The 60,948-nt window shown below is 30.5% G+C and overlaps 1 protein-coding gene across 3 annotated transcripts; it reads left to right on the top strand.

Moving 5' to 3' along the window:
- The first annotated feature begins 2,757 nt into the window (after positions 1 to 2,757).
- On the top strand, positions 2,758 to 58,753 carry LOC113378223 (potassium voltage-gated channel protein Shal-like). 3 transcript variants are annotated; one of them, XM_026618750.1, is made up of 5 exons: positions 2,758 to 4,091; positions 5,164 to 5,326; positions 9,105 to 9,293; positions 9,621 to 9,775; positions 58,642 to 58,753. In XM_026618750.1, the coding sequence occupies exons 1-5, from the start codon at positions 2,977 to 2,979 to the stop codon at positions 58,751 to 58,753; spliced, it is 1,734 nt and encodes a 577-aa protein (XP_026474535.1). In that variant the 5' UTR covers positions 2,758 to 2,976. The 3 variants fall into 3 exon arrangements, with proteins under 3 accessions (XP_026474535.1, XP_026474536.1, XP_026474537.1); XM_026618751.1 differs by having other exon boundaries at positions 9,621 to 9,773; positions 58,658 to 58,753; XM_026618752.1 differs by lacking the exon at positions 9,621 to 9,775 and having other exon boundaries at positions 58,658 to 58,753.
- Positions 58,754 to 60,948: the final 2,195 nt, after the last annotated feature.

Below are 60,948 nucleotides of genomic sequence, written 5' to 3' on the forward strand. Positions count from 1 at the left end.
TTTTGTTTAACTCTTTTTTCTAGACTTCCCTTATTATTTATCTTTTGCCACAGAGATTTAAAAATTTCACGCAATGAATATTTGAAGAATTTCTTACCGCAAAAAATCAATCAATTTTAAATCCGTAGCATTATATTATTATTTTTTAAACAATTTGTCATACTATTATAGGTATTTTTTTTCTAAAATCGCTGTAAATTTTATTACATAATTTTATTGTTAGACTTTATGTAGTTTTAGTTTTGTACTAGAATGATTTCTATTAAAAGTTGTTTTATTGCATCTATTTTGAAATCGGTTATATATATATATATATATATATATATATATCTTTTATATAAGCCATCACAAAATAGACGCAATAAACTAACTTTTAATAGAAATCATTCTCGTACAGTGGATTACTGCTATTGTAGCGTAAGAATAACTGCAAGCCTTGAATAATAAACAAAATGGCTATAAATAAACTTGTACTATTTTTGAAATATAAATTTGAAAAAATAAGTTAAACAGCACGAAAGTATGAAACATAAATGAACTGTCATTTGAAAAAATAGCAACTGAAATATATAATTTTACACACCATTACAGAAGAAAAAATGGTTGGAGAAGGAGACAACTCATATTCTCGAAACGCTGAAAATATTTATAAATTGAATTATTATGTATATTTATTAAATTCTGGTTTAATAAAGAAAGTTATGTTTTTGATAGAAAATATAATACTAGTTGCTATTTTATATTTTCTCAACGTGCCATGTCATTCTGAATCGTTTGAGACTTTGGAATAAAATACTGATAATGACTCTTTATTAATTTTAAACCAACGAAGAAGTATATGTTTTCGATAGATAATCCAACTTGCTAATATCATGTTTTCTTGACGTTTCAAGTCATTCTAAATCGTTTGAGATAATTTTGGAAAAGCCGATATTTGATTTTTCGTCAACATTTTGTCCAAAACGACGGATGTACAAAGATCCACCAAGCCATTTTTTAGGATTGAAGAAATATCCTTAAAATTTAGAAAAAAAATGCAAAAAATTTTAATAGAAATTTTAAACCAAATTTGAAAATATAAAATAGAAAAATAACATGGGAATTATGCTGATTAGTTTTTGGGAATGATTGCCGGGGTAATTTCTTCGCAATTGATTAATAAAAATTTTTTTTGGACGATTTTGATTAAACTTCATGGAGGTAGAGTTCTTAACATAGGCACTTATTAGATGCCTACGACAAGTGGTTAAATTTTAAAAATTAATTGAAGTTTGGATTAATTGCTCGCACTTTCACTTTCAGAATATACTCCCTGAATGTATTGGATGCATCCTTTTTTTCAATAATGTTTAATATTTCCATCATTTGTTGAAAATAATTAATATGTTTGGAAAATGTGTCCAAATTGAATAACCTGCAAAGTTTCACACATGTTGAGAAGTGGTTGCAACTTGCCTTAATTCAGAATGCCACTTACCCCCCTAGTTTATTTTGTAATTTGGCTGTTTACATTAAATATATTCATATGTGTATTTATAGCATGATTTTGATATTTACAAAAATATGATCTCATCGTATATGACGATTAAAATAAATAATCCCTTCCTCCCTTGACTGGATCGTATATTATATTGTATGTAACCCGAGAAACCCCTTGAAATAGCTAATTACGGCCGTCATTACTTCATCACGGCTTTGTATTTTGTGCAAGGGTTGCGTTTACGCATTTATTTCAACGTCCTTTAAATATTTATCTCAAAACTGTACTCGCTAAATGTATATTCGCAATCAACATTGCAATTTTAATTTACGCATGAAGGGATTTAAGGATTTACGGAATTTTTATGTAATTGAAAATAAAAACAACGTATACGACGGATGTTCTAGTTATTAACTAAACTATAAACGTGTTTGTATAAAATTAAAAATGATGTATATGTTTAATATTAAACGAATTGCTGTATTTTGCAGAATTATGTCAATTGTGAAATGCAAATTATTAAATATTTAAATTAAATATTATTAAAGTAAAATAATTTATTAGAATTTAAAAAAGGTGATTTTTTATAACCATTTAAAAGTAATGATCAGAAATAGTGTATTAAATCCTGGACTTATCATAGTATATAATACCGTGGTGATTGCTTAATCCGTAGGTATAACATAAGTGCTTATGACGTCACTATCCTAATCAGTGTAATAAAATCAGTGATCGCAGGGTTTGTGACGATGTGCGAGCATATTACAAAATGATTAATTAGCATATAAATGTAGGCCTAAACGATTCGGTAATATCATACGTCAACGTCACGGACGTGGTGGATTTCGTTCGATGAGGACATCGTATGTTATGTGTAAATAAACAGAATTGGTCTATCGTAGGAGATGAGTGCCCTGCAACAATACGTCGGTACGGTCGGTACGTCGGTAGAGTCGGTACACATTCGTCGGTACGTCGGTATTCTAGGCCGTGAAACTAGTAGGTGAAGAATGCAACGTTTATCAAATTCAGACAAAAGGCAAAGGCAACATAAATACAATGACGTCACCGTATCGGTGGCTCTCTTCTAAAATCGATGGCGGTTCGCTCGTACCGCCGTTCGTTTGTTCGGCGTCAGTTCGGTCTCGAATAGCATGCGGCGAGTGTGCGCAATGTCTTTCAGCCCGTATTGTCCCGGTATTGGCCTCGATGCGTAGAGTCCCAGCTCATTGGCTCAGTTAGCGCGAGACGTCCGAGGTCCGACGACCAGAACTGCGGTGTGAGCGTGTATGTAGTAACTACATGTGTTTGAAAGACAAACGGTTTCGGTTCAGTTCGGTTTCGGTCAGTGAGGATCAGTCAGTTAATGTGAAGTGCGTGTCAATGCATCCGGGCAGCTACCGGTCGGATCCGACGGAGGTTTCATGCGGTGCGGACGCTAGCTCGTCGTGTCGAAGAGTGCGATGATCTGAGAGGAAGATTCACCACCTTGCGGCATGGCCTCGGTAGCCGCTTGGCTTCCATTTGCTCGGGCGGCGGCCATAGGCTGGGTTCCAGTAGCGGCCCATCCGCTACCGCCGCCGCCGGTCATCAAGGACACCCGCAAAGCGGACGACGAAAAGCTCATCGTCAACGTCTCCGGGCGACGGTTCGAGACCTGGCGCAACACGCTCGAAAAGTATCCCGACACTCTGCTCGGTTCCAACGAGCGCGAATTCTTTTACGACGAGGATGGTAAGGAGTACTTCTTCGATCGGGATCCGGACATATTCCGGCACATCCTCAACTATTACCGCACCGGCAAGTTGCACTATCCGAAACACGAATGTTTGACCAGCTACGATGAAGAGCTGGCCTTCTTCGGCATCTTGCCGGACGTTATCGGCGATTGCTGTTACGAAGACTACAGGGACCGCAAACGTGAGAATGCGGAACGTCTCATGGACGACAAACTTTCAGAGAACGGCGATCAAAATCTGCAACAGCTGACGAATATCAGGCAGAAGATGTGGCGTGCGTTCGAAAATCCTCACACGTCGACTGCTGCTTTAGTGTTCTATTATGTGACTGGGTTCTTTATTGCCGTTTCAGTGATGGCCAATGTTGTAGAGACCGTGCCATGCGGACATAGGCCAGGCCGCGCGGGGACATTGCCGTGCGGCGAACGTTATAAAATAGTGTTCTTCTGTTTGGACACAGCATGTGTCATGATATTTACCGCCGAATACTTGCTGCGATTGTTTGCAGCTCCGGACCGTTGTAAGTTTGTTCGCAGCGTGATGAGTATTATCGATGTGGTAGCTATTTTGCCGTACTACATCGGTTTGGGTATAACTGATAATGACGATGTGTCTGGAGCGTTTGTCACGCTGCGTGTTTTTCGTGTGTTCCGAATATTTAAATTCTCGCGGCATTCGCAAGGTCTCCGGATCTTGGGATACACGCTGAAATCATGCGCTTCCGAATTAGGCTTCCTCGTTTTCTCATTGGCGATGGCCATCATCATATTTGCCACGGTCATGTTCTACGCCGAGAAGAATGTGGACGGGACCAACTTTACGTCGATACCAGCAGCTTTTTGGTACACCATCGTCACAATGACTACCTTGGGGTGAGTTAGAATTACTCAGCTTTTAAATTGACTACTCGTAAGCTTCATGACTATAGTAACATAAGAAATTGCATGATAGACAGATAAATATATACTTCATTAACAAATCCTGTAGTTGAAGTTTCACAATTGTACTAATATCACATTGTACAATCAAAACCGTCAAATATTATATATATATATATATATATATATATATATATATATATATATATAACGCTATTCTTTTAACCTGAACACATCAACTATTTGTTTTGAGAAAAATAACTCTAGGTTCATTTAAATTGAATGCGAATGAAAGAGTTAACAGGCTGAACAGTTCAACCGCTCGTTAGCCTCTATATAGAATATTCTATTAGAATTCACTTTGAACGCAAGTGATTACAAGTCTGCACTCGACGATTTAGCATAATTTCACATTGTTATAATAAAGATTACAAAGATAGTAATTTTAGAAAATCTAATATAATTTTTCAATAATCATAAGCCTAACATAACTATCATGTAGAAATATAATAAAAAATATTAACAAAACAGATGATGAGCATATTCTTAAATTTTATAAATTAATATTTTATATCATTGAAAATCGTGATATTAAATGACATATTCCATGCAAATAAAGCACGTGATTACAACTTAATCATATGTCAAAATCTTTTTTTTATTAATTTCACTGGTACACAAACAAGGTACGCAGTTTCATACTTCGTGTAAAATTCATTCTGATTAGTACTAGAATAATCTAAATCATTGAAAACGACAAGAAGTTTGGTACAGTAAACATCAAATTTTGATGATAAAAACATGACTTTACCTTCTCCGGTCCATTTCGATATAAATAATTTTGTTTGATGCGAGGAAGCAAAGCGCGCCGTCGGGCAAAAAGCATCTCCCCAAATTCATAATCAAGAATTCGCTGGAGGCTAGCGGGCGGTTTAACAAAACAGAAAAAGCTCGCTGATAGAACGCGGACCGCATTCGAAACGAACCCTCTTGAGGATTAGTCAGCCGTCGGCGGTCCGTGCAAAAAGCGAACGTTGGGTCAGTGTGTGATTTTCCGCGTCCGCAGGTACGGCGACATGGTGCCGCAGACCATCGCCGGCAAGATCGTCGGCGGCGTCTGCTCCCTCAGCGGAGTGCTCGTCATCGCCCTTCCCGTCCCGGTCATTGTCTCCAACTTCAGCAGGATCTACCATCAGAACCAGAGGGCGGACAAACGAAAAGCTCAACGTGTAAGTTACATATCTCAACATTTTATGTACAAAACCAATAACCAATATACAAACTTGGTATTGAATTTTTTGATGGAACCAGAAGTTCCTTCTAGACTCTTATAATGTAACGAAAGCATGCTATAATTAATTTTTCAATCTAATTTATCTTAATAGTAATATTTGGTATAATCTGGTACCGATAAATATTTTGGATTCAAAATTCTGATTATCGTACGTTTTAAGTATTCTCGATTTTTTGAGCAATTAACCAAATCTATCATAAGCTCATGTTTCCCAAGAGACGATAATAAGTATCAATTATGAAGATTACGATTATGAATAAATATTAGGAAAATCTAACTTATCGATAGAGTAATATTTGTTATAATCTAGTACCAATAAATTTTGGACACATAATTCACATTATCTACTTGTTTACTGTTCAATGCCCGTTTTGAGAATTCTTGATATTTTAAAATACAGTATTAACCAAAATCATCATAAGCTCATATTTCACAAGAGACGATAGTAAAGTATCAATTATTATTCTTTCTGTAATTTTCAATATGAGCACAATGCGGTTAGGAAATAAATTAGAATATTGGTCAACAAGCAATATTAGATGAATTTCATTCTATTCAAATCTCATAAATGTAACTTTCTTTGCTTTGGAAATGAAGCACTTCATTTCTTAAAAATCTGTCTACCTATTGGGGGTAGTTTTAGGTAATAGTCTTGTTCGTTAAAGGTTAATTTAATATATTTTTCTGAATTTTAATATAATGTCAGGAAAGATACTATATTTTGTTTTACTGTAAAATATCTTAAGATAACCAAATTTTTCGACATAGGAATAATCATAATTCATATTTTTACTATAATCTGGTACCAATAAAGGTTTTCCAAAGCAAATGTCTGATTTTCTACTTCCTTGTTGTTTAATCTCCACATTCATAATTTTTGATTATGAATAAAATGTTATATATTTATACATATTTAAATATCGATAAAATCAATCTTAAGAACGTTTCCCTAAAACATCGTCGTGAGATGATAATAAGAATCAATTAAGGTTTACATTTATGACCATAGCTTGATAATTTAATTTAAGAAATGTTTTTAGTTTCTAGTACCATATCAGGAACGATGATAATATTTATTTGCTGTAAAGAATACTATGCTAATCAAAATTTACGATTCAGATTTTTTTTCTAATATTTGCTCCTATTCCATCCTGAACATAAGCAAATTTTTGCTAGTAATTATAGTTTGTCTAATTTAAATGCTAATTCAGAGATCGGACAACCGGGTATGAATTCAGAAATATTAAAAAAAATAATTTATACTTATCTTAAACTTATACTAGTAAATTTTTTGAAACCAAAAGTTTTATTACCTTTTTTGTATTGTTCAACATTGGTATTGATAATTTTCGATTTTCTAAGCAATTTTAAAATATACTTTTACGTTTAAGAATCTCAGGTTTCACAAAATCATCCGTCGTGATTTTAGATGAAAATAAGTATCAGTTACAAATTTTACGGTTGTAGGCATCATCAAATTTTGGTGATAAAATGATGAAGATGCGAAGACTTTCTTATTGATAATAAGTATCAATTACAAGGTTTTCGTTTGTAGACATATTTATACATTCATGTTTGTAGACATTTATATTTATATTCATGCGGGTACATGATTAGACTCATTACAGTAAAAGATCAATATCAATATTGAACTAAATCGACATTAAGCTTAATACTAAAATTATGTTATATAATTAATAAAAATAGAAAAAATATGAACAGTTTGGTTGAGTTATGATAATAAAATATTTCGGATTTGTGGATTGATAAATGTCACAGATTGAAAATTTAATTTTATTTAATTTGGATAACAGATATCTTGCTTTGGGCTTTTAAAAAAAAAACTTCAGAGCTTTTCATCCAACCATACCCATATTTACATATAATGTAGGTACTTACAGCTTCATTAACAATAAATATATTGTTGTTCATGATGCATTGAAATTTATAGAAAAAATATTCGATTATTATTGAACCAGTTAACTGGCGCTTGTTGAACTTGTCAGGATCGACGTGAACTATTAAAAAAAATATCCTTTGATGTAAAATGTTGGGTAAACGTGAAATTTTGGGTTAAAATGTCATTTATCATATTTATTTTCTAGTGCCATGGGTTCAAAATATTCTGAATATCTTAAAATTTGAGAATATGTTTTTTTTTCAAAAATTGCAACTTAAATAACCAATGCTCACTGATTTATACGCATAACGAGTATACTCAAAATTCGTCAATACACAACATTTTGCTGCAGCTGCATGACGAGTATACTCGTCAATCACTGTTGACTGGTTAATAACATATACAAACATATAAAAATATATGTTTTATTTTTATTTTAAATTAAGAGTGCTATAAGCTTTTTTGTCAATTTGACCTAATGCTAGACAGTTCTGTAAATGGCAACCCAAACGGTAGACTTATCTCTATATGATAAATTGTTATTACAATTTCTGTAATAGGGTGAATATTTATTGATGCAATGTCGGATCAGGTCTATTTTCACTTGGAAACATATTGCTATCTATATTTTTAAGTGAAAACTGTTGTCTCTACTGCTTGACAACAGGCTTCACGAAGCGGGATCGAACCCGGGACCTTGGATTTAGGTCCAGTCGTTCTGGCAACTTATCCACGCGCGAGATCATACGTTTTTTAAACCCAGTCTTATTTTATACATTTTGTTAAAATTTTTAATATTTGATCGGTATTGTTGTTTGTTTGATTTTGATGCAAAATGTTTTATTTGTATCCACCCGCGCAATAGTTTTACGATGATATCATATGAAGCTCTAGTCAAATTGTATTTGCGCGGCAGGAGTTCCTAAATTACCTGAAACGTACTAGCAAATTAAAATTCAATGCTCGGAGTTAATACAGTTCAAAGCTCGATGATTACGTATATTTGAATGTCACATGAATACCGCCGCCGCCGCCCACATAAATTTTAAGTGCTTTTCCTTTCTGCGGGCGTTTTCGCGCACTTGCTCTCGCAATTCGCAAGAGATAAAAAATCATATTATGTAAGAATAACAGGACGTCATGTTTTTATTTCACGATTGCTCTCCGTACGGCATTATGTCCTCACAGTCAGAGCTCGTCCCATAAAAATCCCTGTTGTTCATCTGATTCCATTTGGCAGGCGCCCGCAGCGCACACACAACACACGACGTAATAATCATCTTCCGCGATGAAACTTTATATGTATAATTTTCCGCGCCAGAACTGAACTGAACTGAAACTCCAACGACGATGTGAGGTCTCGTTCGTTTTTCATTCGTTTGTTTGTTGGTTTTGTCTTGATTTGTTTCGGGGTATTGTATTACTTGCCTGCTCTCTAAGCGAACGGCAACGTAATACCGTCAAAGAAATGCGATGCCGACTGTAACAGCTTTTTTGTGCTTCTTGCCGAGATTAATTGTACGTTCGGAAAAAATTCATTATTTCGTATAAATGCTAGCTTTGTTGTACAAGTTGTACACTAACATTTATTTTTATCATGTCCAATATTTTACTTGTTCTAATTTATCAATTTTCCTGCTTTATTAAATCCATCAATTAATTTTTGCTTTTACTCTCACAGTATATTGATATACTCTGAGCTAACTGCGGACAAAATAACTGAGCCTGCAAAAAGCCATTAATGAATAAATTTTGTCACCACGATGAATTCATAATGACCGGTTTTATAACCACGTGTGCTTTCCTACCGCAGAAAGCTCGGCTGGCGCGAATCAGGATAGCAAAGGCGTCGTCCAGTGCGGCGTTCGTAAACAAGAAAAAGGCGGCAGAAGCTAGAATGGCAGCCCAAGAGTCCGGCATCGAGTTGGACGACAACTTCCGGGAAGAGGACATCTTCGAATTGCAGCATCATCACTTGCTGCGATGTCTGGAGAAAACCACGGTAATTTATGTTCTTACAAATGTTTATGTGCCAGCGCCCTTTCCCGCCTGTAACGCTTCTAACACTGTCGTTAAGCCGTAACGCTCAATACCCGACTCGGTACAAATGCCTTCGTCTTCAGACAAAATGAACGCTAACACTATGTTACCCTTGCATGCCGCTACCGATACAAGATGTAAGGCACCTGTATCATCATCACAGACGCATTCAGTACTAATCCAAGCGCACATTCCGTAATAGTCCTATGCAATTTAAAATAGTTGACATGCCACTTGATTTGAGATCAAGTAAATTAGGATAAATTTTGAAAGCGTGATTCGTTTTTAGGATCGGGAATTTGTCGAAATGGAAGTACCGTATAACGGTCAACCAAAGAGACCAGGCTCACCGTCGCCCATTGCGAGTCCGGCTCATTCGACCAATAGCAACTTAGGATTGCTACATGCTTGTTGTGGACGTTGTTGCCCCCAAAAGTATCAGGTGTGATTCAATATACACTCTTTTGCTTTGTAGGATGTGTATTTTAATTATATTATATGTGAACATTGTGAATATATATTCTTCATGTACATGTTAATATTAATTAGACTACCCACGTCTTACATGTGGCCTTTATGTTTTAGTATTATATGTAGTTGTAGTTAATTTTAAGTCAATTTTTTACGATTTTAGTTTAGCATTGTAATTGTTGCTGCTACCGTTTTGGTCATGTAATATATATTTCATTTTGTTACGCGAGCACGCTTACAGTTTTCTTATATCGGACTGCCAAATTTAATCCACAACCTTTATCCTTCGACGGCACCGATCGATATTTATTTTGGAAAATGATAAATTCGCCTGTATGATTGATCTAATGAGCTTAAGAAAAGTACACAATGCATCGATATGAATAAATAGTATTTATTAGTAGCTTTTTATATCTATCATTAATTATTCCATGAAATAATCAATTGCTATCAAATATATCAACATTCCCAATATTCAAATATTTGTACATATGATTAGTTTTAGCAAAAACGTCTTTTTTAAATAAAAGTTTGTGATCACTTAAAAAATTGAAATAATTAGTACATGTAAGACTTTATTAAATTTTATACTAGCACATGGAGCATACAAGTGTTTTCTCGATTTCAAACATTTCGATGGCCATCTGACATCGGAAGAGTTCACACCTTGGCAATAAAGTTATTATCAACGGTTAATTTCCGAGCAGTTGTTTAAATCGAATGTAAACTTTGGAAAATATGCGGCATGTATGTGCGGTGAATTTTCTCCGATCTCTGATACACACCGATGCTGAATCTTTCGGATTATTTATACAGCGTCGGTTATTTATGCAGCCGAGTAGTTTGATATACCGCACGTTGTGCGTTATAAGATGCAGTCTTCGTGGCTGCTCGACTTAATGTGGAGATAGTCGAAGAGTTGGCAAACTATTTTTATAGACCGTTGGACACATGACTAGGATATTTATTTTTATTTTTTTTCAACAGTAAATAGCACACAGAACTATGAACTTACTGATTCACGTAAGAGCGACCCATCGGTTAACCATTCTCCTTTGTGGCAATTATATGCCCCCAAAAGTAAGGTGACCCGGGTCCCGGTTTGGCCGGGACAGACCCGGGTTTCAATTCGATGTCCCAGATTTAGAACTTAATAATAAAATTATAATTACCCAAAAAATATCTGAAAATGATATTTACAACAAATATGCTTATAAGTAAGTTATTCAGCATAAAGAACACGCTCTTCTCCCGGTCCCGAATTATTATAACAAAAAGTAACCATCCTGGATGACCTAAAAATATTGTCACTTTACCAAAAGGCTCATTTTTTCTCAGATGATATTTCAGATTTATGACACTAAGTAATAATACATACTACATGATACTACTTGATACCAAGTTGGCATCGAACCCAGTACTAAGGATTGCTAGCCCACGCTTTTACTTCTATATTTATAGAATTATAGTTTTGCGAGTAGTAAGTTACAATAATATTTTTTCAATTCGGTTTTTAAGTTTATATAATAAATAAACGTTTATTTTTATGTCAGTAAATTTCGCTTTTCTCTGATTGTGTAGAGCCATTTATTGTTAAGCGTTTTATGAGCATTAATATTAGGTGACCATATATTTTTATTTCAAAACTGGTATGTATACTTGTAACGAGGCATTTATTTATGTTCAGACTATTTTTGTACTCAATATTATAAATTAAATTCATATATAATATCATTCTTTGCATCCTATTTAAATCATACTGAGCTTTTATTCTCATACAGTAACAAATATTGCTTGTGTCTATTTTAAATCGAGTATTGTTACTTGCCTGAAAGTTATTTATTAAACAAAATATTCTTTCTATAGGAGCGTTTATTCATAAGAAAACTATATTTTTTTCTAATTATTTTTTTGTAAATTTTACAGGGAAAGTTTGCGATAAGGTCCGTGATTATTTATACCCACCTTTGAAATCCACTATATGCACATTTTTTCTGTTTAAATTTTGTAGAAGTAATTGTAGTTAAAATATATTTTAAATGGATATTATAAATGAGTACTTTTTGAAAAATTTGGTTCAATCCGAAACAAATATTGTCTTTAAAAAAATCCGGGACTGTTCCGTGAAATTCAGGGCATTTGGTCACTTTAGTTAGAAGTTCTTGCACTTTTTGGAATCCACAGGCTAGCAATATATTTTAAATGAATATTAGAAATGATAACTTTTCAAAAATTTGGGTCAGTCCGGGACAAATATTGCCTGCAATAAAAACCGGCGACAAATATTGCTTTAAAAAAATCCTAGGAGAAAGGTAGAAATCCGGGACTTTTCCGGATACAATTTATAAAATTATTAGAATAATTACCGAAGAATGATGATTTAAGAGCATAAGACATGCATATATCCTTAAACAACTGACAAGTAATATATTTCTATTATTTTTCTGGATCAATAGTTTGCCAGCTCTCCATCTACCATACACTGATATGTAAACATTCGCGTTATAAATACTTCATATTACCGTGTTGAAAACGTCTACGTATACATGTTCGGCAGTACTTAATATTTGTCTATATAATAACAAATGTATAAGAGATCAGAAAAAAATTACTCTTTGAAGTTTCGCAGAATCCACAATGCAAGAGACTCTAACAAATTTACCTTGGAGCTCGGAAAAGGAGCATTCTGACATTGTGGATATTGCAAAGTAAAGCATAATAGAGAATGGAATGTTTGTTTTGGGTTAATGTTATGTGCGACTATGCATGGATGTTGTAAATATTTTGATAAATTTGCACTCAAAACATTTTACTTATATTAAGCTATTGTATATATTAAGTATATAATTCAATTTACGTATTTTCTTTAATAAAACACGCTATTTTTGAAAAGGTAGTGTTTTATTTTTTTGAAGAACTATGGGACAATTTATACATTCGGCTTATATATATATAATTATACGCAGAATTTTTCTTTTATAATTACAGATAGGTAATCTAAAACACGCACAATAACGGTACAACCTGACATTTACTAAACGAACTATGTTTCTTTTATTCATAATATATGAATATATATATATATATATATATATATATATATAAATATATATATATAGTGTCCCAGATCTCAACGTCAAGCCAAACCAGGGCGATAGTATTATTGACGTTAACGGTCCTGAAAACAATTTAACAAAAATTCTCACGTTGTTTGGAAATTATGAGCTTTTGAGTGCAACCTAGAGCTTTGGTACAATTACGAAAATATTTTGGTTATTGCGGTTGATTTTCATTATTTTTTAAATTTTTTATTAATTTTTATTAATACTTATTAAGTGCGCCAACTTTTTATGAAACTTTAAAAGAGCACCTTTAAAAGAGGGCCTCTTAAGTCGACCGAGTCAAAATTTTGAATTCATAAAAACTTGGGAAAATTGCATTACTATTTTTTTACTGTGGACTTAGAAATGTTATTTATGGTTACGGTTCCAAATATTAAATGAATAAAATTATTAATAATTAACCATAATAAACGAAAAGTGGTCATAACTAAAGCTCTAGGTTGTACATAAAAGCTCATAATTTTCAAACAACGTGGGACAATTTTTTTTCTAAATTTTTTCAGGACTGTTAAGATCAATGACCCCGTTTTGACGTTAAGATCTGGGACACCCTGTATATATGTACTTTTTTACGTATAATTCTGTCACGTCATTGCAATGACTATGTTTTTTGATTCTATATTTATGATTCGGAAAATGTAAATGTTTTGTTTTTCATTTTAATTGCGAAATCTTCAGTATCTTGTCAAAATCTATTGAAAGTTTCACAAATCGTCAAAAAATATGAAATATTTGAAAAAAATTATTAGATGTTACGACATGCCAGAAATCAGTAAATAAAAATATAATAGAGCCATGAAAGAAGTGAAGGACCTAATTTTATTTGAAAATTTCAAAAGCAGCTAATGTGTTTAGTCTTTGGAGCATTTTACAATTCTGGTTCTTTGGGTCTTTTCAAGAAATTTTGCTCGTAAGTAAGTTTCAAGCCAGCTATTAAATTTTCAATATAAATTTCTCTCCAGTATGATTTTTATCTAGAAATTTGTCTTTTTTCGAAAATTGTTGCAGTTAATTTTTTTGGTCATTGGGGCACTTTTAAATTTTGGTTCTTTGGGACTTTTCAAAAAATTTTGTTGAAAAAACTATTATTCGGAAGTAAATTTCGAACCAGCTAAATTTGCAAAATAGATTTTTCTCCAATATGATTTTTATCTAGAAATATATCGTTTTTCAATAATTGTAGCACCTCATTTTTTGGCCTTTAGGGCACTTTTAAATTTTTGTTCATTAGGACTTTTCAAAAAACTTTGTTGAAAAAACTACAGCTCGGAAGTAAATTTCAAACCAGCGAAATTTTTAATATAAATTTTCCTCCGATATTAACGTATTGTATTTGAGACGCGCGAAGAAACCTAATTTGTTTACTAGCCAAATGTAAAAACAAAGTTATATTTATTTCACTATAAGTTATATTCACTAATCGGGGATTTTTTATGTATAAAATGGACCACATTTTGAATTTGGATGATTTGTTGGACATCGTCCAGTCAAATTTAGTAAATTCAACTACCAAAACAAACTTTTTCTGACTTGGTTTGAAATCAACATTACTCTTTCAACAACCCAATAAATAAAAATGATTTTCCAAAATAACTCTAAATATTGTTGTTCCATCACATCGGTCGAAATATTTCGATTAGCATCCATAAATGAATTATAGCAAACACGCATATGTCAGCATTTCGGGGCTTGATGGATATCAGTCGATCAAAGTAAATTGTAGATGGTGCAATGTATCATTATTGATAACAAGGACGTAATCAAATAGCAAGACAATCAGTAACATTTATTAAATTATGTATGCCTCTGAATTATGTACAGCTGGTAATTGAGCGATTCAATCACATGGAAGGAGTTCTGGATAATATATTTATATATATATATATATATATATATATATATATATATATAAATTATATATTCTACCTCCCCAGACAGGTCATAAAATCTACCATTTTAAAAATAAATCGATTATACTCTTCCTCACGCGCAGATTTCTTTGGAATTCGTTTATGTCTAAGAAAATACATCGGATGTATGTATATATGTAACCAATACAAAACAATACATTTCCTCGTGTAAAAACCTAATAACATATTCGTATAAACACATGTTAGAAAAATACTTTTGCGTTAAATCTGTTTTGTTTCCGATGAGCTTTTGTAGTCAGACGTCGAGGTTAGGGTCAGAATTTTCCGATGCAAGGCTAATATAAATGTTTTTTCAATATTTTTTTTTTTTTTTTTTGGAATTATCTGCACATAAGCCTTTGAGGAATAATAAGCAATTTTTTTGAAGTGGCAAGAGTAAAAAAATTCGATTGCTATTATATTCGAATGCTGTGTCTAGTGACCAGACGCTTGGAAATATAAATAGTGACATCAATATCTAACAGGGTTTTTAAATAATACTAATTTTTATCCTTTTATGATGAAACACAACTCAATTGCTTTTTTCAACAATTAAAAAAAAATTCATTCGAATTACATTAACTTCTCACAATGTTCTTTGAGTCAATCCTCCTTATTAGTTAGTCTAAGAATTTCAGTTCTATTTATCTTGAAAGTCAAATGAAAAAAATGTTTAATTGTACCAAAAATGTACCGCGTAAAAAACTTATTTTATTGAACACTACTAGATAGTTTTGCTCAATAATTAAAAAAAAAGATATTAAATAAATTACATTAAATTGCCTCAATATTATTTTTCAGTATTTTATATCCAAACATTTAAAAACACACGAAAAACTAAAAAATACGAATTTTAGACCTCCTAGTTTTAGAATTTTTTTTTTTTTTTTTTTAAATCATATAGCAAAAAGTATTAGGCTTATTATGCTTGAAATCGTATTGCGTATGTTCGTCTTAACGGGGTTCCAGTATAGTTTTAGTTATATTTATGACAATAATAGTTTATAGCATATCATCTTATTTTTTTTTTCAATGAATTAGAGTTTGGATTTAAGCCAAAACGCATAAATTATATATATATATATATATATATATACATATATAATTGATTGATGATCCTTGGATCCAATAAAAATTTGAATAAAAAGAAAAATGCTTTTGAAAAATTAATTTACCCCCTACATTTGGGAACTAGATATTTTCCATCGCTTGTTTGTTTATCCTGTTTTGCCTTTTAAAAATACTTTAACTTTTATATAATCCATTACTTTAATTATTTTCTTAATTGGTTCTACGTCGAATTGCATCCAATTCTTTAAAAGTTTATAGAGAGAATAAAAACATTGTAAATATTTTCTTTTATTCAAAAGCTTGCAGTTCCACTCATGAATAATTCTTCAGTTCTAAGAAAATTTACTTGGAATTTAAGAGAAAAAATATTATAACCGTTCTGGGAAATATTAGAGTTTCAATGCTTTCTTAATTATGCTAAGCCTTAAAAACTACTTCGACGCACGTTTGTATTTCAATTCAATTATCGATTTCTTCTGCCAATGTCATTGGCAAATAGTTAATTTAATTTATTTTGGGTATTAACAGAAATTAATGTGATTATTGAAATAATACATATTTGAACAAATTTTTTATAAATCTAACTTTTTATGAGTGGGACGAAATAGAAATTAATTAGTGAAAAAAATGAGATCTAGCTATTCGGATAAAATTTTCAACGTTTTGTTGTAAAAATAAAGATTTCATTAAAAACTAATTTATGCAATTTCAATTTTCACTAAATATTTTTGAAAATAGTTTTCTAGAAACAAATTTTTTTGGTCAAAGTTTCTGAAAAAAAAAACTATTTTTACACACATATGACTGACAATTGTAACACCAAGCTATCAGTAGTTCAAACATTTAAAACTAATTATGAATTGGTAAAAACATATGGTTTCGGAAAGTAATAAAAAAGGGACACGCTTCATTCAGTTTTAATGTTGTTTGAAAATTGGCTGAGGAATATCTTATATTCATTATAAAGCTGTCAAGTCGCTTGTTGATTGTTTTTTTGTTAAAAGATATTAGACAATCTTCACTAAATCTTCTTTTAAATATATTGGTTTCAAAATGTAACATACTCAGATTTAGGTAATCAATATTATGCTGAAGATTATTGATGTGTTCTGTGAGCATTGTTTTATTTTGATTCTTATTTTTTTTTTAATAATTTCTGTGTTGAGAAATTCTTCTGTGTAAATTTTGGATAGTTTCGCCTATATAGAACTTTCGCAGTTTAGATAATTTGATTTGTACACTTAATATTACTTAAGATTGCCGGATCAAATTTCGATTTTAATTTTATAAATTAGGGTGAAAGCGTGTTTCCTGAGGTAAAGACTAATATAATATTATGTTTAATGATGAGTTTTTTCCATGCGTAGTAAAAATCGTTTATAGAGGGGTAAGGTTATAGTTCCCACGTAATTTTCGCAGTTTGCATTTTCAGTTGAAATTTTGTAGCGGTTTTTGAGGTATAAAATTCTGTTTCGTGGTAATTTATGAAATACTGTTAGTGCAAAAACAGAATGTAGTGTGTATAATATATATATATATATATATATATATATATATATATATATATATATATATATATAAATATATACGATCGCTCCACCGTACACCTTGACGCGTTTTGGCGTCAAACTCTTCTTCTCGTCCCTCAGCATGCTCTGATGTGTTTTGATGTGTTTTGATGTGCCCGTGTGTTGATTCGGCGGCACTATTTGTTATTATTGTAGAACATGTATTTATTATGTTATGAAGCATGCGATGTTAATGTCAATGTTTACATTGGTACGCCGATTCGTGGTTTTACGACGGTAAAACGCGGGTTTCGGTAAGTCATTAGGAAACACACAGTTAGAAACAATTACGTCCAATGGAAATAGTTTCTTTGATCCAGGATTAATAATTTTAATTTATTAGTCCTATGTTTAAAATGAAATTATTTTATTGATGTATATTGGGATTTATTGGTACCTTATTCAGATGTTATTAAAGGCTTTATCGTTTATAATGAAGCTGACCATAGGTTTTACATAAATTACCATCATGCCCCGACGTCCAATCACTGGATTGGTATTTAGACATTCAATATATATAATATAATATAATATTATATATAATAAAATATTATATATAATAAAATATTATATATAATAAAATATAATATTATAATAAAATAGACGCAGATATTAACAAAAAAATCTGGGGCAATGTTCGCAGTTATGCTAATCCGGAAGGAATTAAATCAGTTTTTTCAAAATTTTTTTTTTGTAATCAGAATTACTAAAAATGAGTACCTACAAATTTTATTTTAAATTTTAAATATAATTATATTTCTATTATACATACTAATCTTGTGACTTTTACTTGATTTCTTCGTGAATCTTTGCTAGCGTGACTCCATCAATTAAATAGAATTTATCAGATACGTTGTGGAAAGTTCATGTCGATTTTATTAATGCAATATAACGAAGGGATGAAAGATATAAGAATTGATTTATTGACGACATAAACTGAAATATATTTTCATAAAATGAAACACGCACGGAAGAGGAATATCGGAATTAAAAATGTTAAGATTTTGTTCATTAAATATAATTATCAGATTGCTTCTGTAAAGTCATCTACACCTTGATAAGATTTTTTCTCTATATTTAATAATAATTACTGAATATTTCTGTTATATGCAGAAATCAACATCATTATTCAAAAAAATAACTCATAAGACTCAAATTCTGTTTGTATTTATATTAAAAATAAAAAAAATTGAACGAAAGTGATAAAAACCTGGATGTGCTTGATATAAAAATTATTGACAATTTACTTAAAAATTATATTAATAATAAAAAAATGAAAAATATGTTATTAAATTAATGAATATTTATTAAATAAATAAACAAATATTTGAAAAAACTAAAAAATAAATATGTTACTAAATTAATAAATATTAGAATTTAAATAATAAACAACATTGAAATACATATAGGTATATATATAATTAAAATAAATTTATAAAAAAAATAATTGGATGGATTGTAGTTTTATCAAGAGGAATAAAAATAAATAAATGCAAATATTTTGAATATAACTATGATTTAATAATAGTTGGAAGTCGAATTTAAACTAAAAGATTAAATTTGATGCTCTCGGATGCATCACAAGAAAAAAATTATGCAAAGCCGAACTTGATAATACTTTTTCTTGAATTTTGATTAAAATTTTAATTAAAGTATTCAGTAATAGCTTTGTTAATTTATCAGATAAAATAGTAAACAATATATTTGGATTCACGCCGTTTTAAATATTTTTTTGATATTATTGTAGATATATACCTACACGAATATTTGAATTGTTGTTTATTAACTATTTGCTTATTAATCATGACTCCAAAAATTACTTAATGAATGACATAAGTAAAAAAATCGTTAAAAGCGATTTCGAAATGTGAAGGTGCTTCAAAGAGGTTTGGGCTTACAGATAGCCTATTTTTAATAATTTTTTTCATAAATAAACCACTTCTCATAGGCCTATAATATTTTCAAAGGTTTATTTTGACTATCAACTCCCATACGAAGTTTCATCAAAATTCTAGAAAAGTAAACAAAAAGTTCTCCTTGTTAGTGCTAATGTAGCCTTTAAGGCGAAGATTTTAAGGTTGCAACAAAGTTTTTTAGTTGTAAATATAAAAATGTTATACTCTCTAAAAATTTTCCAAGAACTGTTTGTTCTTTTAAGAAACGAAATAAAACGCAATTCATTAAGTATCGTTTACCATTATTAAACTACAAAATGTATACAGATCAGAAAACTGTTTAAACGTATATCTATTAATAAAATGCGCCGAGTAATAATTTCTGTTCGATATTAAAACAAAGTAATAAAATTGTACACGCAATATCCGATCAATCAGACACATTCGACGCAAAATAGAATAATAAATTCTGCATTCGAAATCGACATCTCTCAATTTTCCATTACGACTGTGATATATGAAAATCTGTTTTAAAACAACAGCCCGTGATAATTGATAGCCGGCCGTTCATTAAGCGCCGTTTGTAGCCCCCCGACTCGAATTGCGAGCCATAAAAAATATGTATGACTTTTTATGTACTCACATAAAACTGCGACTCTCACCCCCCAACCCCGAAAAAGGGTTGCCTCGCTCCACGGATTTTAATGTTAAACAAGAATTATGGGCCGCAATAAATAATAATGTTTTAGGTCATAGGCACGTGAATAATTAATATAAAAATGCAGTTAAGTGCAAGAATAACTTGGGAAATAGATTCATGGGGTTATATTGCATTTTTCTCTATATTGATTATATTGTCATAAATATCCTGTAGGGCAAGTTATAGTGATCGCAAAATAACAAATATCGATTTTTTTGGGTATCTTTACGTTTCAGAACCTTCTGAACATTATGGCATACCTTAGAAAAAAATAGATGGATGTAGATTTGTTTTTTTAATATTCTTTGTCGTATATATATGAATAAACTAAAATGTTGAAAATATGATTAAGTCCAAGAATAACCTATTCACCGAGATCTCCGCTCGTTCGAAGGACTAAACTTTGGTGGGCAAATAAATTTTTATTATTATTAAAAAAATTTTGTTTTCCTCAATTTATCAATAAATATTTTATGTTCTAGATTTATAAATATAAAAAAATAGTTAAGGGCAAGAACAACTTGCTTACTGAGATTTTTGCTCAGTGGGGAAATAGATCGCAAATGATTTTTTCCCTTATATAGCGGCACATTATTTTTAAAGATGTTTTCAATTTATAAGTAAACTAGGCGTAAGTAGCATTTTATTTTAAGGCAAGTTGCAATAACTTCTCAAAATTGACTAAATATCAACTTAATCAATAAGAATTGAGCTTTAGCAATTTGCTAACAATTCCAAGATAGAATTTTTGGAAATTGACCCTATCCATTATTAAATATTACATAAAATTTTATAATTCAAGCACTTTTCTCATGCCTATAACATTTTAGAACGTTTATTAAGATCATCTCTTACATGAAAAAATTGTCAGAGATAAATTTTTCGTAATTAATTACAAAAAGTGGCCCTACCGATCATTACCGAAAAACTAATCAGATTGAAAGAACTATTTCATTTTCTTTATGAATTTTCAAAATTGGTTCAAAACTTTTTGCAAAAACCCTGACAAATAGAATTGTTCTTCTCTTCTAATTGTAAAAAATGTCTCTGCCGATCATTTCAATTAAACAAATTAACTCAAGTCCTTAACGAGCTTAATTTGACAAATTAGGTCCACAAACATATTTCTTCTAATTTTTGTGTCAAACGATTCAGAAGAACTTGAAAGATCGGGAATACTTAAATTTACGAATCGGATTTCCTGTAAAGAAACGGCTCGGCCGATCGCCTCAACTAAACAAATCAACGCAATTCCTTGTCGAGCTTAATTTGACAAATTAGGGTCGCACACCTATATTTCTACTAATTTTGGTGTCAAACGATTCAGAAAGACTAGAAATTATGAGAAAATGTAAATTTACGAGTCGGATTTACTGGCGAATTGTAAAGAAACGGCTCGGCTTAATTTGACAAATTCGGCTCACACACATATACTTCTACCAAATTTGGTGTCAAACGATTCAGAATGACTTGAAATGTGAAAAAACCTAAAATTACAAATCAAATTTTCTATTTCATTTTCTTCGGGAAAAATTCTATTCGCTGTTCTATATGCAGTTGGGCAAATCCAAAGCTTTGCTTTATCCGCCTACAAATAGTTGCTATAAATCGTCTACAAATAACACGAGGATGAATCATAATGAATAACCAAATCGATCTTTATTTTAGTCGTATGATATTTTCTAAATGCACTTCGTGATCGCGTTTGGAGCGATTGAATTATCTCCCGAAGCACTTCTGTATGTATACAAATCCTCAAATACAAATATAATAATCGAATCTGGTTCTGGTGGCACCGGTACTAATTTTAGAACGTTTTCATTTAGTGTCACTAGTCACTTGTTAAATACCGACACATTGTATAAATAGTACGAAATGCTTTGTTCTCTATTTATAGTTCTGTATTTTTATAAGCACAACAGACCACGCACCTAGTTTAAATGCTAAATGTGGATATTTTATAACGGCCGAGTTAATTTATTCGTGGAACATAATTAGCATGTACATCAGATACGACTAATATCGCAATCAGAATTATTATACAGGAGAATTAGAATTATACGAGAATTGTATAAACCATGCAATTGGAAAACACACAACACACGTGTTTTTATGTAAAGCGATTTGTGAGAGGAAATTTTATGGTCAGCGGTGGAACTATTAGGAAAATGCATTTGTTTATTTACACGTACATGTTTTTAACTTCCCGTAGGGTAAGTTATAGTAATCGCAAAAAAATCGAAAATGTAAATTTTTATATATGTTTACGTTTTAGAGGGTTTTGAAAATTTTGGCATACCTTAGAAAAAATGAACGTATGTATGTGCGGATACAATTTTTCGTCGGCGATTTCGTGAAAACGCTTCAAAAAGTTCATATTCCAAAATATTTCAAAATATAGGGGAAAGTCCCGTAACGCCGGACGGCACTTAAAGCCGTACACTCTATTTAACCCGTATTATTTAAGCGAGTATAAATCTTTTTATTTCAAAATACAAGTGAAAGGGGCATTCAAATTATCAGCACGGTTAGTATCCTAAAAGATAAAAAACTATAATATATATATATATAATTTCATGAGCTTATCCCTAAGTGCTGCACTCACAATTTGTTGTCCATGGCAAACCATAATATTTTATTTGATACCTGAAAAAACCTTTCCACGAGATATAATTAATTTTCATCAGAGCTCTCCATTCGCAATTGGGTGATGTAAATCTTTCGTAGCATAATGGGTTGCGCGAACTCATTTGCTTAAAATGCCATTAGTGAGCTTTAGATACATTTAATGATATTTTGTTCCCTATCTAATATAGTCATCAAAGCGAATTTATGGAAAAATACACTCAACAAGGAGAACATCAAGTTTAATTGTCGAAACAAGTACCATAAAATTTTAGTAGACTATGGAAAGTAGTTGGTAAAAATACTTCAGTGGTGTTTAGCATCAAAGCCTTAAACTTAATGTATTAGCAAAGAAAGTAATTCATTTCATGAATGCTTTTATAAAAAACTTTTTGTTTACTTATAAATATTATGATTCGAATGTCACCTATTTCCCTTAGCATGTATATTTAAGACGAACTGCTCGATCCCACTTCTAATGATGAAAGAGCGCATCTATCAAAGTTCCATTAATTAAACACAGTCGAATAATGTCGTCCTCGTGCAAGAGGTAAATATAGAGTTAGGCGAATACAATTCGCTCTAAGAGCATAATCAAATAGACGAAATTTATAAGTAATTTATATGTTAATGAGATGATATTACACGCGTGTACAAAACACGAGAACATCTAGTAGACAAGAGTTGATTAGGTCGCAGTAATAACCTACTGGGTAAAAGGATGGTTTCAAATAGTAAATAATTATTTTTTAGTAGAAATCTTGCCAGCACAATTTTTACACGGTATTGTGCAATAGGTAAAAAAAAATATTTATCAATATGAAAAATAATATTGATCTTACAAGATATAGTACGTACCGCATTTTTTGCAACTTTAATTAATTTTTAACTTTTTGTAGGAAAAATGAAAATTTTTATATAACTTCACGTTTCAGGTTTCTGAATATTTTGGCATACCTTAGAAAAAATGGATTTATGTGTGTGTATGTGTGTGCGTGTGTATCTGTGTTCGGATACAGATTTTAGTCGACGATTTCGGGAACACCGATGAAGGGATTTGAATAATTCAAAAAGCATTCTATTCGTATTGATAAGGAGACGTGCTTATTAATTTTTGGCAAAGGCAGGTCTAGCCGTTTCGAAGATATGGGGCAAAAAGTGCCAAAAACGGTAACTCAGTTTTTAAGAAAACGGAGCGTCCGATTTGAATAATTCAAAAAACATTTTACTTGTATTAACAAGACGGTAGGTCTAGCAGTTTTGGATGTAAATGAGTAAAAAAAATGCCATTTGGCGGTCAAAAATGATCATTAAACATATGCACATCAAATTTTCAGATATTTTATAGAGATTTTAACAATAAGTATAAATTTTGTTCACATTCCTATGGGTTCCGTACCAATGTTTATCCGTTAGACGACGACACGTTGCTTACGCGCTTGGCATTTCGTCTGTATGCAGTTACAGCAGTACGATTGCTTTGAAAATATTTTTTTGTTTTTGAGCATTTAGGCATTCGTCTTCAATTTTTATAAGCTTCTCGATTTACCTAGATATTTTTATTTACCTACATGTTTTTTTATTCAGGAACAAAAAAAGCTCTATAATGTTCATGGTACATCTTATACACTTTATAAACCACCACATACACCTTATAAAACCTTATAAAGCACCACATATACTTAATAAAACAATTACGGGAAAGTAATTTTTGGTACGGGAAGTTCTAGCATTTTGCCTTAAGGCACGACGCCATACACCACTAGTTTATCCTCTGTTTTAAAATAGTATCGTTAAAAAATGCTTAGCTTATGCCATTATCTCATAAACTTCTTTATAAGATAATGGCAGTGGATCTTTTTTACTCGGAGCTTTATACCCCGCTCTACCCTGCTCTACTTCAGTCATCTTGATCTCTTTGGTAGTTTATTGAATAGCTTGATAGCACTCTATATCGTGTTGTTTTTTTATTCTTGTTTGTTTCAAATAAAAATTATCATTTTGTTTAGCGTTATGTCCTCGTATTTCCATAAATATGGTTTTGAAGTATAAATGTAAAGGCAGAAGAAGTACCCAGTTGTATGAAAAGAGAGCTCGGATTTCCCTCACATTATCTCCTGGTACGCGCGTGTGCGTCTTTTCTTCCTCTCGTCGACTTCAAACAGGTAGTCGATTTACCGTATTGAATCTCGTTGCTATCATTGCATCGTGTAATTCATGTATAATGTAGTCGGGACCTTTGTAAACGCTTTTGATCGTCAAATTCAGCCAAATGCATTGTTGTTACCGTTGTAACCGTACACCTCTTGTAAGGGAACACGCGTTCGACTGACGCACACGGTTGGAGGAAACATTTCCATGGGAAATGGACCGACCGCAGTCGGAAATGAAAACTGGTGGTGCATGGTATTGTGCCATAAGGCGAATTGCTGGAACTTCCTGTACCGAGAACTAAAAGTAAAAAAAAAACTATTTTTTTTCAAAACTAGATTTTTAAATTTAGACTTTTGAAAATTTTGAAAACTAGTGATACATGGCATCATGTTTTAAAGCGAATTGCTGAAATTTTCCGCACCGTATAGTAAAATTTAGAAAAAGACTATTTTTTTTTCAAAACTATGAAAAAATTGAATTTTTGAGAATTTTGAAATTTTTGAAAAAAAAATGGATTTTATTGAAAAATTTGAATTTTTTTTATTATGATTTTTTTTTGAATAATTTGAATTATTTCTAAAGGTTCTAAAACAGCGTTCCGAAGTTGTTTTAGACCTGAATTATTGAAGCGCTTAAGCGCCGCCTCGTAGTCTAAGTGTAAACATTGGTACGGAACCCATAGAAATCTATACAAAATCCTTCTTATTATAATCTCTATAAAATATCTGGTAATGTGATGTGCATATGTCTAATGATCATTTTTGACCGCCAAATGGGCATTATTTTTTACTTTTTAATGGATCCCCGGAAACGCTAAACCTGCCTGCCTTCCCAAAAATTTTATTAGTTGTTCATTTTGTCAATACAAGTGAAATGTTTTTTGAATAATTCAAATCGGGCGCTCTGTTTCCTCAAATACTGAATTACCATTCTTGGCATTTTTTGCTCCGTTTCTTCGAAACGGCTGGTCCTGTCTTCACCAAAAACTATTCAGCACGTCTTCCCATCAATAGGAATCGAATCATTCAAATCGTCGATGAAAAATTGTATCCGAACACACATACATACACACTCACACACACATACATAAATTTTTTCTAAGGTATGCCAAAATGTTGGAAAGCCTTTGTAACGTAAAGATTCGAAGTATAGTATGATGATAATTTTTATATCATCAATTAAGACTTAAAGCAGTGGTTTCCAATCTGTGTCTGTTGAAAAGAGGGCGTACAGCTGTTTCCATAATACTATTTTCGAAATTTTTCTGTTCTAAAAAGTTGGAAGCTACTGGCTTAACGAGTCCTGTGAGCATTTGTACTGACTTCTTAAACGACGTGTGGGTTTTTATAAAAGAAATCACAAACGTTTGTCGTATTTTTATAGGATGAATTTATTATTACAATTTTCGTGATGTTTTCCTTTTTTTTACTCTCTATCTTATTTACAACTGTCCAGTTAAGAACATTTAGTAAATTTGTGGAATTTACAATTGTCAGCCGTAAAGGGACATTGTATACTAAAGGTGCATGTCGGAAAAACAACTCAACAGTTATTCCCCATTCGTTATCAATATTTTATTGATAATTATATAATCTTAACTATTTACTTATAAAATAATTTCTTATAAATAATGACTAAGTTATTTCAATTTTTTATCATGAGAGTTGATCACATAAATCCAGTGGCGCTTTTCTAATTTATGTGATAGTGGTGCATTTTTTTTATTAAATGCACCAATGCCGTGTAATGACTAAGAAAATTAGGAAACATATTGTTGTCTATATTAGCAAGTGAAAACCCATGCCACTACTGCTTGACTTCAGCCCACTTCTGACCGGAAGCCCATAGCTCTGACTACTAGTCCACGGGAGAGCCGTATGTTAATACGAGTAAAATGTAATTCGTAGTCGGTTATTTATAAATATTAGTCGACTGCGACTCTATCCATTTCCGAGTGAAATAGCACTTTGTTTCGTAAATAACGGAAACACGTGCTAAGCCAAAGCCAAAGCCAAAGCAAAGCCGATGCCGAAGAATGTACGAGACTGTTTAATGACTAAATTACTACAACGGCGGATCTCTCTCATCTATTCCACTTATAAATATCGATTTATTTATAGCGACATTTTATTCAACAACGATATACATACACTGCGCGCAATTCTTTGAGAATGATCTGTCTTTTATATATAAGTTTATAACACATATACATAATTTATACACACTCGTATATACAAAAGAACACCGTTAAGGTGATCCCGCTTAATACGATTTCTTGCTTAATACGCTGGTCACTTTCGTACTTTGAAAGAGGGTGTCCATTAATCACGTGATCGATTGTTGAATTCCACCTCCCCCCTTGGTGGTAATTAGAACTACACCACTACCACCATCCATCATCACGTGTATATTTAATATAAACCCAGAAAAAACGTTTGGAACTTTTTTGAAAAAAAAAAAAATTGATTGAGATAAAAAGTAAATCCACGTGTTATCTTACTAGACCTTAAATCCCCACGTGATATTTCATGGTTTACTCAAAAATCTAATCTCTTTACAATCTATTTTGAACATATAGAGTATAGTTATGACAAAAACTCAAAAAGTTTTTGTTTTAAATATTTTCAACGTTCTAGGTTCAATGTTTGCCTATAACAACCTGATATCCAGCAGTTTTTCGGACACAGTTGCAACGAATTAAAAAATATTACAATTGCAAATAAATATGTATATATGTATATGAAACCTCAAACTTTTTTTTAACATTTTCAACGTTCCAGGTTCAATGTTTGCCTATAACAACCTGATATCAAGCAGTTTTATCTAGTGATTTATTTAAAAATATTATTACAATTGAAAATAAAAATGTATAATTAAAGGTGTTCTATGACATAATAATTAATATAATAACAGGATCGTGAGGTCGAACTTCCGCTCTGGTTAAACTGACATCGTGCAGTAGTGATATCAATTTCACTTGAAAATATAGATCAAAAATATGTTTCTCATTGAAAATAGTGGATTTTGGGCACTGCGGTATAAAGTGGCAATGTGAAATCTCTCGCACTATTATTGAATCGAGTTGGGATTTAGCTCACCTAGGGCAGTAATACCCACTACTTTATTTTTTTATGTGTAATTAGATAGGACTACCATTGGGTTGCTTTTTGTAATGGCTTTCGTAAAATATATATTAAAATTCAAACAACTTATAGAATAAAGAAAATGAAAAAAAACTGAATTAGCGACTTGCGAATAATGTAATAAAACCATAGACAGCCGTAAATACATTCAAAACATTTACAAAATAATATGAAAATGGGAGAACATGTTTAAAAAAATGTTTACAATTTTTTATTATTTTAACATATTTAGTATTTTTAAATTTTTGATAATTTAAATTTTATATAGGTTTTTTTCAAGTATTTTTGTAGAAATTAGGTACTAAAAATGAGCAGAAGGTCGATTGCAAAATAATTTAATAAACTACAATTTTTACTACCCGAAAATTATATATATATATACATATATATATTATAATATTATATATTCTTTTTTTTTAATATATTCATATTATAAATCATTCCCATTTCGACTGCTTTCTAAATTATTTTTGGGAACGATAAATGAATGTCAGAATTAGTCCCAATTTACATAATAAAAGAAATTCACAAATGGGATAATATGAAAAATGATACATACACATTTTTATGTATAATATACACAAATATATACATTTAGCACAGATTTATATGCAAATGCAAAATGTTAAAATATATACTTATTGTACCACCTGAGTGAAAAATGAAAGGGAATATTAATAGAAAAACATATGAAATGCCATTTTCAAACAAGTCGAGGGATAGAGAAATAACAAACAATATATAGGAGTATATATATGTATGTATGTATAGTTACATATTATCCTAGACTACTTGATATCGGAAATAATTTTATGTACATAACCATAACCGAAACCTATAAATAAGCCATAACACTTCAACCCATATCCGAATTCATACAGAGATACACTAGAAAGTGCGGAAGCATTACAACAGGATCATATGGGCTGAATTTCGGAATTCACTATTATTTAGGATAACAATTATACATTCCATGTCAATATCTATTTACTGAAATTTAGGCCTTTTGATGATGCAATTGTAGGGTAATAGTTAATCTACAAAACGGCTGTATCTGCCTTTGCCAAACAATAATTAGCACGTCTCCCCATCAATATGAATCGAATGTTTTTTGAATCATTCAAATCGGTTGAACCACGTTCCCGAATTCGTCGACGAAAATTTGTATCCGCACACACACACATACATCCATTTTTTCTAAGGTATGCCAAAATATTCAGAAACCTCTGAAACGTAAAGATATATAAAAGTTAATGAGAAAAAAAAAAATTTGCAATTACTATAATTTACCCTAAGGGAAGTTAATAAGAACTTTCCTAAGAAGTTGATGTTTTTGTCAAAAAATTCAGTTTGCTAATTTTATATCACATCGTCGTTTCAAGTAATTCTGAATCGTTTGAATCAAAATTGGGAAAAGTATATATGTGTGTAAGTGAGTCATATCGGGAAGTTCGTGCAAAATGCATTAAGGCAAAATGTCACTTATACCTAGTTATTGTAAAAATTTACACTGAATATTAACAGAGTATTTGGCAAATATTTCTAAAAATTATAATGCCCAGTAATAAATTAGTACTCACAATCAGTAATTCAAAATAGCTGTTGAAAATAGATTATTAATCGTTGAAGCACTTTTAATTTTTTATTGCGTTACATGAATTTTAAATCACTCGATTGATATGCATAACGTTTGAAAAAAAGTTTTATAAGATACAATAATCTATAGCACTTTTAAAATACTTCGTCTATTCTCATTAAGCAATTCAATATTAAAATAGTTTTAACGCGCTATGTTCTTTCTAAAATGCATCTCTTTTTATTTCTTTTAGCACTTTCAGATTCTCATATTTTATTTCCAAAAGTGATTTTAAATTATATTCAATTGCTGAAATATTTTGTACAGCATTGATTACTGCCAAGTATTCTATTTACAAGAAATAGTACCTACTTGAAAGTTACAAAAAATAAATTCGTAAATGCAATTGGCAAATCACATTTGAAGTCGGTAATTTTGGTGAATTGATGTTTTTTATATAAAATCATACTAAAGGTTTATAATGACATTACCAGAATTATATTTCTGCATTTCGTCGTCTTTTTGTTCTCAACGCATTAAAAAATTTTATGGTCCTCTTAATTTAAGTAATACTTAAGTAATTTTTATGACAATTTTGTAGCAAAAAGCACAGATTTTATCAAAACAAAAGATATAGAATAGAGAATCTAGTCAAATCTACAAAGATTATCATATTTCAGTCGACGATTTCGGTATTACGAATCAACCGATTTGAATGAGCCAAAAAACATTCGATTTCTATTATCAAGGAGACATGTTGATTCAAATATCTCATTTCATTTCAAATTTTCAAAAAAAATTATGGATTTTTCAAAAAAAAAAAAATTTTGGTACGGGAAGTTCTACACAAGAGCACGATGCCATGCACTAGTTTACCTATACATTAAGATCTTTTTAGGTACTGTAAGTACTTAAGCAAAACACTTTCGGTTCCTAAAACTGTCCTAAATAGACTATAAATGTTTGTAAGTTCTAGGAAGGTCTCAGATTTGTAATGGCATTAGAACTTTCTAGTTCCAAAAATTTGTAACCATTTTCTGGGAAAGGTTTCAGAAGAATTAAAAGGACTGGGCGCAGAAAATTCTATTTTATCTTAGCTAGCATAATAAATATAACAAGTATGGTAAACTTTGTTTTGATATATTTCCTAAGTATCTCCGAGTAGACTACAGTTGATTTCATCTGAAGTGGTAACTCTCGAATATGTCAATTCATTCATGGCAGCTCCTATATCGAATAGATTTAAGGTCGAACGCAGTCTGCGGATATAAGGTTTTTGTAAATCTCGGATTTTTATCTCTAGTGTATGGTGCTATAGGATAAATTTCGAAATGGCCATGTGCCAAATCACTTGTACTTTCTCGGTCTTAGAAAGGTTTCTATCCGACGCCGCTCTCATACTCCCTCTACTTTGGCGGCTGATGTGCAAATGCACATCAACGATTCTAGGGCCGATGCCAGCTTTTCATTTTTTTTTCTAGTTGTATACGTTATAAATAATTTAAATAGGTTGACGGTATTTATACATTCGTATTGGTGTTATTTATACATTACATTCATTGCTGATGATAGAAAAACATAGGGAATAAAATTATTTAATAGACAAATGTGCAATGCTGAGGGAGCTACGTGCTAGAGATTGGTTGTATTTTACTTATTTTTACCATATGAAAGACAATCTGCTAAGCAGTTTCTTTACAACTAGCCGATACTGGAGATATTTTTGTCGACATTTCTGCAAAAATCCTGAAGCAATTATAAAAATTCTAAAAACTGTTAAAAAGATATCAGTTTGGAATCGTGCTGATCAGTTTTTGGTAGAGATGTCCCGGATTGTTTCTTCGTAATTATTTGGCAAAATACCACTCACACCTAATTTTCTTTCATAGTACATGCTGTGCATTACATAATTGCATCAAATAAGCTTTAAACACTGTAACCTTCATATCATTATTAATAAAATGAAGAGAGAATTATAATATCCACTGGCTTGTTAAAAGTTTGTTGCTGCGAAAAATAAGTTAGGGCAGTAATTGTATTTTGTTACAAATTTTGCTTTGAAACTATTATATTATTTACATCAACAAGTTTGTTGGCCTCGTATAATATGATTTAATAGTCTAAATGCAATTTAATATGTTTTGCAATTTCATACATAACTTTGAATCCAGTAAAATACGTTGTTGGATATACAAATTGCATAATTAAAATTTATTATATATAATAATAATGGGTAGTACTGCCTTATGGCAGGACCGTGAGCTGACGTAAAACTCCAATTTCATTCAAGGAGGAATAGTTTGAGAGATTTTCTATTGTCATTTCACACCGCAGTGCCCGAAAATTAATAATTAAATACATTACATATATAATAAAAATATATATAGTACATTTTTTAATAACTTAAGAAAATTGAAATTCACTATCCAAATCGTCAAAAAACAAAAAAAGTGAAAAAATCAGGTTAAATATTGCAAAATAAATTAGAATTACAAACTTTAATTCAATTTCAATTAATGTCCCAAAATAAAGAAAAATTTTAAAAATAAATAATCAAAACAAGATTTAGCAAATGTTCCAAGACCTATGTATTCTTCTTTATATAAATTGATAGATTTTTATATTAAAAGTGTGGAAAAAATCAATCTTATGTTCTGAAAGCATAGTTTTGAACTGATAATAATATATATAGCAGTTTTAGAAAATTTCTTTTTTTTTGAAAGCATATATTTATTGTCAATCAGAATATACACAATTTTTTAAGACGATGTGCTGGTCTTAGAAAAAAAAATGCAAAAGTAGTACAAAAATATAAGTAAAAACTTTTATTTCGCTGTTGCAAATGCAAATATATAAACATGTTTATCAAACATAAATTATTTCAATGTCCTTGTTAGATTTTATTCAAATACACAAGAATTATAATATATCTTTGAAACAGAGTAAATAAGAATTTCCAATAGTAATTAAGAACTTTGCAAACTTAGAGAAATTAATAAGTATTTCTCTAGAAAATGAAGCATTACTTGTTGTTGGTCAAAATATTTGCTCAACTGGGTCAATAATTATAAATTTTTTGTATTATTCAGATTTATCTATATAACATTTCTTTGGAAATAATATATAGCCAATGTATTTAATTTACTTCATTGAAATTCTCATAAAATTCACGATATTGTCAATTAAAGTTTTGCACGACATTTTCAAAGTATTTTCAATCGATTTTGCAGAAACTTTCTAAACTTAAATCCTGATACTAAATTTATTCATATTATTAGAAATAAATATCTGGATTCCACAGCTCTTGCAAATTTCCATTACTATATTGATCCAAATAAAAGTAGCTCTAGAATAATGAATCAAGCAAATTCATTCATTCATGCAAAATTTCTTCTATTTTATAAAGTTTTCCATTATATTGATAAGGTATTATTCTGTATAGTACGTCTATAAATGAAATAAATAAAAAATACGGTAATTCGCAAAGGTTGTTCAATATCCGCGCATATTGCATTATTCCGCGGCTTCAATTCATTTGTGAATTTATGATGAGAATAATTCAGTAAATATTTATACGTTTTGTAACTATAGATGGAATATTCATTTGCTCAATTTTCACAACTACTTTAATCTATTTGATTATAGAATCTTCATGGCAATAGCGCAACTTTATAATTTACAAGCTTCATAATTTATAATACTTATGGAAAGGAAAAAAATACATGACAAGGGTATCTATTTATTGCAGCACTAATTTAAAGCTCATCTAATATTTAAAAGAATATTAGAAAAATTTATTGACAAACATGATATTACAATATTTTAACTCTCCTGTTCATATAAAATCACAAGATATCAGAAAGCTGATATTTGAAATTTATATAAGTCATCCAGATCAGAAGACGTTCAGTCAATATATAACTCAAATTTTTAAGATGTGAATAATTTTTGTTTGAATATATACAAAATATAGAATACAAAAAAATTCATACTCAAAAAAATTAACCATTTAATTAATTTAGGAAAAATAAATTATTAATCAATCACTGTCTTGAACAGACAGTGGCTTTTTTTAATCACGTGTCTATTCAAAGTGGATTTTGTCGTATGATGGCAATTTTGGTCTAACATTTGCTGAACAGATATTTTTTTAACGAAAATAATTTTTTTTGTAGCAATATAGATTCGTAGTTACCACCTGAGCCACTTTGAAACTTCGCTATCAAGATTATTTTTTAAAATATTCTGACTATTCTTCTATAGTCTTCGTCAATCAAACACATCACTCTAGATATTAGTTAGAGGATAAATTTTGTTCTTCGTAAATTTCTATTGAATGGTTCTAAATATTGAAAAAGCCATGTGGATGCTACGCAGTCAGACTTCTTTCTCAGGATGTTAGAGAGAAAACATAACCTAGAAACCGCACATTACAGGGTCTTTCTGACACAGCTTCATAACACACGAGAGACCTTGCAGTTTATGTGTAAAACTGTCTAAATGCACAGCAAATACATGACATTTTGATAGTATTCAGTATGATTCAGTATCATAATGTATGGAAGTTGGAGCGTAACATGACCTTGCCATAACATTCTTGTGCGGCAGAATCGGCCCATAACATTGGATGAATGGTTTTATCATAAATAGGACCACTACACGTCGTTTTATTGACGAAATTTTATTTTTTATGAACTTTGTAATAATGTCCTCAAATTTTCAATGAACTGTCTTTTAACGTTCCTAGGATCTCTTCACAAGTTGGCATACTTTTTAAGTATTCTATTTCTAAGTCTAATGCTCGGTTAAACTCACTTATATTAGTAATGTCTTCTAACTTGAACTAAATGTATCAATTTATTGATATTTATAATGTATCACATAAACAATTCATTACTTGTGTACAAGTGAATTTTTCTTATATTTAATGTAGTGCTAACAATTACTTATAAGGAAAACCTCAGGTTTACTCTTCTAAGATTTTGATGAAACTTTGCATAGTTGATAGTCAAAACGAACAGTTGGAAACATTATAGGCCTATGAGAAGTGGTATATTTATAAAAATTAATGCATTGGTAGCTCACTGTCAGTCAGTTTCATAGATAAAAGAGTTAAAAATGATCGGGTTCGAATTCCGTCAGCGTACATTTTTTTAATTCATATTGAGCAGCTAATTATTACTATAATTTTGCATATATTTTGCAAACAAAAATGGATATATTTGAAACAAATCTATATTAACATACATAATATGTATTTACATGAGATATTGGTGCACTTATTGCGCACGGTCTATTTTTCGAAACTTTAATTATCTTCTATATATATAAAAATAAGTCGGGTTTTCCTTCCTGACGAAATAACTCCAGAACGCACGAACCGATTTCGACAATTTTGCATTCGTTGGAAAGGTCTCGGGCTCCGTGAGGTTTATAGCAAATAAAATTGAAGAAAAATTTCAACAGAAAAGCGGAAAACTTTTTATTTTCTCACATACAGCGTCATCTCTGATACTTAGCATGTACTAAGTAAACAGCAGGCAATTTTTTTTTCATCTTTTAATCACCAAATAAAATGTTACATAAAATGAAACCATCTGGTGGTGAAACGGAGTTCGCCCGGTTTGCTAGTTTTTTATAAATAAACTATTTCTTACAGGCCTATAATATTTTAAGAGATTTGTTTTGACTATCAACTATCATCCTGCGAAGCTTCATCAAAATCTCAGAAAAGAAAACCTGAGATTCACCTTGTTAGTATTAAAGTAATTTAAGTTCTTCTGGAGGTCCTCCGCAGACCACTTAATGAAATACATGAAAATGATCATTATGCGGTAAATGTTTAGTCATATGTAATTTATATTTCATATCCCCGTTTGTGAATTTGAAAATAATTCTTCAACAACCTTTATTGAAGACGGTGATTACACTGTTAGATTGCACTGTCGTATGTTATTTATTTTTCATATGTTCTAGTATCAGTCGTCCGTTTGTGAATTTGTGATGAGAGAGCGATTAAGTAAATATTTATACCTATCAGTGTAATAGCTCTGGCCGCCTCTCGGGCTCTCTCGGCCCCTCTCGGCCTCTCTCGGCCTGGTTACGCTGACGTTGTTAAGTTTGTATTGCGCGCTGTCAGTCGCAACGTCCGACTCACTTAATTATAGATATTGGCTATGATGAATCGACCAGGGCGGCGGCGTCGTCGAAGGGGTTGTCACGACGATTGCATTACCGACGAAAACTCTATGATTACTATTTTGATTTACGGTTATTATTTTAGGGGACGTCCGAGGTAAACGATTACTGGGCGGTCGTAACCTGTTGCAAGGGGGTTTAGGTCAATTCGGGTTAAACTAAGGCATTTGTCAATGTTTCAATTTACTGCTAGGTGTCTTGTGCTCAACATTCCTTCTGTAGTTAGTGGGTGTCGTTAATAGTGGCGATGCTAAAATTTACTGTCACCATGACCGACAATGGATCATTTGCTGGATACACCACTTTAAAAAATACAGAAGAACTGCCCATACACTGTTTTGTGCCAATTGCAGATAGTGATTAAATCATTGAGATCTTTAAAATGTTAACATTCATTTAGAATGTAATTTTAAAATTGAGACATTTAAATCTACATAATGAATTGAGACTAATTAAGGACAAAATAGAGACTGTACATGGCCTGAGACTGATGATTAGCAACTTAGGACATAAAACTTAACTTCACGTGTGTGCTATTAAAGAGACACCAGAAAGTTGCATTTATCATGAAATTGTTATTTGAAAATTGTGCGTTTTGAAGGTAACGTGTTATGTGTAAAACGCCTGATCGCACATCAAATACATGACTTTTTGACAGTTTACTACTACCAACTTACACGATTATAGACCCGCAACAAAGCATTGCCATTATATTTCCATTTCATCCGAGAATCGACTCCTTATTACATATAAAAATATAGTCCATTGTCAATTCATCAAATTTTCTACGATTTGACAATAAACAATAACTTATTAAAAACAAGAGCAAAACTGGCAGCTTTGCGCACCGGAGAAAAATTTCGGACTTTACCCAAATTGATAGAAAACAATGAATTTGTCACACTAAATTAAGGACCTTGATCAAATAGAATAATTAACATTACTCTAAATCCATAAACATGAGAATTCCTTAAAAAATATCATCCAAAGTAGTAAGAAAGGTAAGATTTCGACAATTTTGCATTCGTTGGAAAGGTCTCGGGCTCCGCAAGGTTTATAGCTAAGAATTAGTGGTGCATGGCATCGTGCCTTAATGCAAATTGCTGAAACTTCACGCACCGTAATTAAAAATTCGAGTAATGACTTAGTCAGAATTATCAGAATTGTGCTTGGTTAAGTCAACGAGCAATTTTTGTCGTAAAAAATAATGATGTACACGCACTGAATTTTACTATTCAATTAAAAATTGCTGGCGATTTGGTGACATACCAATGATTCTGACTGGTCTTCTGTTTGACTTCAAACGATTGCAATTTCCAGTTCGCCTTGCGTTCGCAATGATAATTAACAAGTCGCAAGGCCAATCGCTTAGTGTTTGCGGGATAAATTTCAAATAGATTATTTACAAAATCATTGTTTTCCACAGTTATACGTTGCCTGTTCACGAGTTGGAAAACCATCCGCTTTGTTTGTGTTAACCGTAGACCAAAAAACAAAAAATATGGTTTACCAAAGAGCACTTCAATGAAACGGATAATTTGCGGATTCACTTTCATTTACTTAGAGAAGTTCAACTAAAAAACACTTCATTTTTGTAATCGAAATAAATTCATTACTGTTGTGTAATAAAATCAAATTTTTCCTTTTTAAATATAAAACAAACAAAAAACTCCTTCATCCTTCTCACGAAACCATCTGGTGGCAAAACGGAGTTCGTCGGGTTCGCTAGTATATACATAGGTCATCGATACTATATAATCTCAACACTGCTCAAATTCCCAATTTAGAGTGAATGAAAATAATTGTGATAGATTTTAATTAAATTAGTGAACTGATCATTGGTAATTTCATAAAATTTCATAGAATGCATCTATAAAATGGGAAAACATTGAAAAATGTAACAAAACTTTTTTCACAATTTAGTCTCTATTCATTTTTTTCTTATTTCAGAATCTGTTCAGGAAAGCTCTCAATTCTTGCTTTTTTCGAAGTATTTTCTCACTAATAAATTTCTTTCTTATTAATATCAAGTTCCTACGTTCTTGTTCGATACACTATAATATTTTTTCATTATTTTTCTCAAACTTTACAATTTTCTATGAATCAATAAAATAGGGGAGATAAATAATCAAATCAAAATCTAGGACAAAATCAGATAATTTACGCAGTATACGTCTTAATATAACTTTTCCAACTTTATTTACTACCACAATTTTCTTTTCCTTAATGACCTCGAAGTTTTACTTTTTATACAACAAATTGCATTAAAAATAAAAATGGGACTGTAGTTAGAGCAATAAAACATTTCACAAATTCAAGTAAGTTAATTCAATTCTAGAATGAGAAAAGCAGCAAGAAATTTCCATAATCAGGTCTATTATACTTGAAATAATGAGTTGTATAAGAATATATAATTTCTCATATAAGTTTATTGCGTTGTACAAGAAAGAAAATTACTCATCAATTTTGTTTAATGACCACTTTTAGTGGAGGATAATTTTATTGTATATTTTATAACGTTCTCGTAAAAAGCTACCTAGATTATGAAGAAACATTTAAGTTTTTTATTATCAATTAAATAAGGGGTATTTACGTAATCGTAGCTTATTAATTTTAAAAGAATATTAATTTTTGTACTATTTTTCAAATCTATTATCTTCGATCTAATTTGATCATCCTGTGATATTTGAATCTAGAAACGTTTAAAGCTTTCAAAGACGTCGAGTGAATTATGTATATTTTTTTCAGTAGCTCATGAAATAGATTAAATTGGGCGATAAATGGAAGAGAATTATTTAAAATAGGTGACAGAAAATGTCTATTAAATATTTTTTAATTGAAATAAAATCTATGATGGTACCACCAACACAGACAGTTGGTGTTAAATTATTGTTTTTGGGACCAATGGTTGTAAAACATCGTGCCTTGAGGCGAATTGCTGGAACTTCCCGTGCGAGATACTAGATTATTAAAAAAAACTTTGAAAAAATTAGATTTTTGAAAAATTTTGAAATTTTTGAAAAAAATTGATTTTTTTAAAAAATTTAATTTTTTTCATATTTTGTTTTTTTTAGTATGTAGATTGACAATATATTGACAAAATTCATTTCATTCAAACTATTCAACTTTTTTAGTAAAAGTGAAAAATTATAAATAAAAAAATATTACGATATTGAATATTATTTGAAAGTAAGAAAATTAACATGTGTTCAGAAATTAAAAATTTTAGTACCTATAGTAAAAGTTAGAAATATAAAAAAAAAATAATTAGTGACAATACATTTTAAGTTGAGAATTCAATATTTATAATTTGAAGAATTAAAATAATTTACACGTATGTCTAGTGCCAATACTAGTACAAATAAATAATTTCATATATTTATTTATTATTTTGAAATCAATGTATTGGCTTTCAAATTTTGAGCAATATGATCCAACGTGGAAAAAACTTTCAAGATGGATATATATATATATATATATATATATATATATATTAGGGTGGTCCTTAAAATGGTAATTTTCGAATTTCCTTGCTCCCAGGGGCTCAAATGGTTCCAAATAGATAAAAAACAATTCTCTGAAAGTTTTAGCTCTTAATATTAACGTTTAGATAGAGCGCAATTCAATCAAAGTTTGTATGGGAAGAGCATGGAAAAATTTTTGAAAATTTAAAAAAAATGTTTTAGGTATAAATTAGTGACAAATGAATGAGTTTTATTCATTCATTTGTTCGCTAAATTACATCTAAAAAACATTTTTTAAATTTTTGAAAATGTTTCCATGCTATTTCCATACAAAACTTTGATTGAATTGCGCTCTATCTAAACGATAATATTAAGAGCTAAAACTTTCAGAGAATTGTTTTCTTTCTATTTGGAACCATTTGAGCCCCTGGGAGCAAGGAAATTCGAAAATGACCATTTTAAGGACCACCCTAATATATATATATATATATATATATATATATATAAGACAGTTCCCCGGAGCTTGGGTTCAGTTACGTAGAAAATCAATAACTCCATTTGGGTTAGTTATGTAGGCCTTACCGACAATATTGGGCATGCTGCGTACCCATACCCATATACCCACACCCATGCCCAAATCGGCTTATGTACGTATCAATCAAATTCTCACACACATAACTTTAAGATTAAGTAATTATGTTCCTACAAGGGTTGATTTATGGAAATCAACCCTAATAGTGCGGAATTTGCGCACGCTTATGTCTATCACTGCCGATCTATGAGTTATAAACCTACATTCGTAGACACACAAATATATATATATATATATATATATATAATTGAAAGTGTTATTTACAACTTTTTATAAACAGATTTCCTTCTACGTCCTTTTAGCCCTTCTATTTTTCCATCCAAGACAAAGGTCACAAGGCAGTCTACACAATTTTTCCAATATGGGTCCGATCTTGTTTCCATTTCTACTCACATTTTTTTCTAATAGAGTACTTTACATTACCAACCTTTGCAGTAGTTCTTCTTATGTTACCTTAGAGTCCATGTCTTTGATCTTTAAATTTCGCACTTTATTAGACTATTATGGTATATCTGAATTTTTCGTGTTTTTGAACATCCTAGTAAGATTGACAAATGTAAAAAAAAACTTAGATTTTTCATTTTATTTCGTAAACGACTCCAGAAAATATCTGCACAATAAAATAGCGTAAATATATTTTTTGTGAATAGAATGTATTAAATTAGTATTTATTTATTATTAGTATTTATTAAAATATATTTATTTTATTTTCAATACCAACTTGCATTATGTTATTGCAAGTGCATTTAGAAGAGAGTAATTTGAAAAATTAACAAAAAAAATTGACTCAAGATTTTTTTTTCAGATCAAAGTTATAACCTAACCAATTTCGTAGGTCTATAATATCTTAGGATGTTCGATAACGCCATGAACTCTATCATCATACAAAGATTCGTCAAATAATCAAAAAATAAAATGTTTATTTTGAAAATAAAAATTTCGCATTCAATACAGACGATTTTATTTAAAACATATTTTTAATATTTGTAATTGTATAAATTAAATTAATTTGTTTAACACATTTTATTTCATACATTTTAAAAATGTATTTTTGTGAACGTCAGCTGTAATCAGTAGCTATCTACACCACAGAACGTGCAACTTTTAATCTTTGATGAATTTTTCATATTTCAACCGCTTATCGTAGGCCTATAATATTTTAGTATGTTATTTCATACTAAAAAATAAAATGTTGAACTGTTTATTTCGAAAATAAAGATTTCGCATTCAATAAAAACGATTTTCTTTCAAACATACTCATAATATTTGTAATTGTATGAATTAAATTAATTTATTTAACACATTTTATTCATTTCGGGTTTTAAAAATGTATTTCATTAGGTGTGAACGTCAACTGTAATCAGTTTCAGTTGCTACCTACACCACAGAACGTGCAACTTCTATTCTTTGATGATTGTTTCATAATTCAACCGCTTATCGTAGGTCAATAATATCTTACAATTAGTATGTTATTTCAGACTACAAAATTTATGGTCATACAAGATTCATCACAATCGTTGCAAGATAATTCAACATTTAATTATGAAAAAAGCGATCCGGATGGTCTTTTCCAAAATCAACGCGCAATTCTCATTAATTAATATCTTTCAAACAGTTTTTGAATGATTAAAATAGATTCAAGATTGTGGCCTAAAACGTGGACAAAAAAAATTGACACTTATCTTAGAAACAGCTTGACTGATCGTCGCCGAAAACTAACCAACGATAGTCTTTATCGAGTTATATCAAATTATTAGAGAATGTCTGATGAAATGTCAAAAATCAGCTCACGCACACACATAATTTTTCCAAATTTTCTCTCATTCAATTAAGGGGTTACACCACTGTAGCAGTAAAAAAAAACGTATGTTTTTGCCATTTTTTTTCGGACGTAAGGAAAAGTATTAAAATCATGATATTAAAGATAGTTATTTATTGTACTTTAAAGTAACAAAATAAAATATAATTGTAAAAAAAAAAATTAAAATGGCGGTACCACAGCCATTTTGGCGATCGCTTTATTCAAAATCGTTGAATTTCAGCGAAAAAAACGGATAATAATTTGTTAACAATTGATGAACAAATTAGCATATAGAAGATTTCCAATGATGGGCACTTAAAAATGTAATTTTAAATATACTGCAAAAAACTCGAGTGAAAAAAATTCAAATTGTCGCAGTTATTTTGCGTGCCGCAGATTTTGAAGCGGCTCGCCAAAATGGCTGTGGTATCGCCATTTTTAAATATTTTTTTACAATTATATTTTATTTTGTTACTTTTAAGTACAATAAATAACTTAATATCATGATTTTAATACTTTTCCTTTCGTCCGAAAAAAAAATGGTAAAAACATACGTTTTTTTTACTGCTACAGTGGTGGTAACCCCTTAAGGATGACTTGAAACGTCGAGCAAACATAACACTTCTTCTTCTCCTTCGGGAGGTTAAAAATTTTTAACAATTAATTACGAAAAATCTGCCCTGAAATTGAAAATTCTGAAAAATTATCCAAGTCGGACTTTCTAGCTAAAACATAAACTTCTCCTCCGGGAAGTTGAAAACGTCCTTATCAGTGTGCGTGTGCACGTGTCTACGACTGTATATTTGCCCAAAGCTCTGCTTCCGTGTGCGTGTAACTCCTAATACACCTACCTACCTCGAAATAATCATCCCCCGAAAGGGCGTCGGGGTAGGGGGTGTAGGGTGTCGTCGTCGTCTTCGTCGTCGGCAGTGACTCCGACTCGTTCCGAGGCACGTCATACGCGTGACGTGACCTGACGTGACGCAATCTCAAGCGACGCGACGCGACGCGACGCGAAGCGCAGAACAAACTCAATCAACACTTTTCCTCGTATAAGAAGACGTACGACCAAATCGGATTTTCTCGGCACGCGGATTTTAATTTTAGATATTTAAAATGTCAAGAATTTCACAATTTCTTATATTTCGCGATGGATGCACAGGGACGTCGCGATTATTAATTTTAAAGGGTAGAACTATATATATATATATATATATATATATATATATTTTGTATGATTCTGAATTTGATGTTGACATATGTATTAACAAAGTCTAATAATCGGGCATAACATCAATAAAAAACATAAATTTCTTTCAAAAATTTATTTTAAATCCATACGTTTCGGCTATAATCCTAGCCTTCATTCAGTGGAAACTAAAAATAAAATTAAAAACTAAAACAATTGAATTGGAGTGAAAAGAATTTTATTTTTTTCTTTTCACTCCAATTCAATTGTTTTAGTTTTTAATTTTATTTTTAGTTTCCACTGAATGAAGGCTAGGATTATAGCCGAAACGTATGGATTTAAAATAAATTTTTGAAAGAAATTCATGTTTTTTATTGATGTTATGCCCGATTATTAGACTTTGTTAATATATATATATATATATATATATATATATATATATGATTTAGTTGTTAATTTTGATGTTGAGATATATGTTTAAATTTAGCAATAATAATGTAGACATTACATTTTCCTTATTTATAATCATGAATTTATTATATTTTAATATTGCCTTAGCCTATAAGTGAATAGAAATGTTTGGCAAATGACAGTCTTCATTTGTTTTAATGTCAAACTAAGCCCCAAATATTTTCAAGGTCAAACAATGATAAGCGGCTTTTTGTAATTTTTTCCATTTATTTCTACAATCTAACTATATTTCTATGAATCTAAAAATTCTAGAAAATTTCCCGAACAAACTTCAGGAAGATTCATGAAAATCCGAATTATATAGTTTAGGAGGATTAATCATTCATACATAGTTACAGAAGAATTTTATGTATAAGATATATATATATATATATATATATATATATATGTTGAAATATTTTAATAATTTTCATATTAAAATATGTGAGATGCAGGAGTCAGGACATACATCAGTTTAAAACTTTATTGTTTTCATACGTTTCAACATATAATCTTTTGTCATCTCCGTCGATGTAAATTGGAAGGTTTCCAGTTAACTGATAGTAATAATAATAATTATTACTATCAGTTAACTATAATAATTAATAATAATAACAACAACACTGCTATACTATTTCTTGTCAATTCAAATAAAATATTTTTCAGATTGAATTTTTAAAGTGTTAGGTAAAACATTGCAACTTGTTTCAGCTCCAATGCAAATTGCTGAAACTTTTCGTATCGTAATTTATAATTTTTTGAAAACTTCAAAAATATTAGATTTTTGTGAATTTTGAAATTTTTGTAAAAATTAGATTATTTGGAAAATATTGAAATTTTTGTAAAAATTAGATTTTTTGGAAAATATTGAAATTTTTTGAATATTTCGATTTTTTTTTTCAAAAATATTGAAATTTTTTGAAAATATGAATTTTTTTCAAAGCAATCGCGCTGCGTAGCTATTTCAGAGACAAATTTTTGAAGCGCGAAAGCGCCGCGTTCTAGTCAATAAAACTTGATATGGTTCTGTAAACAAAATTAGTACTTATTATTAAAATCACTATGAATTATCTGATAATTTGATGCGCATATGTCTAATAATTATTTTTGATTGCCAGTTGTCATTTTTTTTAATTTTTCACATTGAACCTCCGAAACCCCTAAACCTGCTTTTCCAAAAAAATAATCAGCTCTTTATTTTGTCAATACAAATATTTTTTTTTTTTTTTTTTATTTTATTTTTATTGGCCTCGCTTACTCGAGCATTTAGCCACCTACATTATTCTATACAATCATATATCCTATGTAATCCTTCAATTTTTTTTTTTATACGATCTTCTTCATATAATCCTATTCTTTCTATATTTCTCAACTTATCTTAATTCTTCTTTATTATCTTCTAAACACTTCTATCTTCTTCTTCTATACTTCTCATTTCATCTTCTAAACTCTTTTTACTTCAATTCATTTTAATTCTAATTCTCTAATTTTTTTTATACATCCTGATTATTTTACATACATATCTTTTTATTAAAATTCATAATTCTATTATTATTCAAACTTAACTAATTTAATATTTTTTCTAATTTTTGCTGGAGATTCGAACTCAGAACCTCCAGCATGTGAATCGGGAACGCTACTCTTGAGCTAATCCCGCCACAAATATTTTTTTATAAACCAAATCGGACACTCCGTTCACTTAAAAACTGACTTGCCACTTTGTGCACTGGTTTGCAACGTATCTTCAAAACGGCTGGACATGCCTTTGCCAAATACTAATCAGCACATTTTTATCAATCGAATATTTTTTGAATCTTTAAATCAATTGATATATGCTTTTGAAATCGTGGACAAAAAATTGTATCTAAACCTACTTATACACATAAACAAATACATACAACCATTTTATCTAAGGTTTTCCAGAATGTTCAGAGACCCTTGAAACGTATATATATAAAAAAAAAATTTTTGATTTTTTGCAATTACTGTAACTTACTTAACCTACGGAAAGTTAATAAATGTTGATATATATATATATATATATATATATATATATATATATATGCCATACCAAGAAAAATACAACAAAAATGTTAAAACATTTTTAATTGTTATTGAAACATCAGACCATAACGACAAAAATAAAAATCATAAAGCCAAATATGTTCAATATTAATTAAAACTATTTTAACCTTCGTCTAGAGTTTTCCCAATAGGATATCTACGTATCTTTTAATACAGTTGAAAAATATGTTACAATTTTTTTCCATTTCTCTATGAAAATAATAATAATAATGAATAAACTACTATTTGAAAATCTATTGGATCCTAATAAAAATGGGAACAACAATATATACAACCGAAAATATGATAAAAGTATTTCAAACGTGTATTTTTAAAGAATTCTAACAATTGTTAAAAACCTCAAATGTGTGTGTGGTTGTATTATATTTAAAACTTGATTGCGTTTTATAAAATAAATTATATACTTTAATTAAATATGAAAATAATAAAATATGAATCGATAATTAACTCCCACTAAAAACTGTATATGTAATACAGTTTATAAAATCAAATTAAAACCACCCAAAACAGATATAGTGGCATAATAATAACGTTTATATCGAACGCAAATGACCATTTTAAAATTAATTGAATTTCATTGCACTCAATACGAAATTATTTGACTGGTTATTGCAATGTTTTTGCATATTACTCTTTTTTATCTCAAATCGCCTGTGGCCCAATAATATCCAGGTTAATTGATATTGCTATAGAACCGAATACACAAATGGAATACATTATTTAAATAATTATAACTTAATTTAATGAAAATAAATGTACAAGTAAAATAAAAAAAACTGCATACATACATCAGTTACAATCCTAAGCTGACCTATCGATTTTCTTACGATTTAATCAAATTATCCCAAAAATTACATTATTGTAAAAAAATAGAGAAGCCTGAAAAATTAAACCTAATGATTTATTAAGTAATCAGGTCACTTCCCACCAGTTTATGTCGGTTATTTTATAATCAAATTAACCGGTTTAATTAATCCAATTTTGAATTGGGTTTGAGCCAGAACTAATTCAAAATAACTCAGTGGTAGCGAAATGGATAATTTCTAGGACGTATGGACACCTGTGACCAGACCAGAGCATTCGTTATTCTACAACCTATTAAATTAACAAATGTTTTCTGTAATATAAATACATACACACACATCATACATACATGCATACATATACTAATGTTTGATTTAATTAACAGCCAATGCGTCAAAATAAAATGTAATATTTATTTAAAATTGTTACAATCCGAGAACTATATGTGCCTCATTATTCAACTAAATATATACAATAATAAATAGGAGAGTTTGGAGCTTGTTACAAAAGTTTTTTTTTTAATTAATACATATTGAAATCCACTGATTATATTTTTCACATGTTCAATCCAGACAAAGCAATATTTTTATATCCTGTAGGATCCTATTGATCCTGTTACAATAAGCCCCTAGCTACCTTACAAAAATAAATATTTCTCCACTCAATGCATTTTAATAAGATCGTTTCACTCAATTGATTGCACATAAATATATTATGAAAACGTTCCATTGTTATTTGTATAAACTCTTTAAAAGGGTTTAAATCAACATCTAAATAATAGCTTTTCAATTTTAAACCAGTCTCAAGAAATGTTGAAGACATTTGATGAAGGCAAAGTAGATCCATACCAACTTTGTTTCTAAAATCAGTAATTTCACGATATTTTTATGAATTTTTTTTTAAAGGTTTTAAACGTATTCTACTTCATCATTTTGGCTCAGAGATATCAATTAAAATATACGAATAGAAAAATCATCGAGAAAAGTTGACGTTCAGAGTTCAAACTATATTATTAACAACTAGTGGGGCGCATGGCATCGTGCCTTAAGGCAAATTGCCGGAACTTCCCGTACCAAAAATTATTTTTTTTTAAAAAAGATTAACATTTTTGAAACAAAAATTACGCTGAAAAAATTAGATTTTTGAGGAACTATAAATTTTTGACAAAAATTTACTTTTTTGAAAAAAAAAAAAGACCTTTTGAAGAAAAATTTATTTTGAAATATTTTGGAAATTCTGAACTTATTTTCAAAGCAATCGTTCTAAGACTTCGAGACGAAATATCGAAGCGCGTAAGCGCCGCGTTGCCGTCTAACGGATAAACATTGATACGGAACCGATAGTAATGTAAACAAAATTTATACTTATTGTTAAAATCTCTATAAAATATCTGATAATTTGATGTGCATATGTCTAATATAATGATCATTTTTGACCGCCAAATGGCATTTTTTGTCTGCCTTTGATCAGTTCTATACAAGTAAAATGTTTATTGAATTATTCAAATCGGACGCTCCGATCTCTTAAAAACTGAGTTACAGTTTCTGGCCCCATATCTTCGGAACGTCTAGACCTAACTAATCAGCACGTCTCCTTATCAATACGAATCGAATGTTTTTTGAATTATTCAAATCGCTTCATCCGTGTTCCCGAAATCGTCGACGAAAAATTGTATCCGCACACACACATACACACACGCACACATACATTCATTTTTTTTCTAAGATATGCTAAAATGTTCAGAATGTTTTAAAACGTAAAGATATATAAAAATTTTCATTTTTGATTTTTTTGCGATTACTATAACTTACCCTACGGGAAGTTAATAACAATTAATTTAAATTAATTATTAGTTAGTGTACGATACAAAAAAACGTATTTTCTGGCAGTACGGTTGCTTGTATTTATTTTATAGTCATCATCATTGGATAGAGTTCAATTTTTTTTTTGTTATCCAAAATATCCTGATGGTCAACAAAACCATGTCCATTTTTTCGATATCTTTTATGATTACAGCAAAAGAAGAGTTTGAAAAAGCTTTTGCATATTTTCAATTATATTTGGTAGTGAAAATCGGTTAATCAGATTCTTTCGAGAATATCTTTAAAATATTATATTATTCGTGCAACTGCCAGGATGGATTGATTTCGTATGCCAAAACGCCCTTACTAAACCTTTGTAATTGTTTGTAAATTATATTTTTTCTCAATTTTATCATCCATTTCAACTTCAATTCAGAATTAAGTAAATATGTTGGGTATAAGTATAGGAACAAGAAATTGACTGCAAATGAATGATTCTATGCTAGATCGAATGCACGGTTATATTCCTCCCTTAAATAAAAATACAGAATATAATAATAATTTGTAGATAATATATTGTCAACTTTCGTCAAAACATAAAATTATTATACTCTTTTACGAAAATTTTCATTTTTCCTATATATCTCCGAAAAAGCGTTCTCCTGGATATCTTTATACCCAACAATTGCGAAATTTGCTCAATCGAGCTGCTTAATAATGCAAAAATTTGCTCGAAAGCGCCGTTCGCTAAAGAGCCCGGAACAAAGAACAATAACAGATAAGGAGGCAGAATATCAAATATATTTTTCAACGCAAAAGCGTCCTATTCCGGGCGGGAATATTCAAGTACGACTTTTATCGTGAATTGAAGGTGTTCTAAGCACTCCGATTATTTATTCACAAGTCGTGGAAATAAAAAGAATTTTACTAGCAGTGTAGTCGACTTTGTGTGATTCAGTATACAATAAAACATTGGGAACAGTCTTCCTGCACGCTGAGAATGTCCAAGGCGGCCTTCAAAGTTCAAGGGAGTATTTATATACGTGAGCAAATTCATATGTATTCCAGACGATATATATATACAGACTCTTATATAGTATATATATATATATATATATATATATATATATATATATATATACAGGGTATCCCGGAGCTTAACGTCAAGCCGAAACAGCTACAGGGTTAACAGGATGATAGTATTTACTGAAAAAAATTAGAAAAAAAATATTTCACGTTGTTAGGAAATTGTGAGCTTTTAAGTACAACCTAGAGCTTTGGCGAAATTATGATAATTTTTCGGTTAATGTGGTTAACTTTTATTAATTTTGTTCATTATTAATCGTAACCATGAATAACATTTCTAGGACCACAAAAAAATAACATAAATGTCCCGAGCTTTTAAGAATTAAGATTTTTGTTGAACTATGAATTTAAAATGTTTAAAATCGGTCAACTTTGAGAGACCCTTCTGTTTTTTAAAAAAAGGTCGAAGTAAAACTTTCTTGCTATTGTACGAGATGGCATTTAAGTTAAAAATAAATACATTATATAACAATTTTGAATAATGTTTATAAGTAATATGGTAACACTCGTGATGCACACTTTTATTAATGTCAACCATTATACATATTTATATAATAATAAATTATAAATTATATATTTATAATAGCATTAAGAATATTTATAATATTTGAAAATAATAATGAATTTAAAGTCATACTTCAAATATGCCATGATCGGTTTGTCATTGTAATTAGCATTTAGAAATGAACCTTTATTAAAGAAATGAAATAATTGCTGATTAATATATTTTACAATATTCGTTCACACAGTGGATTTAATTAAACAACACCGAAACAAATATTGTTTTTGGAACTTCACTCATCATGTAATTGTGTTTGAAAAACTTCAAGTAATTGAAACTAACATACATTCATTGACTACTTGTATTTTTTTTACTTTTTCGCTGGCGATATAATCTTATTTTTTGAACAGCTGTAATATCTATCTTGCCTAAAAAATATTTTCCATTTTAATAACTTCAAAGGTTTACAGAAACTACGAATAATATAGAAATAATTTCTAATCAATGAAAAAATGTTTAATTTGTTTTATTATTTTCAAGGAACAGGATAAAATATTCTTCTGATTCAGGCATTTTTCATTAAATCAAGATTTGTACTACGATGTTTCTTTAAAATGTTTGTTGATCTATGCCGATTTCCTTGTTGATGTCGGTAGGCATACAACGTTGATGCTGGTACGCATACAACGACAGATCTCTATTTACTCGACACGACGACTCATCACAATCGACCCGTATAGAAATGATTTCATCGAGAGCGAATGACATACAGTTCGGACGTAAGGCAACTTCTGTTGCATTTTCAAAGATTTACTCACTAGTCGCGCCTAAAGAAGCTTTACTTTAAAAATGTACTCAAGTGTGTTGACAAGTTTCAATAAAAGTTGACAAATTTAATCAGGATTGTGAAATGGTAAAGTTTCTGATAATTTTATTATTGAGAAATTTTGAGTAAAAGAAAAAAAATTAAAAGTTGACATAGCTTTTGCTAGTGCAGTTTACTCACAATCAGAAACATTTAACACTTACGGGACGGCACCGATTTCAAAACAATTCACCGGCTTTAAACTTGAGTGTATGTTATGCAATTTGTTCGATAAAAATTTGTGGTCATTGAAGGACATACGTTTACAATATTAATTTATTTTTGATCATTTTATAAAGAATGGTGACGTTCAAAACAATTTCCAAAATGCATTGCAGGTTTATTTTGACATGTTTTACAATAAAATGTTGTTCGCCGCCTTTGTTCTGATGCTTTTCTGTCAGAACAGACAATACAATCCCTTTTTCTTTCTCTCGCATTTAGAATATGCCACTGATGAGTCAGTATATTTCTTCATTTTTGTGCTGCCATAATAGTTTGTTTTTTCTATCATATCGTCTAATAATTTATTTGTAAAATATAAAGTAAAATAATCTATTGGATGTTTTATATACTTGGTATTTGTAGTCGGGGTGTTTGTTGATGTATGTCAAACTCGATTATTGAAGGAGAATCGGCACATTCGCTAATGTCTTTCCGCTCTTCATTAAATTTATCTAACTTTTTCTTCTTTTTGTTGGTTGGATAATACCATCACATTCATCACTATCTTTGGTGCGAATAGTAATTTCGTAAAATTTGTCTGTATGAATGTTTATTTGAAACTCATCTTCACTACTGCTTAATTCACAAAATTTCCCAGTCGTTTTGCCATATTTAAAAGCGCTCGGTCGTTTTAAATATTTAAAAAAAGACTATAAAGCAAAGAAAAAGGCTAAAAATACTACTAAAATAACTTAAAATTATTTTCAAAATACAACACTGTTTATCACTGCTATATGTAATTTATTCAACTTTTCGATGCAAACTGAGTCATTGTTTATAAAATAGCCTGTGCCTCGCAGAGTTTGTTTGTCCACTCAGGTGGACAGCCGTCCCCAAAGTATTAAACTGAATTTGAGCGAAATGCTTTAGCCGTGATAGAGTTATTTTTAGGGTTTATAATTATTTAAAAATAAAATTATCAAGTATTTTATCATTCTGTAATCCTGAAAGTTTTCAATATGGCACATCATAGCCTTCTTCATAAACGGGAGATTTCAAATTCGTGGTCCTAGAAATAATTACGGTTAGTGTTCTAAAGTTGACATGATTAAAACTAATGAAAATTAACAACAGTATGACTAAATCTTCAGAAGAAACTTGAAAGCTTATAATTTTCAAACAGCATGCGATAACTTTTTTCATACAATTATTACCCCTTTTGACTTGACGTTGACTTCTGGGACACCCTGTATATATAATATGTATCACAAATATAATTGCACATAACAATTGTATATATAGGTATATATTTTATTATAATTATATGTGTGTATAAGTGTGTTTTGGAGTCGCTTTATGTGTATAATTAAAAGGCGAGTTGCTTAAAATTTCGTTTATGTTTATCTGCATATAGCACGCTACGTTTCTGTATATATATATACTTATATATTTCTATTTCTATTTATATGTTGTGGCACGATGATTGTTTCGTAGTTTGTTAGTCCCGTAGCCCCGTAGTTCGTAGCTCCGTAGCTCCGTAGACCGTGGCACGTAGCCCGTAGCCCGCAGAACAAGCAAATCGCCGCTGGCTTGCAGTCGAGAGGACGGACGTGGCCGAAAGAGCGCCCAAAGAGCGCCGCAGGCCAGCGGTGAGGAAGGAATGCACGTCACTACACTGGCTTGGTTGCCGTAGTGACTGACGTTCTCTTTCTTATTTGCAGGAATGGGGCTACAGGTGCGGCTTGAAACGCCAAGCCAATAGAAACGTGGAGGATTGCACGTCTTAGTCCTATGCATATATACAATACAAAAACCGAAAAACCGAAAACCCGAACAAAAACACACACGAAAATATAAATCAGAAAATTCAACGACAAAATACCGTTCGAGTCAACAACGAACGATCTGATATGCGAAACTAACAAAAAGCGATACCAATGTGAAAATGGCACGTCCTCGTTGCGTACACACATGAGAAAGGGTTTGCTCTCTGACAATGAGTGGCGTTGTGCCAGGCGATGGGAATTTAAGACAAAGTTTTGCGGGCGACCGACCCGCTCTCTGCCCGAAATCATGCAAGGTGAGTAACAAAAGTGCTACATCTCCGCAATTATTCACTACGGTCACTTGGAAAATACATATATAAGGTGATAATAGGGATGAATTTTTTTATACAACATCACTGTAATCTTTACACATCATTGAAATTTATTTACAATATGCCAACTGATATCTTGAAGCATTGAATCGTGGGCCGATTTTATAAATTTTATATAGAGTAGGGCGGAGCACAAAGGTCCGATATGACTTTGAGCAATTATATTGTGAAAACCAAACCAATTATATCACAACAAAAAACACTACATATCAAACAAATAATTATCAGACTATGTTCAGTAAAACTTCCAGCTACATCATTGTAAAAATGTTTTGCTGTTTTTTCAAAAAGCTGTCACATGGTTCTTTTTACCCCATAGATTGAATATTTGATTTTAATTTTCAAGGTATTTTACAAAATAATAGATAAATTATTTGTTGAATTCAAAATATAAATTTTATGAGTACATTTTTCATAGTACATAACATGGTAAATAACCTTGATATCGTATTTCATCAACAGAGTTGAAATAACTATTTATTCAATTTATCTTTGTAAAATTAGTTTTTTTAACTGAATTTATTTTTTTAATTATTATTTTTTATTTTTTATACTTTTGCCAGGGTAAAAAATCAGGTGGTACTTTTTACCCACTCAGATGTGAGCTTTTATAGAGGTTATATAAAAAAAAACTGTTGAATCTCACTTATATTTAACAATACATCTCATAAAACAATTAAATAACGTATACTTAAAAATTATATTAAGGTCATGTAAACTAAACAACAGTGCTCACAAATAAAATACTTTAGTTATGGATTTTCAAACATTGCTATTTTTCTCACGATAGCAACTTCGTAAGCTGGTGAAAGCTGGTCATAGATCATTTTACCCGTACTTTCAAATATTGCTGTTAAAAAAAATTAAAATTACTTGTTGTTGAGATATCGTTCGTGGACCTTTTTGCCTGCGGACCTTTAAGCCCTGCTTTACCCTATATATAATTATTCAGACGATTAGTAGAACTCAATTATAATAAATGTATATAGTCAACCCTCCGATAACACGGTGAGTGTAAATGTAATTTATAAACCGCGCTAGAAGAAACTTGCATTTAACGTCCAATATAGCCTAATCAGAATTAGAACAATTACCGCGTTAAATAGAAAGAAATAAATACAAAAGATATAATAAAACGTACAATCTAGCCTAATTTGCAACGCGTTCTATGAAAATTGGCTATCGCGTTGTATGGGAACCGCGGTATAATAAACTCAGAATTAGTTGAAATCACAGTATTCGTACCGCGTTAAATAGACAAAAATAAATACATTAGATATAGTAAATTATAAATTGTACAAAAAAAAATTAAGCAGAATTTCTTTCAGCGTTCTGTGAAAAAGCTCTGACACTACTAAAACTGATGTTGTACACGGCTATGATCTAAACAGACAGATTTATATTAACATATTGTGAAAAAATAAATATTCGATAATAAATCTATATCAAAACTTTTTACAGCAATTTCTAGTTACTATATTCATTTATAGGCGGAATGAAGTTATGGGTTGTTGAACAAAAACTGCGCTATAGGAGTATCGCGTTATCGGAGAGTTGTTGTAATTTCAGCTGCACGTTGTCTGGAAACCCTGTTTACAGTATACCGCGTTATTGGAAAGTTGACTGTACAATATCAACATCTTGAAGTATAAAATCGCAGACCTAGATGAGTTAATTAATATCAAATTTCTAATTTTTTAAATTGTGAAAATTTGTACAATTTGTATTTTAGTAGTACATATTCATAAAACAGCATCATAAGTGTTTTTGTAAGATATTCAAAAATTTTATTATTATTCATCCCTATTGCACAGTCGTCAAATCTCAACGCCGTGCACTTTCGTTACTCATCTTGCATATTGTCTGCAAAAATTTAGAAAAAAGCAGACAAAATAATACTATTACAGGAGATTTATCTTATGAAGATTGCACATACGTATTTAATGTTATATAGTACTCTGTCGCCTACTTAGTCGTATATATATTGAATTAAGTCGCGATAATATCTTGTCCGATTATTTTTTGATTCTATTCAAATCTCAAAAATGTTAAAAAGACAAGATATATACAGATCTTATGTGATTAGATGATTATAAGATGTGTTATGAATGGTAAAAAATTGTGAAGAACATTTCATTTGTACATAGGCACTAATTCCACATGCACCAATTTAAATGATTGAATGATATTAGGGATGATAACTGTAATATATGTGATATTTCATTAAATATAAATGTACATAGTATTTTCCAAGTTAAATTTCAAATAATTAAAATTATACATATCTATTTAGATTATTCACATAAAGCGAGCGCTATTTGAATATATAATAGATTAATGTATACCGCTCAAGAAATGAAAAGTTACTTCAACATAATTAAATGGAAGCTGGAATTTTGCATTGATTATTTTTTGTGATTTAAATAAACTTAAAAAAAATTACTAGCGACTTAAAGTACCACAGGATAAATTCATAGTTTCATCTGTTTTATATAGTACATTGCGATTTAAAAACGAGTACGCCAAAATAACTTTTTTTTAAAACTATTGAATTTTTTATAAAATTTCATTTTTGTATTTGAAAGTACATAATGGCCAATAATTTCATTCAAATGGCCGCCAAACTTTAAAATGGCTGCCTGAAAAATTTTAAATGGCTGCCAAAAAAAGTAATAAAAAATATTAGATGGCGGACCCTATAGTACCTTTGTCATAAAATGTGAATTACATTTCATACCACTTTTTTTTTTCTAAATTTAGTATCCAACTTAATAACAAACATTCTGAGAAATACTAGACTCAAATTATAAGGTTTCAACATAATCAGAAAACTTTAAAAAGCTTTTTGATTGAATAATTTATTTCTGTACCAACCGCGTTGCAAAATTAGACTGATATATTTTTAAAATTTTATTTTGTTACAAGATTTATTTATAGGTGAATAATTTCTTTTTAAACTTAGACTGGAGTTTTAAAGAATACTTGCATTTTATTTTTAATTCGATCAAATAGGTAACTTATTTCTGTACAAACCGCGCTGTAAAATTAGATTGTATTTTTTTTAAAATTAATTGTATTTTCATTTTTATTACACGATTTATTTATGGATAACTTATTTTTGACCCGTAGAATTAAACTCGATATTTTTAAAAAATAATTGCATTTTATTTTTAATTTCAAACAAATATTTTTTGTAGGTAACTTATTTCTGTACAAACCGCGCTGTAAAATAAGATTGAAATTTTTTAAAAATTTATTGTATTTTCATTTTTATTACACGATTTGTTTATGGATAACTTATCTTTACCCCGTAGAATTAAACTGGATATTTTTAAAAAATAATTGCATTTTATTTTTAATTTCAAACAAATATTATTATTTGTAGGTAACTTATTTCTATACGAACCGCGCTGTAAAATAAGATTGAAATTTTAATAGTAGGTAAGACGATATTTTTCATCACAAATAAATATTTTTTGCAAAAATCCGACTTTCCATAATTATTCAAATTTTTTAACTAATTACATCTTTTATCCAAATTCCTTAGGCTGTACCTAACAATAAAAATATATCGACGCAGATATGTGAATATATACTTTTATATAGTGATGTAAATATGCACATAGCTGTTGATCAATTTCGATTCTCATATTAATTTTGATCAAAATAAATGTAAATTTGTAAACAAATCAGTCGCAAGCTAAAATTTATTAACAATAACGATTCTGAATTCAAACCTAACAATTATGAATGTGATTACTATTTATATATAAATGTATTTCAGGATAGTATAGTATTTTAATTAAGTGATATTTGTATATCAAACCACACATTTATATTCAAAACTATTTACACAAACATGTTCAAAGGCACTGCTATAAGGCAAAACATAGAGAACTCATTATTAAATATTCAAACTATACTAATATAATCGAGATTTGAAGTAATATATTTTTACAAGTAATTTTAAGAGTTTGACAATAAATAAAAAATCACTTATTTTACCTAACAACGGTTATAAACGCTACCTTTATTTCTTTAAAATATTTAAATAAATATGCTTCCTATCATACTTCCAGCACTACGTTTCGTATTCAAATTTTGTCTTCATTTTAACATATCTGTGTGTAGATTATTAATTCATACTTCAAACTTTAATAAAAAAAAATTAAGGTTTGCATAACAGGGAGAGGTGTAATGTACATATCTCTATTCAAAAATTGTTGTATAGTTTTCAATGATTATAAATCAAAATATAGGTACGTGTAATTAAATTGTCAGTGTAATTATTTTAGAATTTAAATCAGAACGTTGAATACAAAAAATAAGTGTTTCAATACGAATAGTAAAGTTTTGCTATGAGGAGGCAAAGTATTGGGCGATATAAGTAACATGCACGACATCTGGATAAAATTAATTATCACAGTATCCAATATTTTATGTTGATTTAGTCAAATTTTTATATGACCTCATCATAAACCTTACACAAATGGACTGATAGTCGAGCGGAAAAGAAGTATCAAAAGATAGAAAAGGACTTAGTGAACGAGCGTTGCCGACAATCGTAAACACTCTCGATTGATTAAATGTCATATGTCATATGTCATGTGCTTAAAAGTAAATATTCTATGCTCGTGGATATTACATATTACATTATATATTATACATCTTAATATAATGCGATATTTAATCAATCGGGAGTGCTCCACGATTGTCGGCAACGCTCGTTCACTAAGTGACGTCACAGTCCCCTTTTATTTTTTGACACTTTCTAAAATAGAAAACATACGAGGTTTAGTAATCCATGTGGTATCTATATGGTCTATGAACCTCATATATTATTTATAAGGAATCCATTCGTAAAACAAATTATGAGAGTTAAGGTGTGATGGCAAAAAAATTCTTAGTTGATTAAAACTGACCCAAAGCTACATTCCATAAATAAAAGGACCAAGGGGGGGTCCAAAAATCTAAAAAAAATCGGTCACGTGATTAATGGATGTCTCTGAAGTGTTTGTTACACAAAAGATTTTCCAATCATTATCGATGAAAATTCATACCCGGACGTCCAATCATTGGATTGGCATTTGATATAGACCTTCTGAATACTACCAAAAATTTATTGATGATCCATAATGGAATAGACTCATATATTTAAAAAAAGATAAAAATGCATTTAAAAAATGAGAAATTACACTTTTAAGTAATGTAAAACCACCATCTATAGACAACACTCGTTCACACAGAATGTCGTCTATAGGCTACGTTCGTAGCAAAAGCTTGAACTTTTTTTAACCCAATTTTTCGACATCAAAAATTATCAGATGAAATTTGCAAACTGGTTCTGACACTGTCATCACATCTTCTCCATATATACTGGATAGTTTTCACTTGGTTCAAGCAAAATTTTTACTTTAGTAAGATATGACAAAAATGCTTCTTATGAAAATCATATAGAATACGTATAGAATCACTTGTTCATTTTAATATACATATCAGCTCTTAAAACATAATGATAATTTGGATTAAGGTGGACGTCAAAAACTGCAATTCTAACTTTAATTCTGGTTGGGCGTTGATTTCCATAATAGTAGGTATAATTTGTCGATGCATGTTCCTTATTCGTCTGTTCCCTTGGTGTAAAAATCGGTTTTCGCGGCACAATGTATATATGCATAAACCCAGGCAGGTTGGTACGTACTTGATGGTCTGTGGCTCGAAGCTGTGCTTGCATGACGATGGCGATGATGATATTCTGCTCCCTTCTCCTGCAACCAAAACCGATCAATCGCTGATGGTAACCTTGCATAGCGTTTGTATAAAATAAAATAAAATTTTATAATCTGCATCAAGAGATTGCGATGAATGAGCATAGGATCATCTGTTATAATATCTGTGTCACTAATCCACCAAGTGTGTGTTTATCGCAGGCATGCGGAAAGTACATTCCCGCGACGGCGGGAACCCCCGGCGGCCAGACTGGAGCTGCCATGGACGGAACATATCTTGTAGAGGCATCTTTCTAAACGAAACTAATTTCGAAAAAACGCGCCTGGCCTCGACGATTGTCTCATCCTAGACTGTCCGCTGTGCTACGACGAAATTTTTATATTAAACTACACAGTGGTGCCGATGGCGCATTCAAAATTACAAGGTATGCTCTACTACGACTATTTAACGTGCGCGTGTGATCGTGCGAACTCATGTCACGAACATGTGAACTGAAATTTAGTAATCAATCCCTGTTCTGTGACCCGAACCCTTATAATTATTATAGGCTAAAATTGCGCATTTTCATAATTATTAATTAATTTATTTTAATTATTGACTAGATACAAGTAATGTTAAATGTATGTATATGTTTTGAAAAGTGTAAAATCAGTCCTGGTCCCGCAAAAGTGAGTTAATGAAAATTATATTTAATTATAGAATTTTCTACGAAAGCATTGTATTTCAATTACGGCAACTTCGTATGTCTCGTTATAAATTTTTAAAATGTGCTAATAAAATAAGCAAATCATAATCGGACAGACATGTACATTTGAGCCGAGTGCATCAGCAAAAGTTTGGGCTGTTCGTATTAGCAATTCATGCGATTCGTATTCGTGTGGCGTCCGTGAGAGTCGGTATGGCGAGTGTGCGGTACAAATGCACAAATCGCGCTCGAAAGTTCACCCGGAGCGCTCCGGAAACTCGTCCGTTGTAAATATTTGCCCTGTTCCGTGTTCCGTGTTCGACCCGGAGACCCGGACCCGGACTCCGGCAATACTGGCATATCGCCGCGCCAAACAGCGTCCGCAATAATCTCTTGACACAGTTTTGATATTAATTCGTAGTGTAGCTTATCTTATAAATTTATTATTACCCTCTTTGGAAACTTATATCGTCAATTATCCTTGCAAGTAAATCGTGTAGAGATATTTAAAAAAAACAATACGCGAATAAGTAAAATTAAGAAATACACAAAAATCATATATAATTTAGTAGGCAAATTCATGATATTCTAAACTCCAATAATGGATTAAATGGTACAAATCTTTGTGTGAATTTGTACAAACGCTAAATTTAATTATAAATATAAATGTTCACGAACTCGGTGATGACGGTTAATTGCCAAGTGGAAGTACAGGTAGCCCCCGCATAACACGGTAATTTTAAGACACAAATATCCCCCTTATAACACGGTACAGTTCAAGCTCGGTTTCACTCTGACCCGATTCGAATTGAGGCAAATCCTAATATAATATGAAATGTAATAAAAAAAATTAACTTTTAATTTAAAATTAGTTAAATCACTGTGAAACAGATCAATGAACGTGACGAAACTAGTGAAAAAGATGACTGGTTTGATATTTTTTATTCGAGCGCGTTCATTCTATTGGAGAAAATGCCTAGACTTACCCAAATAATTTATCATATTCCTTATGCAAAGATCCTTGAAATCAATTGAGTACAGAAGTTTACAAGTGCAGAACATACAATTAGTGTTCAAAGTGAGGTCCATGGTGTGAGAGCATTAAATGCCAATGATCCCCTTTCCCTTCCGTTTAAAGATTGCCGTTTATCTCCCGATAGCAAAGTCGTAAGATTCAAGGTGATGACTGGTTATACATCTTTTCCCCTCTGCTTTTAAATATTGCTGTTGAACAATGCTTAACTTTTCTGGTTTTTGAGATATCGGTGGTGGACCTTATTAACCCTGGATCTTCATATATTACTATCCATTCTTCGATATTTTCATAGCAAAATTTGCCAGTAGAAAATAACCATTAGTGAATTATATTTCGCATTGCATTATGAAATGGTTTAATTTAATATAAACTTCCAGAGCTGAAGGTTTAAATGTTTTTCAATTTGTAGAGTAATTTAATGAAACAATGCATAGATTTTGACATATCGTTTGGAAGCAATTACTTCAAAATTGTAAGACATCAGTGAAATTAGTCGAAAATATTATTAAACTTATCGAATATGTCTTACTTCATAAAAAAGTCAATAATCACATTTATTTTCATTATGAAGAATAATGGCTTAGTTTTTATATTTCGTAAACCATAATAGGCGGAATACTGGTAATGGGAATGATAGACGAGGATGGAAAGGAAATCATTGATTTGTGGTTGCTTTCACATCATGGACCTGCCTTCGGGCAGACTACCATTTATTATTACTATTATGGAATCCTCCTATTTTTGTACTAGTTGTTTCGTATAACACCGAT

The sequence above is a fragment of the Ctenocephalides felis genome, unplaced genomic scaffold (assembly GCF_003426905.1).
Source record: "Ctenocephalides felis isolate EL2017-DRISC unplaced genomic scaffold, ASM342690v1 CF-g0.4_SCAFFOLD_01886, whole genome shotgun sequence".
Classification (NCBI taxonomy): Eukaryota; Metazoa; Arthropoda; class Insecta; order Siphonaptera; family Pulicidae; genus Ctenocephalides; species Ctenocephalides felis.

Coding starts and splice junctions, on each gene's coding strand:
- LOC113378223 (XM_026618750.1), top strand. CDS start 2,977: ATGGCCTCGGTAGCCGCTTGGCTTCCATTTGCTCGGGCGGCGGCCATA. Junction 4,092..5,163: donor GTCACAATGACTACCTTGGG/GTGAGTTAGAAT, acceptor CCGCGTCCGCAG/GTACGGCGACATGGTGCCGC. Junction 9,294..9,620: donor GATGTCTGGAGAAAACCACG/GTAATTTATGTT, acceptor ATTCGTTTTTAG/GATCGGGAATTTGTCGAAAT.